The sequence below is a fragment of the Lissotriton vulgaris genome, chromosome 4_1 (assembly GCF_964263255.1).
Source record: "Lissotriton vulgaris chromosome 4_1, aLisVul1.2, whole genome shotgun sequence".
Taxonomy (NCBI): domain Eukaryota; kingdom Metazoa; phylum Chordata; class Amphibia; order Caudata; family Salamandridae; genus Lissotriton; species Lissotriton vulgaris.
The window spans coordinates 1303014873-1303086961 of NC_141691.1; the positions used below are offsets into that span (position 1 = coordinate 1303014873).

The window sequence follows — 72089 nt, forward strand, 5'->3', positions numbered from 1 at the left end:
GCTAACAGGCCATTTTGCACAATTTTCTGGAAGTCCAGCATATGAAGAAGTGCTAATGATAGTTAACCCGGGGGATTTGGAAAGCTTAATTTCGGAGGTTTACCATGAAGTTATAAATATATAATATCAACATGAAGAAACTAATATGACTTTAGAAAAATTACAATACAAAAGAGATTTTCATACTTAGTGTTAGAACTTAGAGCCATTAATGTTTTTTCCATGTGTTTTAGCAATAAATAACAATTCATCACCTATATGCAATTGATTCATCTAATCCTTCTATCAGCTTCCCCTCAAAGGAAATATAGAGATACACATGATACAGAAGAAAATACATCTATTTTCAACATTAAAGGAGCATCAAGTATTGGCTTGGAGGCTGATTGAAAGTATGTCCCTGGCATTTTTTACTTTATGCTCTAAAGACTAAACTAATAGGCTCACTAAATATATAGCATACTATTGAAGAAATAGCAGATGATGAAGTGCTACTGATTGTTAACCCGGGATAGTTGGAAAGCTTATATTCAGCTGTTTACATTCATACTATCTTTATATTTCATCAACAAGACAAAACAAAAATGACCTCAATAAATTGCAATAAATAAGAGATTTAGTTACTTGGCGTTAGAACTTAGAACCAATCATAGATATTGCAGGAGCTTTCATAATAATAATTAATTCTACAACTATATCAAATGTATTCATCCAATCCTTCAAGCAGCGTTTGATCCAAGGTGATAAACAGTCAAAAATGAGACACAAGAAAAATGTATCTTTTTACAAACAATTAAACTTGGCCTGTACAGGGATCGAATCTGTGACCTTGGCGTTATTAGCACCACGCTCTAACCATCTGAGCTAACAGGCCATTTTGCACAAATTACTGGAAGTCCAGCATATGAAGAAGTGCTAATGATAGTTAACCCGGGAGATTTGGAAAGCTTAATTTCGGAGGTTTACCATGAAGTTATAAATATATAATATCAACATGAAGAAACTAATATGACTTTAGAAAAATTACAATGCAAAAGAGATTTTCATACTTAGTGTTAGAACTTAGAGCCATTAATGTTTTTTCCATGTGTTTTAGCAATAAATAACAATTCATCACCTATATGCAATTGATTCATTTAATCATTCTATCAGCTTCCCCTCAAAGGAAATATAGACATACAAATGATACTGAAGAAAATACATCTATTTTCAACATTAAAGGAGCATCAAGTATTGGCTTAGAGACTGATTGAAAGTATGTTCATGGCATTGTTAACTTTATGCTCTAAAGACTAAACTAATAGGCTCAATAAATATATAGCATACTATTGAAGAAATAGCAGATGATGAAGTGCTACCGATTGTTAACCCGGGATAGTTGGAAAGCTTATATTCAGCTGTTTACATTCATACTATCTTTATATTTCATCAACAAGACAAAACAAAAATGACCTCAATAAATTGCAATAAATAGGAGATTTAGTTACTTGGTGTTAGAACTTAGAGCCATTAATAGATATTTCAGGAGCTTTCAGAATAATAATTAATTCTACAACTATATCAAATGTATTCATCCAATCCTTCAAGCAGCGTTTGATCCAAGGTGATAAACAGTCAAAAATGAGACACAAGAAAAATGTATCTTTTTACAAACAATTAAACTTGGCCTGTACAGGGATCGAACCTGTGACCTTGGCGTTATTAGCACCACGCTCTAACCATCTGAGCTAACAGGCCGTTTTGCACAAATTCCTGGAAGTCCAGCATATGAAGAAGTGCTAATGATAGTTAACCCGGGAGATTTGGAAAGCTTAATTTCAGAGGTGTACCATGAAGTTATAAATATAAATTATCAACATGAAGAAACTAATATGACTTTAGAAAAATTACAATACAAAAGAGATTTTCATACTTAGTGTTAGAACTTAGAACCATTAATGTTTTTTCCATGTGTTTTAGCAATAAATAACAATTCATCACCTATATGCAATTGATTCATCTAATCATTCTATCAGCTTCCCCTCAAAGGAAATATAGACATACACATTATACAGAAGAAAATACATCTATTTTCAACATTAAAGGAGCATCAAGTATTGGCTTGGAGACTGATTGAAAGTATGTCCTTGGCATTTTTAACTTTATGCTCTACAGACTAAACTAATAGGCTCAATAAATACATAGCATACTATTGAAGAAATAGCAGATGATGAAGTGCTACCGAGTGTTAACCCGGGATAGTTGGAAAGCTTATATTCAGCTGTTTACATTCATACTATCTTTATATTTCATCAACAAGACAAAACAAAAATGACCTCAATAAATTGCAATAAATAAGAGATTTAGTTACTTGGCGTTAGAACTTAGAGCCATTAATAGATATTTCAGGAGCTTTCAGAATAATAATTAATTCTACAACTATATCAAATGTATTCATCCAATCCTTCAAGCAGCGTTTGATCCAAGGTGATAAACAGTCAAAAATGAGACACAAGAAAAATGTATCTTTTTACAAACAATTAAACTTGGCCTGTACAGGGATCGAATCTGTGACCTTGGCGTTATTAGCACCACGCTCTAACCATCTGAGCTAACAGGCCATTTTGCACAAATTTCTGGAAGTCCAGCATATGAAGAAGTGCTAATGATAGTTAACCCGGGAGATTTGGAAAGCTTAATTTCGGAGGTTTACCATGAAGTTATAAATATATAATATCAACATGAAGAAACTAATATGACTTTAGAAAAATTACAATGCAAAAGAGATTTTCATACTTAGTGTTAGAACTTAGAGCCATTAATGTTTTTTCCATGTGTTTTAGCAATAAATAACAATTCATCACCTATATGCAATTTATTCATTTAATCATTCTATCAGCTTCCCCTCAAAGGAAATATAGACATACAAATGAAACTGAAGAAAATACATCTATTTTCAACATTAAAGGAGCATCAAGTATTGGCGTAGAGACTGATTGAAAGTATGTTCATGGCATTGTTAACTTTATGCTCTAAAGACTAAACTAATAGGCTCAATAAATATATAGCATACTATTGAAGAAATAGCAGATGATGAAGTGCTACCGATTGTTAACCCGGGATAGTTGGAAAGCTTATATTCAGCTGTTTACATTCATACTATCTTTATATTTCATCAACAAGACAAAACAAAAATGACCTCAATAAATTGCAATAAATAGGAGATTTAGTTACTTGGCGTTAGAACTTAGAGCCATTAATAGATATTTCAGGAGCTTTCAGAATAATAATTAATTCTACAACTATATCAAATGTATTCATCCAATCCTTCAAGCAGCGTTTGATCCAAGGTGATAAACAGTCAAAAATGAGACACAAGAAAAACGTATCTTTTTACAAACAATTAAACTTGGCCTGTACAGGGATCGAACCTGTGACCTTGGCGTTATTAGCACCACGCTCTAACCATCTGAGCTAACAGGCCGTTTTGCACAAATTCCTGGAAGTCCAGCATATGAAGAAGTGCTAATGATAGTTAACCCGGGAGATTTGGAAAGCTTAATTTCAGAGGTGTACCATGAAGTTATAAATATAAATTATCAACATGAAGAAACTAATATGACTTTAGAAAAATTACAATACAAAAGAGATTTTCATACTTAGTGTTAGAACTTAGAACCATTAATGTTTTTTCCATGTGTTTTAGCAATAAATAACAATTCATCACCTATATGCAATTGATTCATCTAATCATTCTATCAGCTTCCCCTCAAAGGAAATATAGACATACACATTATACAGAAGAAAATACATCTATTTTCAACATTAAAGGAGCATCAAGTATTGGCTTGGAGACTGATTGAAAGTATGTCCTTGGCATTTTTAACTTTATGCTCTACAGACTAAACTAATAGGCTCAATAAATACATAGCATACTATTGAAGAAATAGCAGATGATGAAGTGCTACCGAGTGTTAACCCGGGATAGTTGGAAAGCTTATATTCAGCTGTTTACATTCATACTATCTTTATATTTCATCAACAAGACAAAACAAAAATGACCTCAATAAATTGCAATAAATAAGAGATTTAGTTACTTGGCGTTAGAACTTAGAGCCATTAATAGATATTTCAGGAGCTTTCAGAATAATAATTAATTCTACAACTATATCAAATGTATTCATCCAATCCTTCAAGCAGCGTTTGATCCAAGGTGATAAACAGTCAAAAATGAGACACAAGAAAAATGTATCTTTTTACAAACAATTAAACTTGGCCTGTACAGGGATCGAATCTGTGACCTTGGCGTTATTAGCACCACGCTCTAACCATCTGAGCTAACAGGCCATTTTGCACAAATGACTGGAAGTCCAGCATATGAAGAAGTGCTAATGATAGTTAACCCGGGAGATTTGGAAAGCTTAATTTCAGAGGTTTACCATGAAGTTATAAATATATAATATCAACATGAAGAAACTTATATGACTTTAAAAAAAATTACAATACAAAAGAGATTTTCATACTTAGTGTTAGAACTTAGAACCATTAATGTTTTTTCCATGTGTTTTAGCAATAAATAACAATTCATCACCTATATGCAATTGATTCATTTAATCATTCTATCAGCTTCTCTCAAAGGAAATATAGAGATACACATGATACAGAAGAAAATACATCTATTTTCAACATTAAAAAAGCATCAAGTATTGGCTTGGAGACGGATTGAAAGTATGTCCTTGGCATTTTTAACTTTATGCTCTGAAGACTAAACTAATAGGCTCACTAAATATATAGCATACTATTGAAGAAATAGCAGATGATGAAGTGCTACTGATTGTTAACCCGGGATAGTTGGAAAGCTTATATTCAGCTGTTTACATTCATACTATTTTTATATTTCATCAACAAGACAAAACAAAAATGACCTCAATAAATTGCAATAAATAAGAGATTTAGTTACTTGGTGTTAGAACTTAGAACCATTAATAGATATTCCAGGAGCTTTCAGAATAATAATTAATTCTACAACTATATCAAATGTATTCATCCAATCCTTCAAGCATCGTTTTATCCAAGGTGATAAACAGTCAAAAATGAGACACAAGAAAAATTAATCTTTTTTCAAACAATTAAACTTGGCCTGTACAGGGATCGAACCTGTGACCTTGGCGTTATTAGCACCACGCTCTAACCATCTGAGCTAACAGGCCGGTCTGCACAACTTCCTGGAAGTCCAGCATATGAAGAAGTGCTAATGATAGTTAACCCGGGAGATTTTGAAAGCTTAATTTCGGAGGTTTACCATGAAGTTATAAATATATAATATCAACATGAAGAAACTAATATGACTTTAGAAAAATTACAATACAAAAGAGATTTTCATACTTAGTGTTAGAACTTAGAGCCATTAATGTTTTTTCCATGTGTTTTAGCAATAAATAACAATTCATCACCTATATGCAATTGATTCATCTAATCATTGTGTCAGCTTCCCCTCGAAGGAAATATAGACATACAAATGATACTGAAGAAAAAACATATATTTTCAACATTAAAGGAGCATCAAGTATTGGCTTAGAGACTGATTGAAAGTATGTTCTTGGAATTGTTAACTTTATGCTCTAAAGACTAAACTAATAGGCTCAATAAATATATAGCATACTATTGAAGAAATAGCAGATGATGAAGTGCTACCGATTGTTAACCCGGGATAGTTGGAAAGCTTATATTCAGCTGTTTACATTCATACTATCTTTATATTTCATCAACAAGACAAAACAAAAATGACCTCAATAAATTGCAATAAATAAGAGATTTAGTTACTTGGCGTTAGAACTTAGAACCATCAATAGATATTCCAGGAGCTTTCATAATAATAAATATTTCTACAACTATATCAAATGCATTCATCCAATCCTTCAAGCAGCGTTTGATCCAAGGTGAAAAACAGTCAAAAATGAGACACAAGAAAAATTTATCTTTTTTCAAACAATTAAACTTGGCCTTTACAGGGATCGAACCTGTGACCTTGGCGTTATTAGCACCACGCTCTAACCATCTGAGCTAACAGGCCATTTTGCACAATTTTCTGGAAGTCCAGCATATGAAGAAGTGCTAATGATAGTTAACCCGGGGGATTTGGAAAGCTTAATTTCGGAGGTTTACCATGAAGTTATAAATATATAATATCAACATGAAGAAACTAATATGACTTTAGAAAAATTACAATACAAAAGAGATTTTCATACTTAGTGTTAGAACTTAGAGCCATTAATGTTTTTTCCATGTGTTTTAGCAATAAATAACAATTCATCACCTATATGCAATTGATTCATCTAATCCTTCTATCAGCTTCCCCTCAAAGGAAATATAGAGATACACATGATACAGAAGAAAATACATCTATTTTCAACATTAAAGGAGCATCAAGTATTGGCTTGGAGGCTGATTGAAAGTATGTCCCTGGCATTTTTTACTTTATGCTCTAAAGACTAAACTAATAGGCTCACTAAATATATAGCATACTATTGAAGAAATAGCAGATGATGAAGTGCTACTGATTGTTAACCCGGGATAGTTGGAAAGCTTATATTCAGCTGTTTACATTCATACTATCTTTATATTTCATCAACAAGACAAAACAAAAATGACCTCAATAAATTGCAATAAATAAGAGATTTAGTTACTTGGCGTTAGAACTTAGAGCCATTAATAGATATTTCAGGAGCTTTCAGAATAATAATTAATTCTACAACTATATCAAATGTATTCATCCAATCCTTCAAGCAGCGTTTGATCCAAGGTGATAAACAGTCAAAAATGAGACACAAGAAAAATGTATCTTTTTACAAACAATTAAACTTGGCCTGTACAGGGATCGAATCTGTGACCTTGGCGTTATTAGCACCACGCTCTAACCATCTGAGCTAACAGGCCATTTTGCACAAATGACTGGAAGTCCAGCATATGAAGAAGTGCTAATGATAGTTAACCCGGGAGATTTGGAAAGCTTAATTTCAGAGGTTCACCATGAAGTTATAAATATATAATATCAACATGAAGAAACTTATATGACTTTAAAAAAAATTACAATACAAAAGAGATTTTCATACTTAGTGTTAGAACTTAGAACCATTAATGTTTTTTCCATGTGTTTTAGCAATAAATAACAATTCATCACCTATATGCAATTGATTCATTTAATCATTCTATCAGCTTCTCTCAAAGGAAATATAGAGATACACATGATACAGAAGAAAATACATCTATTTTCAACATTAAAAAAGCATCAAGTATTGGCTTGGAGACGGATTGAAAGTATGTCCTTGGCATTTTTAACTTTATGCTCTGAAGACTAAACTAATAGGCTCACTAAATATATAGCATACTATTGAAGAAATAGCAGATGATGAAGTGCTACTGATTGTTAACCCGGGATAGTTGGAAAGCTTATATTCAGCTGTTTACATTCATACTATTTTTATATTTCATCAACAAGACAAAACAAAAATGACCTCAATAAATTGCAATAAATAAGAGATTTAGTTACTTGGTGTTAGAACTTAGAACCATTAATAGATATTCCAGGAGCTTTCAGAATAATAATTAATTCTACAACTATATCAAATGTATTCATCCAATCCTTCAAGCATCGTTTTATCCAAGGTGATAAACAGTCAAAAATGAGACACAAGAAAAATTAATCTTTTTTCAAACAATTAAACTTGGCCTGTACAGGGATCGAACCTGTGACCTTGGCGTTATTAGCACCACGCTCTAACCATCTGAGCTAACAGGCCGGTCTGCACAACTTCCTGGAAGTCCAGCATATGAAGAAGTGCTAATGATAGTTAACCCGGGAGATTTTGAAAGCTTAATTTCGGAGGTTTACCATGAAGTTATAAATATATAATATCAACATGAAGAAACTAATATGACTTTAGAAAAATTACAATACAAAAGAGATTTTCATACTTAGTGTTAGAACTTAGAGCCATTAATGTTTTTTCCATGTGTTTTAGCAATAAATAACAATTCATCACCTATATGCAATTGATTCATCTAATCATTGTGTCAGCTTCCCCTCGAAGGAAATATAGACATACAAATGATACTGAAGAAAAAACATATATTTTCAACATTAAAGGAGCATCAAGTATTGGCTTAGAGACTGATTGAAAGTATGTTCTTGGAATTGTTAACTTTATGCTCTAAAGACTAAACTAATAGGCTCAATAAATATATAGCATACTATTGAAGAAATAGCAGATGATGAAGTGCTACCGATTGTTAACCCGGGATAGTTGGAAAGCTTATATTCAGCTGTTTACATTCATACTATCTTTATATTTCATCAACAAGACAAAACAAAAATGACCTCAATAAATTGCAATAAATAAGAGATTTAGTTACTTGGCGTTAGAACTTAGAACCATTAATAGATATTCCAGGAGCTTTCATAATAATAAATATTTCTACAACTATATCAAATGCATTCATCCAATCCTTCAAGCAGCGTTTGATCCAAGGTGAAAAACAGTCAAAAATGAGACACAAGAAAAATTTATCTTTTTTCAAACAATTAAACTTGGCCTTTACAGGGATCGAACCTGTGACCTTGGCGTTATTAGCACCACGCTCTAACCATCTGAGCTAACAGGCCATTTTGCACAATTTTCTGGAAGTCCAGCATATGAAGAAGTGCTAATGATAGTTAACCCGGGGGATTTGGAAAGCTTAATTTCGGAGGTTTACCATGAAGTTATAAATATATAATATCAACATGAAGAAACTAATATGACTTTAGAAAAATTACAATACAAAAGAGATTTTCATACTTAGTGTTAGAACTTAGAGCCATTAATGTTTTTTCCATGTGTTTTAGCAATAAATAACAATTCATCACCTATATGCAATTGATTCATCTAATCCTTCTATCAGCTTCCCCTCAAAGGAAATATAGAGATACACATGATACAGAAGAAAATACATCTATTTTCAACATTAAAGGAACATCAAGTATTGGCTTGGAGGCTGATTGAAAGTATGTCCCTGGCATTTTTTACTTTATGCTCTAAAGACTAAACTAATAGGCTCACTAAATATATAGCATACTATTGAAGAAATAGCAGATGATGAAGTGCTACTGATTGTTAACCCGGGATAGTTGGAAAGCTTATATTCAGCTGTTTACATTCATACTATCTTTATATTTCATCAACAAGACAAAACAAAAATGACCTCAATAAATTGCAATAAATAAGAGATTTAGTTACTTGGCGTTAGAACTTAGAACCAATCATAGATATTGCAGGAGCTTTCATAATAATAATTAATTCTACAACTATATCAAATGTATTCATCCAATCCTTCAAGCAGCGTTTGATCCAAGGTGATAAACAGTCAAAAATGAGACACAAGAAAAATGTATCTTTTTACAAACAATTAAACTTGGCCTGTACAGGGATCGAATCTGTGACCTTGGCGTTATTAGCACCACGCTCTAACCATCTGAGCTAACAGGCCATTTTGCACAAATTACTGGAAGTCCAGCATATGAAGAAGTGCTAATGATAGTTAACCCGGGAGATTTGGAAAGCTTAATTTCGGAGGTTTACCATGAAGTTATAAATATATAATATCAACATGAAGAAACTAATATGACTTTAGAAAAATTACAATGCAAAAGAGATTTTCATACTTAGTGTTAGAACTTAGAGCCATTAATGTTTTTTCCATGTGTTTTAGCAATAAATAACAATTCATCACCTATATGCAATTGATTCATTTAATCATTCTATCAGCTTCCCCTCAAAGGAAATATAGACATACAAATGATACTGAAGAAAATACATCTATTTTCAACATTAAAGGAGCATCAAGTATTGGCTTGGAGACTGATTGAAAGTATGTCCTTGGCATTTTTAACTTTATGCTCTACAGACTAAACTAATAGGCTCAATAAATACATAGCATACTATTGAAGAAATAGCAGATGATGAAGTGCTACCGAGTGTTAACCCGGGATAGTTGGAAAGCTTATATTCAGCTGTTTACATTCATACTATCTTTATATTTCATCAACAAGACAAAACAAAAATGACCTCAATAAATTGCAATAAATAAGAGATTTAGTTACTTGGCGTTAGAACTTAGAGCCATTATTAGATATTTCAGGAGCTTTCAGAATAATAATTAATTCTACAACTATATCAAATGTATTCATCCAATCCTTCAAGCAGCGTTTGATCCAAGGTGATAAACAGTCAAAAATGAGACACAAGAAAAATGTATCTTTTTACAAACAATTAAACTTGGCCTGTACAGGGATCGAATCTGTGACCTTGGCGTTATTAGCACCACGCTCTAACCATCTGAGCTAACAGGCCATTTTGCACAAATGACTGGAAGTCCAGCATATGAAGAAGTGCTAATGATAGTTAACCCGGGAGATTTGGAAAGCTTAATTTCAGAGGTTTACCATGAAGTTATAAATATATAATATCAACATGAAGAAACTTATATGACTTTAAAAAAAATTACAATACAAAAGAGATTTTCATACTTAGTGTTAGAACTTAGAACCATTAATGTTTTTTCCATGTGTTTTAGCAATAAATAACAATTCATCACCTATATGCAATTGATTCATTTAATCATTCTATCAGCTTCCCCTCAAAGGAAATATAGAGATACACATGATACAGAAGAAAATACATCTATTTTCAACATTAAAAAAGCATCAAGTATTGGCTTGGAGACGGATTGAAAGTATGTCCTTGGCATTTTTAACTTTATGCTCTGAAGACTAAACTAATAGGCTCACTAAATATATAGCATACTATTGAAGAAATAGCAGATGATGAAGTGCTACTGATTGTTAACCCGGGATAGTTGGTAAGCTTATATTCAGCTGTTTAAATTCATACTATTTTTATATTTCATCAACAAGACAAAACAAAAATGACCTCAATAAATTGCAATAAATAAGAGATTTAGTTACTTGGCGTTAGAACTTAGAGCCATTAATAGATATTTCAGGAGCTTTCAGAATAATAATTAATTCTACAACTATATCAAATGTATTCATCCAATCCTTCAAGCAGCGTTTGATCCAAGGTGATAAACAGTCAAAAATGAGACACAAGAAAAACGTATCTTTTTACAAACAATTAAACTTGGCCTGTACAGGGATCGAACCTGTGACCTTGGCGTTATTAGCACCACGCTCTAACCATCTGAGCTAACAGGCCGTTTTGCACAAATTCCTGGAAGTCCAGCATATGAAGAAGTGCTAATGATAGTTAACCCGGGAGATTTGGAAAGCTTAATTTCAGAGGTGTACCATGAAGTTATAAATATAAATTATCAACATGAAGAAACTAATATGACTTTAGAAAAATTACAATACAAAAGAGATTTTCATACTTAGTGTTAGAACTTAGAACCATTAATGTTTTTTCCATGTGTTTTAGCAATAAATAACAATTCATCACCTATATGCAATTTATTCATCTAATCATTCTATCAGCTTCCCCTCAAAGGAAATATAGACATACACATTATACAGAAGAAAATACATCTATTTTCAACATTAAAGGAGCATCAAGTATTGGCTTGGAGACTGATTGAAAGTATGTCCTTGGCATTTTTAACTTTATGCTCTACAGACTAAACTAATAGGCTCAATAAATACATAGCATACTATTGAAGAAATAGCAGATGATGAAGTGCTACCGAGTGTTAACCCGGGATAGTTGTAAAGCTTATATTCAGCTGTTTACATTCATACTATCTTTATATTTCATCAACAAGACAAAACAAAAATGACCTCAATAAATTGCAATAAATAAGAGATTTAGTTACTTGGCGTTAGAACTTAGAGCCATTAATAGATATTTCAGGAGCTTTCAGAATAATAATTAATTCTACAACTATATCAAATGTATTCATCCAATCCTTCAAGCAGCGTTTGATCCAAGGTGATAAACAGTCAAAAATGAGACACAAGAAAAATGTATCTTTTTACAAACAATTAAACTTGGCCTGTACAGGGATCGAATCTGTGACCTTGGCGTTATTAGCACCACGCTCTAACCATCTGAGCTAACAGGCCATTTTGCACAAATGACTGGAAGTCCAGCATATGAAGAAGTGCTAATGATAGTTAACCCGGGAGATTTGGAAAGCTTAATTTCAGAGGTTTACCATGAAGTTATAAATATATAATATCAACATGAAGAAACTTATATGACTTTAAAAAAAATTACAATACAAAAGAGATTTTCATACTTAGTGTTAGAACTTAGAACCATTAATGTTTTTTCCATGTGTTTTAGCAATAAATAACAATTCATCACCTATATGCAATTGATTCATTTAATCATTCTATCAGCTTCTCTCAAAGGAAATATAGAGATACACATGATACAGAAGAAAATACATCTATTTTCAACATTAAAAAAGCATCAAGTATTGGCTTGGAGACGGATTGAAAGTATGTCCTTGGCATTTTTAACTTTATGCTCTGAAGACTAAACTAATAGGCTCACTAAATATATAGCATACTATTGAAGAAATAGCAGATGATGAAGTGCTACTGATTGTTAACCCGGGATAGTTGGAAAGCTTATATTCAGCTGTTTACATTCATACTATTTTTATATTTCATCAACAAGACAAAACAAAAATGACCTCAATAAATTGCAATAAATAAGAGATTTAGTTACTTGGTGTTAGAACTTAGAACCATTAATAGATATTCCAGGAGCTTTCAGAATAATAATTAATTCTACAACTATATCAAATGTATTCATCCAATCCTTCAAGCATCGTTTTATCCAAGGTGATAAACAGTCAAAAATGAGACACAAGAAAAATTAATCTTTTTTCAAACAATTAAACTTGGCCTGTACAGGGATCGAACCTGTGACCTTGGCATTATTAGCACCACGCTCTAACCATCTGAGCTAACAGGCCGGTCTGCACAACTTCCTGGAAGTCCAGCATATGAAGAAGTGCTAATGATAGTTAACCCGGGAGATTTTGAAAGCTTAATTTCGGAGGTTTACCATGAAGTTATAAATATATAATATCAACATGAAGAAACTAATATGACTTTAGAAAAATTACAATACAAAAGAGATTTTCATACTTAGTGTTAGAACTTAGAGCCATTAATGTTTTTTCCATGTGTTTTAGCAATAAATAACAATTCATCACCTATATGCAATTGATTCATCTAATCATTGTGTCAGCTTCCCCTCGAAGGAAATATAGACATACAAATGATACTGAAGAAAAAACATATATTTTCAACATTAAAGGAGCATCAAGTATTGGCTTAGAGACTGATTGAAAGTATGTTCTTGGAATTGTTAACTTTATGCTCTAAAGACTAAACTAATAGGCTCAATAAATATATAGCATACTATTGAAGAAATAGCAGATGATGAAGTGCTACCGATTGTTAACCCGGGATAGTTGGAAAGCTTATATTCAGCTGTTTACATTCATACTATCTTTATATTTCATCAACAAGACAAAACAAAAATGACCTCAATAAATTGCAATAAATAAGAGATTTAGTTACTTGGCGTTAGAACTTAGAACCATTAATAGATATTCCAGGAGCTTTCATAATAATAAATAATTCTACAACTATATCAAATGCATTCATCCAATCCTTCAAGCAGCGTTTGATCCAAGGTGAAAAACAGTCAAAAATGAGACACAAGAAAAATTTATCTTTTTTCAAACAATTAAACTTGGCCTTTACAGGGATCGAACCTGTGACCTTGGCGTTATTAGCACCACGCTCTAACCATCTGAGCTAACAGGCCATTTTGCACAATTTTCTGGAAGTCCAGCATATGAAGAAGTGCTAATGATAGTTAACCCGGGGGATTTGGAAAGCTTAATTTCGGAGGTTTACCATGAAGTTATAAATATATAATATCAACATGAAGAAACTAATATGACTTTAGAAAAATTACAATACAAAAGAGATTTTCATACTTAGTGTTAGAACTTAGAGCCATTAATGTTTTTTCCATGTGTTTTAGCAATAAATAACAATTCATCACCTATATGCAATTGATTCATCTAATCCTTCTATCAGCTTCCCCTCAAAGGAAATATAGAGATACACATGATACAGAAGAAAATACATCTATTTTCAACATTAAAGGAGCATCAAGTATTGGCTTGGAGGCTGATTGAAAGTATGTCCCTGGCATTTTTTACTTTATGCTCTAAAGACTAAACTAATAGGCTCACTAAATATATAGCATACTATTGAAGAAATAGCAGATGATGAAGTGCTACTGATTGTTAACCCGGGATAGTTGGAAAGCTTATATTCAGCTGTTTACATTCATACTATCTTTATATTTCATCAACAAGACAAAACAAAAATGACCTCAATAAATTGCAATAAATAAGAGATTTAGTTACTTGGCGTTAGAACTTAGAGCCATTAATAGATATTTCAGGAGCTTTCAGAATAATAATTAATTCTACAACTATATCAAATGTATTCATCCAATCCTTCAAGCAGCGTTTGATCCAAGGTGATAAACAGTCAAAAATGAGACACAAGAAAAATGTATCTTTTTACAAACAATTAAACTTGGCCTGTACAGGGATCGAATCTGTGACCTTGGCGTTATTAGCACCACGCTCTAACCATCTGAGCTAACAGGCCATTTTGCACAAATGACTGGAAGTCCAGCATATGAAGAAGTGCTAATGATAGTTAACCCGGGAGATTTGGAAAGCTTAATTTCAGAGGTTTACCATGAAGTTATAAATATATAATATCAACATGAAGAAACTTATATGACTTTAAAAAAAATTACAATACAAAAGAGATTTTCATACTTAGTGTTAGAACTTAGAACCATTAATGTTTTTTCCATGTGTTTTAGCAATAAATAACAATTCATCACCTATATGCAATTGATTCATTTAATCATTCTATCAGCTTCTCTCAAAGGAAATATAGAGATACACATGATACAGAAGAAAATACATCTATTTTCAACATTAAAAAAGCATCAAGTATTGGCTTGGAGACGGATTGAAAGTATGTCCTTGGCATTTTTAACTTTATGCTCTGAAGACTAAACTAATAGGCTCACTAAATATATAGCATACTATTGAAGAAATAGCAGATGATGAAGTGCTACTGATTGTTAACCCGGGATAGTTGGAAAGCTTATATTCAGCTGTTTACATTCATACTATCTTTATATTTCATCAACAAGACAAAACAAAAATGACCTCAATAAATTGCAATAAATAAGAGATTTAGTTACTTGGCGTTAGAACTTAGAACCAATTATAGATATTCCAGGAGCTTTCAGAATAATAATTAATTCTACAACTATATCAAATGTATTCATCCAATCCTTCAAGTAGCTTTTGATCCATGGTGATAAACAGTCAAAAATGAGACACAAGAAAAATGTATCTTTTTACAAACAATTAAACTTGGCCTGTACAGGGATCGAATCTGTGACCTTGGCGTTATTAGCACCACGCTCTAACCATCTGAGCTAACAGGCCATTTTGCACAAATGACTGGAAGTCCAGCATATGAAGAAGTGCTAATGATAGTTAACCCGGGAGATTTGGAAAGCTTAATTTCAGAGGTTTACCATGAAGTTATAAATATATAATATCAACATGAAGAAACTTATATGACTTTAAAAAAAATTACAATACAAAAGAGATTTTCATACTTAGTGTTAGAACTTAGAACCATTAATGTTTTTTCCATGTGTTTTAGCAATAAATAACAATTCATCACCTATATGCAATTGATTCATTTAATCATTCTATCAGCTTCTCTCAAAGGAAATATAGAGATACACATGATACAGAAGAAAATACATCTATTTTCAACATTAAAAAAGCATCAAGTATTGGCTTGGAGACGGATTGAAAGTATGTCCTTGGCATTTTTAACTTTATGCTCTGAAGACTAAACTAATAGGCTCACTAAATATATAGCATACTATTGAAGAAATAGCAGATGATGAAGTGCTACTGATTGTTAACCCGGGATAGTTGGAAAGCTTATATTCAGCTGTTTACATTCATACTATTTTTATATTTCATCAACAAGACAAAACAAAAATGACCTCAATAAATTGCAATAAATAAGAGATTTAGTTACTTGGTGTTAGAACTTAGAACCATTAATAGATATTCCAGGAGCTTTCAGAATAATAATTAATTCTACAACTATATCAAATGTATTCATCCAATCCTTCAAGCATCGTTTTATCCAAGGTGATAAACAGTCAAAAATGAGACACAAGAAAAATTAATCTTTTTTCAAACAATTAAACTTGGCCTGTACAGGGATCGAACCTGTGACCTTGGCATTATTAGCACCACGCTCTAACCATCTGAGCTAACAGGCCGGTCTGCACAACTTCCTGGAAGTCCAGCATATGAAGAAGTGCTAATGATAGTTAACCCGGGAGATTTTGAAAGCTTAATTTCGGAGGTTTACCATGAAGTTATAAATATATAATATCAACATGAAGAAACTAATATGACTTTAGAAAAATTACAATACAAAAGAGATTTTCATACTTAGTGTTAGAACTTAGAGCCATTAATGTTTTTTCCATGTGTTTTAGCAATAAATAACAATTCATCACCTATATGCAATTGATTCATCTAATCATTGTGTCAGCTTCCCCTCGAAGGAAATATAGACATACAAATGATACTGAAGAAAAAACATATATTTTCAACATTAAAGGAGCATCAAGTATTGGCTTAGAGACTGATTGAAAGTATGTTCTTGGAATTGTTAACTTTATGCTCTAAAGACTAAACTAATAGGCTCAATAAATATATAGCATACTATTGAAGAAATAGCAGATGATGAAGTGCTACCGATTGTTAACCCGGGATAGTTGGAAAGCTTATATTCAGCTGTTTACATTCATACTATCTTTATATTTCATCAACAAGACAAAACAAAAATGACCTCAATAAATTGCAATAAATAAGAGATTTAGTTACTTGGCGTTAGAACTTAGAACCATTAATAGATATTCCAGGAGCTTTCATAATAATAAATAATTCTACAACTATATCAAATGCATTCATCCAATCCTTCAAGCAGCGTTTGATCCAAGGTGAAAAACAGTCAAAAATGAGACACAAGAAAAATTTATCTTTTTTCAAACAATTAAACTTGGCCTTTACAGGGATCGAACCTGTGACCTTGGCGTTATTAGCACCACGCTCTAACCATCTGAGCTAACAGGCCATTTTGCACAATTTTCTGGAAGTCCAGCATATGAAGAAGTGCTAATGATAGTTAACCCGGGGGATTTGGAAAGCTTAATTTCGGAGGTTTACCATGAAGTTATAAATATATAATATCAACATGAAGAAACTAATATGACTTTAGAAAAATTACAATACAAAAGAGATTTTCATACTTAGTGTTAGAACTTAGAGCCATTAATGTTTTTTCCATGTGTTTTAGCAATAAATAACAATTCATCACCTATATGCAATTGATTCATCTAATCCTTCTATCAGCTTCCCCTCAAAGGAAATATAGAGATACACATGATACAGAAGAAAATACATCTATTTTCAACATTAAAGGAGCATCAAGTATTGGCTTGGAGGCTGATTGAAAGTATGTCCCTGGCATTTTTTACTTTATGCTCTAAAGACTAAACTAATAGGCTCACTAAATATATAGCATACTATTGAAGAAATAGCAGATGATGAAGTGCTACTGATTGTTAACCCGGGATAGTTGGAAAGCTTATATTCAGCTGTTTACATTCATACTATCTTTATATTTCATCAACAAGACAAAACAAAAATGACCTCAATAAATTGCAATAAATAAGAGATTTAGTTACTTGGCGTTAGAACTTAGAGCCATTAATAGATATTTCAGGAGCTTTCAGAATAATAATTAATTCTACAACTATATCAAATGTATTCATCCAATCCTTCAAGCAGCGTTTGATCCAAGGTGATAAACAGTCAAAAATGAGACACAAGAAAAATGTATCTTTTTACAAACAATTAAACTTGGCCTGTACAGGGATCGAATCTGTGACCTTGGCGTTATTAGCACCACGCTCTAACCATCTGAGCTAACAGGCCATTTTGCACAAATGACTGGAAGTCCAGCATATGAAGAAGTGCTAATGATAGTTAACCCGGGAGATTTGGAAAGCTTAATTTCAGAGGTTTACCATGAAGTTATAAATATATAATATCAACATGAAGAAACTTATATGACTTTAAAAAAAATTACAATACAAAAGAGATTTTCATACTTAGTGTTAGAACTTAGAACCATTAATGTTTTTTCCATGTGTTTTAGCAATAAATAACAATTCATCACCTATATGCAATTGATTCATTTAATCATTCTATCAGCTTCTCTCAAAGGAAATATAGAGATACACATGATACAGAAGAAAATACATCTATTTTCAACATTAAAAAAGCATCAAGTATTGGCTTGGAGACGGATTGAAAGTATGTCCTTGGCATTTTTAACTTTATGCTCTGAAGACTAAACTAATAGGCTCACTAAATATATAGCATACTATTGAAGAAATAGCAGATGATGAAGTGCTACTGATTGTTAACCCGGGATAGTTGGAAAGCTTATATTCAGCTGTTTACATTCATACTATCTTTATATTTCATCAACAAGACAAAACAAAAATGACCTCAATAAATTGCAATAAATAAGAGATTTAGTTACTTGGCGTTAGAACTTAGAACCAATTATAGATATTCCAGGAGCTTTCAGAATAATAATTAATTCTACAACTATATCAAATGTATTCATCCAATCCTTCAAGTAGCTTTTGATCCATGGTGATAAACAGTCAAAAATGAGACACAAGAAAAATTAATCTTTTTACAAACAATTAAACTTGGCCTGTACAGGGATCGAACCTGTGACCTTGGCGTTATTAGCACCACGCTCTAACCATCTGAGCTAACAGGCCGTTTTGCACAAATTCCTGGAAGTCCAGCATATGAAGAAGTGCTAATGATAGTTAACCCGGGAGATTTTGAAAGCTTAATTTCGGAGGTTTACCATGAAGTTATAAATATATAATATCAACATGAAGAAACTAATATGACTTTAGAAAAATTACAATACAAAAGAGATTTTCATACTTAGTGTTAGAACTTAGAGCCATTAATGTTTTTTCCATGTGTTTTAGCAATAAATAACAATTCATCACCTATATGCAATTGATTCATCTAATCATTGTGTCAGCTTCCCCTCGAAGGAAATATAGACATACAAATGATACTGAAGAAAAAACATATATTTTCAACATTAAAGGAGCATCAAGTATTGGCTTAGAGACTGATTGAAAGTATGTTCTTGGAATTGTTAACTTTATGCTCTAAAGACTAAACTAATAGGCTCAATAAATATATAGCATACTATTGAAGAAATAGCAGATGATGAAGTGCTACCGATTGTTAACCCGGGATAGTTGGAAAGCTTATATTCAGCTGTTTACATTCATACTATCTTTATATTTCATCAACAAGACAAAACAAAAATGACCTCAATAAATTGCAATAAATAAGAGATTTAGTTACTTGGCGTTAGAACTTAGAACCATTAATAGATATTCCAGGAGCTTTCATAATAATAAATATTTCTACAACTATATCAAATGCATTCATCCAATCCTTCAAGCAGCGTTTGATCCAAGGTGAAAAACAGTCAAAAATGAGACACAAGAAAAATTTATCTTTTTTCAAACAATTAAACTTGGCCTTTACAGGGATCGAACCTGTGACCTTGGCGTTATTAGCACCACGCTCTAACCATCTGAGCTAACAGGCCATTTTGCACAATTTTCTGGAAGTCCAGCATATGAAGAAGTGCTAATGATAGTTAACCCGGGGGATTTGGAAAGCTTAATTTCGGAGGTTTACCATGAAGTTATAAATATATAATATCAACATGAAGAAACTAATATGACTTTAGAAAAATTACAATACAAAAGAGATTTTCATACTTAGTGTTAGAACTTAGAGCCATTAATGTTTTTTCCATGTGTTTTAGCAATAAATAACAATTCATCACCTATATGCAATTGATTCATCTAATCCTTCTATCAGCTTCCCCTCAAAGGAAATATAGAGATACACATGATACAGAAGAAAATACATCTATTTTCAACATTAAAGGAGCATCAAGTATTGGCTTGGAGGCTGATTGAAAGTATGTCCCTGGCATTTTTTACTTTATGCTCTAAAGACTAAACTAATAGGCTCACTAAATATATAGCATACTATTGAAGAAATAGCAGATGATGAAGTGCTACTGATTGTTAACCCGGGATAGTTGGAAAGCTTATATTCAGCTGTTTACATTCATACTATCTTTATATTTCATCAACAAGACAAAACAAAAATGACCTCAATAAATTGCAATAAATAAGAGATTTAGTTACTTGGCGTTAGAACTTAGAACCAATCATAGATATTGCAGGAGCTTTCATAATAATAATTAATTCTACAACTATATCAAATGTATTCATCCAATCCTTCAAGCAGCGTTTGATCCAAGGTGATAAACAGTCAAAAATGAGACACAAGAAAAATGTATCTTTTTACAAACAATTAAACTTGGCCTGTACAGGGATCGAATCTGTGACCTTGGCGTTATTAGCACCACGCTCTAACCATCTGAGCTAACAGGCCATTTTGCACAAATTACTGGAAGTCCAGCATATGAAGAAGTGCTAATGATAGTTAACCCGGGAGATTTGGAAAGCTTAATTTCGGAGGTTTACCATGAAGTTATAAATATATAATATCAACATGAAGAAACTAATATGACTTTAGAAAAATTACAATGCAAAAGAGATTTTCATACTTAGTGTTAGAACTTAGAGCCATTAATGTTTTTTCCATGTGTTTTAGCAATAAATAACAATTCATCACCTATATGCAATTGATTCATTTAATCATTCTATCAGCTTCCCCTCAAAGGAAATATAGACATACAAATGATACTGAAGAAAATACATCTATTTTCAACATTAAAGGAGCATCAAGTATTGGCTTGGAGACTGATTGAAAGTATGTCCTTGGCATTTTTAACTTTATGCTCTACAGACTAAACTAATAGGCTCAATAAATACATAGCATACTATTGAAGAAATAGCAGATGATGAAGTGCTACCGAGTGTTAACCCGGGATAGTTGGAAAGCTTATATTCAGCTGTTTACATTCATACTATCTTTATATTTCATCAACAAGACAAAACAAAAATGACCTCAATAAATTGCAATAAATAAGAGATTTAGTTACTTGGCGTTAGAACTTAGAGCCATTATTAGATATTTCAGGAGCTTTCAGAATAATAATTAATTCTACAACTATATCAAATGTATTCATCCAATCCTTCAAGCAGCGTTTGATCCAAGGTGATAAACAGTCAAAAATGAGACACAAGAAAAATGTATCTTTTTACAAACAATTAAACTTGGCATGTACAGGGATCGAATCTGTGACCTTGGCGTTATTAGCACCACGCTCTAACCATCTGAGCTAACAGGCCATTTTGCACAAATGACTGGAAGTCCAGCATATGAAGAAGTGCTAATGATAGTTAACCCGGGAGATTTGGAAAGCTTAATTTCAGAGGTTTACCATGAAGTTATAAATATATAATATCAACATGAAGAAACTTATATGACTTTAAAAAAAATTACAATACAAAAGAGATTTTCATACTTAGTGTTAGAACTTAGAACCATTAATGTTTTTTCCATGTGTTTTAGCAATAAATAACAATTCATCACCTATATGCAATTGATTCATTTAATCATTCTATCAGCTTCCCCTCAAAGGAAATATAGAGATACACATGATACAGAAGAAAATACATCTATTTTCAACATTAAAAAAGCATCAAGTATTGGCTTGGAGACGGATTGAAAGTATGTCCTTGGCATTTTTAACTTTATGCTCTGAAGACTAAACTAATAGGCTCACTAAATATATAGCATACTATTGAAGAAATAGCAGATGATGAAGTGCTACTGATTGTTAACCCGGGATAGTTGGTAAGCTTATATTCAGCTGTTTAAATTCATACTATTTTTATATTTCATCAACAAGACAAAACAAAAATGACCTCAATAAATTGCAATAAATAAGAGATTTAGTTACTTGGCGTTAGAACTTAGAGCCATTAATAGATATTTCAGGAGCTTTCAGAATAATAATTAATTCTACAACTATATCAAATGTATTCATCCAATCCTTCAAGCAGCGTTTGATCCAAGGTGATAAACAGTCAAAAATGAGACACAAGAAAAACGTATCTTTTTACAAACAATTAAACTTGGCCTGTACAGGGATCGAACCTGTGACCTTGGCGTTATTAGCACCACGCTCTAACCATCTGAGCTAACAGGCCGTTTTGCACAAATTCCTGGAAGTCCAGCATATGAAGAAGTGCTAATGATAGTTAACCCGGGAGATTTGGAAAGCTTAATTTCAGAGGTGTACCATGAAGTTATAAATATAAATTATCAACATGAAGAAACTAATATGACTTTAGAAAAATTACAATACAAAAGAGATTTTCATACTTAGTGTTAGAACTTAGAACCATTAATGTTTTTTCCATGTGTTTTAGCAATAAATAACAATTCATGACCTATATGCAATTTATTCATCTAATCATTCTATCAGCTTCCCCTCAAAGGAAATATAGACATACACATTATACAGAAGAAAATATATCTATTTTCAACATTAAAGGAGCATCAAGTATTGGCTTGGAGACTGATTGAAAGTATGTCCTTGGCATTTTTAACTTTATGCTCTACAGACTAAACTAATAGGCTCAATAAATACATAGCATACTATTGAAGAAATAGCAGATGATGAAGTGCTACCGAGTGTTAACCCGGGATAGTTGGAAAGCTTATATTCAGCTGTTTACATTCATACTATCTTTATATTTCATCAACAAGACAAAACAAAAATGACCTCAATAAATTGCAATAAATAAGAGATTTAGTTACTTGGCGTTAGAACTTAGAGCCATTAATAGATATTTCAGGAGCTTTCAGAATAATAATTAATTCTACAACTATATCAAATGTATTCATCCAATCCTTCAAGCAGCGTTTGATCCAAGGTGATAAACAGTCAAAAATGAGACACAAGAAAAATGTATCTTTTTACAAACAATTAAACTTGGCCTGTACAGGGATCGAATCTGTGACCTTGGCGTTATTAGCAACACGCTCTAACCATCTGAGCTAACAGGCCATTTTGCACAAATGACTGGAAGTCCAGCATATGAAGAAGTGCTAATGATAGTTAACCCGGGAGATTTGGAAAGCTTAATTTCAGAGGTTTACCATGAAGTTATAAATATATAATATCAACATGAAGAAACTTATATGACTTTAAAAAAAATTACAATACAAAAGAGATTTTCATACTTAGTGTTAGAACTTAGAACCATTAATGTTTTTTCCATGTGTTTTAGCAATAAATAACAATTCATCACCTATATGCAATTGATTCATTTAATCATTCTATCAGCTTCTCTCAAAGGAAATATAGAGATACACATGATACAGAAGAAAATACATCTATTTTCAACATTAAAAAAGCATCAAGTATTGGCTTGGAGACGGATTGAAAGTATGTCCTTGGCATTTTTAACTTTATGCTCTGAAGACTAAACTAATAGGCTCACTAAATATATAGCATACTATTGAAGAAATAGCAGATGATGAAGTGCTACTGATTGTTAACCCGGGATAGTTGGAAAGCTTATATTCAGCTGTTTACATTCATACTATTTTTATATTTCATCAACAAGACAAAACAAAAATGACCTCAATAAATTGCAATAAATAAGAGATTTAGTTACTTGGTGTTAGAACTTAGAACCATTAATAGATATTCCAGGAGCTTTCAGAATAATAATTAATTCTACAACTATATCAAATGTATTCATCCAATCCTTCAAGCATCGTTTTATCCAAGGTGATAAACAGTCAAAAATGAGACACAAGAAAAATTAATCTTTTTTCAAACAATTAAACTTGGCCTGTACAGGGATCGAACCTGTGACCTTGGCGTTATTAGCACCACGCTCTAACCATCTGAGCTAACAGGCCGGTCTGCACAACTTCCTGGAAGTCCAGCATATGAAGAAGTGCTAATGATAGTTAACCCGGGAGATTTTGAAAGCTTAATTTCGGAGGTTTACCATGAAGTTATAAATATATAATATCAACATGAAGAAACTAATATGACTTTAGAAAAATTACAATACAAAAGAGATTTTCATACTTAGTGTTAGAACTTAGAGCCATTAATGTTTTTTCCATGTGTTTTAGCAATAAATAACAATTCATCACCTATATGCAATTGATTCATCTAATCATTGTGTCAGCTTCCCCTCGAAGGAAATATAGACATACAAATGATACTGAAGAAAAAACATATATTTTCAACATTAAAGGAGCATCAAGTATTGGCTTAGAGACTGATTGAAAGTATGTTCTTGGAATTGTTAACTTTATGCTCTAAAGACTAAACTAATAGGCTCAATAAATATATAGCATACTATTGAAGAAATAGCAGATGATGAAGTGCTACCGATTGTTAACCCGGGATAGTTGGAAAGCTTATATTCAGCTGTTTACATTCATACTATCTTTATATTTCATCAACAAGACAAAACAAAAATGACCTCAATAAATTGCAATAAATAAGAGATTTAGTTACTTGGCGTTAGAACTTAGAACCATTAATAGATATTCCAGGAGCTTTCATAATAATAAATAATTCTACAACTATATCAAATGCATTCATCCAATCCTTCAAGCAGCGTTTGATCCAAGGTGAAAAACAGTCAAAAATGAGACACAAGAAAAATTTATCTTTTTTCAAACAATTAAACTTGGCCTTTACAGGGATCAAACCTGTGACCTTGGCGTTATTAGCACCACGCTCTAACCATCTGAGCTAACAGGCCATTTTGCACAATTTTCTGGAAGTCCAGCATATGAAGAAGTGCTAATGATAGTTAACCCGGGGGATTTGGAAAGCTTAATTTCGGAGGTTTACCATGAAGTTATAAATATATAATATCAACATGAAGAAACTAATATGACTTTAGAAAAATTACAATACAAAAGAGATTTTCATACTTAGTGTTAGAACTTAGAGCCATTAATGTTTTTTCCATGTGTTTTAGCAATAAATAACAATTCATCACCTATATGCAATTGATTCATCTAATCCTTCTATCAGCTTCCCCTCAAAGGAAATATAGAGATACACATGATACAGAAGAAAATACATCTATTTTCAACATTAAAGGAGCATCAAGTATTGGCTTGGAGGCTGATTGAAAGTATGTCCCTGGCATTTTTTACTTTATGCTCTAAAGACTAAACTAATAGGCTCACTAAATATATAGCATACTATTGAAGAAATAGCAGATGATGAAGTGCTACTGATTGTTAACCCGGGATAGTTGGAAAGCTTATATTCAGCTGTTTACATTCATACTATCTTTATATTTCATCAACAAGACAAAACAAAAATGACCTCAATAAATTGCAATAAATAAGAGATTTAGTTACTTGGCGTTAGAACTTAGAACCAATCATAGATATTGCAGGAGCTTTCAGAATAATAATTAATTCTACAACTATATCAAATGTATTCATCCAATCCTTCAAGCAGCGTTTGATCCAAGGTGATAAACAGTCAAAAATGAGACACAAGAAAAATGTATCTTTTTACAAACAATTAAACTTGGCCTGTACAGGGATCGAATCTGTGACCTTGGCGTTATTAGCACCACGCTCTAACCATCTGAGCTAACAGGCCATTTTGCACAAATTACTGGAAGTCCAGCATATGAAGAAGTGCTAATGATAGTTATCCCGGGAGATTTGGAAAGCTTAATTTCGGAGGTTTACCATGAAGTTATAAATATATAATATCAACATGAAGAAACTAATATGACTTTAGAAAAATTACAATGCAAAAGAGATTTACATACTTAGTGTTAGAACTTAGAGCCATTAATGTTTTTTCCATGTGTTTTAGCAATAAATAACAATTCATCACCTATATGCAATTGATTCATTTAATCATTCTATCAGCTTCCCCTCAAAGGAAATATAGACATACAAATGATACTGAAGAAAATACATCTATTTTCAACATTAAAGGAGCATCAAGTATTGGCTTAGAGACTGAATGAAAGTATGTTCATGGCATTGTTAACTTTATGCTCTAAAGACTAAACTAATAGGCTCAATAAATATATAGCATACTATTGAAGAAATAGCAGATGATGAAGTGCTACCGATTGTTAACCCGGGATAGTTGGAAAGCTTATATTCAGCTGTTTACATTCATACTATCTTTATATTTCATCAACAAGACAAAACAAAAATGACCTCAATAAATTGCAATAAATAGGAGATTTAGTTACTTGGCGTTAGAACTTAGAGCCATTAATAGATATTTCAGGAGCTTTCAGAATAATAATTAATTCTACAACTATATCAAATGTATTCATCCAATCCTTCAAGCAGCGTTTGATCCAAGGTGATAAACAGTCAAAAATGAGACACAAGAAAAATGTATCTTTTTACAAACAATTAAACTTGGCCTGTACAGGGATCGAACCTGTGACCTTGGCGTTATTAGCACCACGCTCTAACCATCTGAGCTAACAGGCCGTTTTGCACAAATTCCTGGAAGTCCAGCATATGAAGAAGTGCTAATGATAGTTAACCCGGGAGATTTGGAAAGCTTAATTTCAGAGGTGTACCATGAAGTTATAAATATAAATTATCAACATGAAGAAACTAATATGACTTTAGAAAAATTACAATACAAAAGAGATTTTCATACTTAGTGTTAGAACTTAGAACCATTAATGTTTTTTCCATGTGTTTTAGCAATAAATAACAATTCATCACCTATATGCAATTGATTCATCTAATCATTCTATCAGCTTCCCCTCAAAGGAAATATAGACATACACATTATACAGAAGAAAATACATCTATTTTCAACATTAAAGGAGCATCAAGTATTGGCTTGGAGACTGATTGAAAGTATGTCCTTGGCATTTTTAACTTTATGCTCTACAGACTAAACTAATAGGCTCAATAAATACATAGCATACTATTGAAGAAATAGCAGATGATGAAGTGCTACCGAGTGTTAACCCGGGATAGTTGGAAAGCTTATATTCAGCTGTTTACATTCATACTATCTTTATATTTCATCAACAAGACAAAACAAAAATGACCTCAATAAATTGCAATAAATAAGAGATTTAGTTACTTGGCGTTAGAACTTAGAGCCATTAATAGATATTTCAGGAGCTTTCAGAATAATAATTAATTCTACAACTATATCAAATGTATTCATCCAATCCTTCAAGCAGCGTTTGATCCAAGGTGATAAACAGTCAAAAATGAGACACAAGAAAAATGTATCTTTTTACAAACAATTAAACTTGGCCTGTACAGGGATCGAATCTGTGACCTTGGCGTTATTAGCACCACGCTCTAACCATCTGAGCTAACAGGCCATTTTGCACAAATTACTGGAAGTCCAGCATATGAAGAAGTGCTAATGATAGTTAACCCGGGAGATTTGGAAAGCTTAATTTCAGAGGTTTACCATGAAGTTATAAATATATAATATCAACATGAAGAAACTTATATGACTTTAAAAAAAATTACAATACAAAAGAGATTTTCATACTTAGTGTTAGAACTTAGAACCATTAATGTTTTTTCCATGTGTTTTAGCAATAAATAACAATTCATCACCTATATGCAATTGATTCATTTAATCATTCTATCAGCTTCCCCTCAAAGGAAATATAGAGATACACATGATACAGAAGAAAATACATCTATTTTCAACATTAAAAAAGCATCAAGTATTGGCTTGGAGACGGATTGAAAGTATGTCCTTGGCATTTTTAACTTTATGCTCTGAAGACTAAACTAATAGGCTCACTAAATATATAGCATACTATTGAAGAAATAGCAGATGATGAAGTGCTACTGATTGTTAACCCGGGATAGTTGGTAAGCTTATATTCAGCTGTTTAAATTCATACTATTTTTATATTTCATCAACAAGACAAAACAAAAATGACCTCAATAAATTGCAATAAATAAGAGATTTAGTTACTTGGTGTTAGAACTTAGAACCATTAATAGATATTCCAGGAGCTTTCAGAATAATAATTAATTCTACAACTATATCAAATGTATTCATCCAATCCTTCAAGCATCGTTTTATCCAAGGTGATAAACAGTCAAAAATGAGACACAAGAAAAATTAATCTTTTTTCAAACAATTAAACTTGGCCTGTACAGGGATCGAACCTGTGACCTTGGCGTTATTAGCACCACGCTCTAACCATCTGAGCTAACAGGCCGGTCTGCACAACTTCCTGGAAGTCCAGCATATGAAGAAGTGCTAATGATAGTTAACCCGGGAGATTTTGAAAGCTTAATTTCGGAGGTTTACCATGAAGTTATAAATATATAATATCAACATGAAGAAACTAATATGACTTTAGAAAAATTACAATACAAAAGAGATTTTCATACTTAGTGTTAGAACTTAGAGCCATTAATGTTTTTTCCATGTGTTTTAGCAATAAATAACAATTCATCACCTATATGCAATTGATTCATCTAATCATTGTGTCAGCTTCCCCTCGAAGGAAATATAGACATACAAATGATACTGAAGAAAAAACATATATTTTCAACATTAAAGGAGCATCAAGTATTGGCTTAGAGACTGATTGAAAGTATGTTCTTGGAATTGTTAACTTTATGCTCTAAAGACTAAACTAATAGGCTCAATAAATATATAGCATACTATTGAAGAAATAGCAGATGATGAAGTGCTACCGATTGTTAACCCGGGATAGTTCGAAAGCTTATATTCAGCTGTTTACATTCATACTATCTTTATATTTCATCAACAAGACAAAACAAAAATGACCTCAATAAATTGCAATAAATAAGAGATTTAGTTACTTGGCCTTAGAACTTAGAACCATTAATAGATATTCCAGGAGCTTTCATAATAATAAATAATTCTACAACTATATCAAATGCATTCATCCAATCCTTCAAGCAGCGTTTGATCCAAGGTGAAAAACAGTCAAAAATGAGACACAAGAAAAATTTATCTTTTTTCAAACAATTAAACTTGGCCTTTACAGGGATCGAACCTGTGACCTTGGCGTTATTAGCACCACGCTCTAACCATCTGAGCTAACAGGCCATTATGCACAATTTTCTGGAAGTCCAGCATATGAAGAAGTGCTAATGATAGTTAACCCGGGGGATTTGGAAAGCTTAATTTCGGAGGTTTACCATGAAGTTATAAATATATAATATCAACATGAAGAAACTAATATGACTTTAGAAAAATTACAATACAAAAGAGATTTTCATACTTAGTGTTAGAACTTAGAGCCATTAATGTTTTTTCCATGTGTTTTAGCAATAAATAACAATTCATCACCTATATGCAATTGATTCATCTAATCATTCTATCAGCTTCCCCTCAAAGGAAATATAGACATACACATGATACAGAAGAAAATACATCTATTTTCAACATTAAAGGAGCATCAAGTATTGGCTTGGAGGCTGATTGAAAGTATGTCCCTGGCATTTTTTACTTTATGCTCTAAAGACTAAACTAATAGGCTCACTAAATATATAGCATACTATTGAAGAAATAGCAGATGATGAAGTGCTACTGATTGTTAACCCGGGATAGTTGGAAAGTTTATATTCAGCTGTTTACATTCATACTATCTTTATATTTCATCAACAAGACAAAACAAAAATGACCTCAATAAATTGCAATAAATAAGAGATTTAGTTACTTGGCGTTAGAACTTAGAACCAATCATAGATATTGCAGGAGCTTTCAGAATAATAATTAATTCTACAACTATATCAAATGTATTCATCCAATCCTTCAAGTAGCTTTTGATCCAAGGTGATAAACAGTCAAAAATGAGACAGGAGAAAAATTAATCTTTTTACAAACAATTAAACTTAGCCTGTACAGGGATCGAACCTGTGACCTTGGCGTTATTAGCACCACGCTCTAACCATCTGAGCTAACAGGCTGTTTTGCACAAATTCCTGGAAGTCCAGCATATGAAGAAGTGCTAATGATAGTTAACCCGGGAGATTTGGAAAGCTTAATTTCAGAGGTTTACCATGAAGTTATACTTATATAATATCAACATGAAGAAACTAATATGACTTTAAAAAATTACAATACAAAAGAGATTTTCATACTTAGTGTTAGAACTTAGAACCATTAAAGTTTCTTCCATGTGTTTTAGCAATAAATAACAATTCATCACCTATATGCAATTGATTCATCTAATCATTGTGTCAGCTTCCCCTCGAAGGAAATATAGACATACAAATGATACTGAAGAAAATGCATCTATTTTCAACATTAAAGGAGCATCAAGTATTGGCTTAGAGACTGATTGAAAGTATGTCCTTGGCATTCTTAACTTTATGCTCTAAAGACTAAACTAATGGGCTCAATAAATATATAGCATACTATTGAAGAAATAGCAGATGATGAAGTTCTACCAATTGTTAACCCGGGATAGTTGGAAAGCTTATATTCAGCTGTTTACATTCATACTATCTTTATATTTCATCAACAAGACAAAACAAAAATGACCTCAATAAATTGCAATAAATAAGAGATTTAGTTACTTGGCGTTAGAACTTAGAACCATTAATAGATATTCCAGGAGCTTTCAGAATAATAATTAATTCTACAACTATATCAAATGCATTCATCCAATCCTTCAAGCAGCGTTTGATCCAAGGTGATAAACAGCCAAAAATGAGACACAAGAAAAATTAATCTTTTTTCAAACAATTAAACTTGGCCTGTACAGGGATCGAACCTGTGACCTTGGCGTTATTAGCACCACGCTCTAACCATCTGAGCTAACAGGCCATTTTGCACAAATTCCTGGAAGTCCAGCATATGAAGAAGTGCTAATGATAGTTAATCCGGGAGATTTGGAAAGCTTAATTTCAGTGGTTTACCATGAAGTTATAAATATATAATATCAACATGAAGAAACTAATATGACTTTAGAAAAATTACAATACAAAAGAGATTTTCATACTTAGTGTTAGAACTTAGAACCATTAATGTTTTTTCCATGTTTTTTAGCAATAAATAACAATTCATCACCTATATGCAATTGATTGACCTAATCATTCTATTAGCTTCCCCTCAAAGGAAATATAGACATACACATTATACAGAAGAAAATACATCTATTTTCAACATTAAAGGAGCATCAAGTATTGGCTTGGAGACTGATTGAAAGAATGTCCTTGGCATTTTTAACTTTATGCTCTACAGACTAAACTAATAGGCTCAATAAATACATAGCATACTATTGAAGAAATAGCAGATGATGAAGTGCTACCGATTGTTAACCCGGGATATTTGGAAAGCTTATATTCAGCTGTTTACATTCATACTATCTTTATATTTCATCAACAAGACAAAACAAAAATGACCTCAATAAATTGCAATAAATAAGAGATTTAGTTACTTGGCGTTAGAACTTAGAACCATTAATAGATATTTCAGAAGCTTTCAGAATAATAATTAATTCTACAACTATATCAAATGTATTCATCCAATCCTTCAAGCAGCGTTTGATCCAAGGTGATAAACAGTCAAAAATGAGACACAAGAAAAATTAATCTTTTTACAAACAATTAAACTTGGCCTGTACAGGGATCGAACCTGACACCTTGGTGTTATTAGCACCACGCTCTAACCATCTGAGCTAACAGGCCATTTTGCACAAATTACTGGAAGTCCAGCATATGAAGAAGTGCTAATGATAGTTAACCCGGGAGATTTGGAAAGCTTAATTTCAGAGGTTTACCATGAAGTTATAAATATATAATATCAACATGAAGAAACTAATATGACTTTAGAAAAACTACAATACAAAAGAGATTTTCATACTTAGTGTTAAAACTTAGAGCCATTAATGTTTTTTCCATGTGTTTTAGCAATAAATAACAATTCATCACCTATATGCAATTGATTCATCTAATCATTCTATCAGCTTCCCCTCAAAGGAAATATAGACATACACATTATACAGAAGAAAATACATCTATTTTCAACATTAAAGGAGCATCAAGTATTGGCTTGGAGACTGATTGAAAGTATGTCCTTGGCATTTTTAACTTTATGCTCTAAAGACTAAACTAATAGGCTCACTAAATATATAGCATACTATTGAAGAAATAGCAGATGATGAAGTGCTACTGATTGTTAACCAGGGATAGTTGGAAAGCTTATATTCAGCTGTTTACATTCATACTATCTTTATATTTCATCAACAAGACAAAATAAAAATGACCTCAATGAATTGCAATAAATAAGAGTTTTAGTTACTTGGCGTTAGAACTTAGAACCATTAATAGATATTCCAGGAGCTTTCAGAATAATAATTAATTCTACAACTATATCAAATGTATTCATCCAATCCTTCAAGCATCGTTTGATCCAAGGTGATAAACAGTCAAAAATGAGACACAAGAAAAATTAATCTTTTTACAAACAATTAAACTTGGCCTGTACAGGGATCGAACCTGTGACCTTGGCGTTATTAGCACCACGCTCTAACCATCTGAGCTAACAGCCCGTTTTGCACAAATTCCTGGAAGTCCAGCATATGAAGAAGTGCTAATGATAGTTTACCCTGGAGATTTGGAAAGCTTAATTTCGGAGGTTTACCATGAAGTTATAAATATATAATATCAACATGAAGAAACTAATATGACTTTAAAAAAATTACAATACAAAAGAGATTTTCATACTTAGTGTTAGATCTTAGAGCCATTAATGTTTTTTCCATGTGTTTTAGCAATAAATAACAATTCATCACCTATATGCAACTGATTCATCTAATCATTCTATCAGCTTCCCCTCAAAGGAAATATAGAGATACACATGATACAGAAGAAAATACATCTATTTTCAACATTAAAGGAGCATCAAGTATTGGCTTGGAGACGGATTGAAAGTATGTCCTTGGCATTTTTAACTTTATGCTCTGAAGACTAAACTAATAGGCTCACTAAATATATAGCATACTATTGAAGAAATAGCAGATGATGAAGTGCTACTGATTGTTAACCCGGGATAGTTGGTAAGCTTATATTCAGCTGTTTAAATTCATACTATTTTTATATTTCATCAACAAGACAAAACAAAAATGACCTCAATAAATTGCAATAAATAAGAGATTTAGTTACTTGGTGTTAGAACTTAGAACCATTAATAGATATTCCAGGAGCTTTCAGAATAATAATTAATTCTACAACTATATCAAATGTATTCATCCAATCCTTCAAGCATCGTTTTATCCAAGGTGATAAACAGTCAAAAATGAGACACAAGAAAAATTAATCTTTTTTCAAACAATTAAACTTGGCCTGTACAGGGATCGAACCTGTGACCTTGGCGTTATTAGCACCACGCTCTAACCATCTGAGCTAACAGGCCGGTCTGCACAACTTCCTGGAAGTCCAGCATATGAAGAAGTGCTAATGATAGTTAACCCGGGAGATTTTGAAAGCTTAATTTCGGAGGTTTACCATGAAGTTATAAATATATAATATCAACATGAAGAAACTAATATGACTTTAGAAAAATTACAATACAAAAGAGATTTTCATACTTAGTGTTAGAACTTAGAGCCATTAATGTTTTTTCCATGTGTTTTAGCAATAAATAACAATTCATCACCTATATGCAATTGATTCATCTAATCATTGTGTCAGCTTCCCCTCGAAGGAAATATAGACATACAAATGATACTGAAGAAAAAACATATATTTTCAACATTAAAGGAGCATCAAGTATTGGCTTAGAGACTGATTGAAAGTATGTTCTTGGAATTGTTAACTTTATGCTCTAAAGACTAAACTAATAGGCTCAATAAATATATAGCATACTATTGAAGAAATAGCAGATGATGAAGTGCTACCGATTGTTAACCCGGGATAGTTCGAAAGCTTATATTCAGCTGTTTACATTCATACTATCTTTATATTTCATCAACAAGACAAAACAAAAATGACCTCAATAAATTGCAATAAATAAGAGATTTAGTTACTTGGCGTTAGAACTTAGAACCATTAATAGATATTCCAGGAGCTTTCATAATAATAAATAATTCTACAACTATATCAAATGCATTCATCCAATCCTTCAAGCAGCGTTTGATCCAAGGTGAAAAACAGTCAAAAATGAGACACAAGAAAAATTTATCTTTTTTCAAACAATTAAACTTGGCCTTTACAGGGATCGAACCTGTGACCTTGGCGTTATTAGCACCACGCTCTAACCATCTGAGCTAACAGGCCATTATGCACAATTTTCTGGAAGTCCAGCATATGAAGAAGTGCTAATGATAGTTAACCCGGGGGATTTGGAAAGCTTAATTTCGGAGGTTTACCATGAAGTTATAAATATATAATATCAACATGAAGAAACTAATATGACTTTAGAAAAATTACAATACAAAAGAGATTTTCATACTTAGTGTTAGAACTTAGAGCCATTAATGTTTTTTCCATGTGTTTTAGCAATAAATAACAATTCATCACCTATATGCAATTGATTCATCTAATCATTCTATCAGCTTCCCCTCAAAGGAAATATAGACATACACATGATACAGAAGAAAATACATCTATTTTCAACATTAAAGGAGCATCAAGTATTGGCTTGGAGGCTGATTGAAAGTATGTCCCTGGCATTTTTTACTTTATGCTCTAAAGACTAAACTAATAGGCTCACTAAATATATAGCATACTATTGAAGAAATAGCAGATGATGAAGTGCTACTGATTGTTAACCCGGGATAGTTGGAAAGCTTATATTCAGCTGTTTACATTCATACTATCTTTATATTTCATCAACAAGACAAAACAAAAATGACCTCAATAAATTGCAATAAATAAGAGATTTAGTTACTTGGCGTTAGAACTTAGAACCAATCATAGATATTGCAGGAGCTTTCAGAATAATAATTAATTCTACAACTATATCAAATGTATTCATCCAATCCTTCAAGTAGCTTTTGATCCAAGGTGATAAACAGTCAAAAATGAGACAGGAGAAAAATTAATCTTTTTACAAACAATTAAACTTAGCCTGTACAGGGATCGAACCTGTGACCTTGGCGTTATTAGCACCACGCTCTAACCATCTGAGCTAACAGGCTGTTTTGCACAAATTCCTGGAAGTCCAGCATATGAAGAAGTGCTAATGATAGTTAACCCGGGAGATTTGGAAAGCTTAATTTCAGAGGTTTACCATGAAGTTATACTTATATAATATCAACATGAAGAAACTAATATGACTTTAAAAAATTACAATACAAAAGAGATTTTCATACTTAGTGTTAGAACTTAGAACCATTAAAGTTTCTTCCATGTGTTTTAGCAATAAATAACAATTCATCACCTATATGCAATTGATTCATCTAATCATTGTGTCAGCTTCCCCTCGAAGGAAATATAGACATACAAATGATACTGAAGAAAATGCATCTATTTTCAACATTAAAGGAGCATCAAGTATTGGCTTAGAGACTGATTGAAAGTATGTCCTTGGCATTCTTAACTTTATGCTCTAAAGACTAAACTAATGGGCTCAATAAATATATAGCATACTATTGAAGAAATAGCAGATGATGAAGTGCTACTGATTGTTAACCCGGGATAGTTGGAAAGCTTATATTCAGCTGTTTACATTCATACTATCTTTATATTTCATCAACAAGACAAAACAAAAATGACCTCAATAAATTGCAATAAATAAGAGATTTAGTTACTTGGCGTTAGAACTTAGAACCAATTATAGATATTCCAGGAGCTTTCAGAATGATAATTAATTCTACAACTATATCAAATGTATTCATCCAATCCTTCAAGTAGCTTTTGATCCAAGGTGATAAACAGTCAAAAATGAGACACAAGAAAAATGTATCTTTTTACAAACAATTAAACTTGGCCTGTACAGGGATCGAACCTGTGACCTTGGCGTTAGTAGCACCTCGCTCTAACCATCTGAGCTAACAGGCCGTTTTGCACATAATCCTGGAAGTCCAGCATATGAAGAAGTGCTAATGATAGTTAACCCGGGAGATTTGGAAAGCTTAATTTCAGAGGTTTACCATGAAGTTATAAATATACAATATCAACATGAAGAAACTAATATGACTTTAAAAAAATTACAATACAAAAGACATTTTCATACTTAGTGTTAGAACTTAGAACCATTAATGTTTTTCCATGTGTTTTAGCAATAAATAACAATTCATCACCTATATGCAATTGAATCATCTAATCATTCTATCAGCTTCCCCTCAAAGGAAATATAGACATACACATTATACAGAAGAAAATACATCTATTTTCAACATTAAAGGAGCATCAAGTATTGGCTTGGAGACTGATTGAAAGAATGTCCTTGGCATTTTTAACTTTATGCTCTACAGACTAAACTAATAGGCTCAATAAATACATAGCATACTATTGAAGAAATAGCAGATGATGAAGTGCTACCGATTGTTAACCCGGGATATTTGGAAAGCTTATATTCAGCTGTTTACATTCATACTATCTTTATATTTCATCAACAAGACAAAACAAAAATGACCTCAATAAATTGCAATAAATAAGAGATTTAGTTACTTGGCGTTAGAACTTAGAACCATTAATAGATATTTCAGAAGCTTTCAGAATAATAATTAATTCTACAACTATATCAAATGTATTCATCCAATCCTTCAAGCAGCGTTTGATCCAAGGTGATAAACAGTCAAAAATGAGACACAAGAAAAATTTATCTTTTTACAAACAATTAAACTTGGCCTGTACAGGGATCGAACCTGACACCTTGGCGTTATTAGCACCACGCTCTAACCATCTGAGCTAACAGGCCATTTTGCACAAATTACTGGAAGTCCAGCATATGAAGAAGTGCTAATGATAGTTAACCCGGGAGATTTGGAAAGCTTAATTTCAGAGGTTTACCATGAAGTTATAAATATATAATATCAACATGAAGAAACTTATATGACTTTAAAAAAATTACAATACAAAAGAGATTTTCATACTTAGTGTTAGAACTTAGAACCATTAATGTTTTTTCCATGTGTTTTAGCAATAAATAACAATTCATCACCTATATGCAATTGATTCATTTAATCATTCTATCAGCTTCCCCTCAAAGGAAATATAGAGATACACATGATACAGAAGAAAATACATCTATTTTCAACATTAAAGGAGCATCAAGTATTGGCTTGGAGACGGATTGAAAGTATGTCCTTGGCATTTTTAACTTTATGCTCTAAAGACTAAACTAATAGGCTCACTAAATATATAGCATACTATTGAAGAAATAGCAGATGATGAAGTGCTACTGATTGTTAACCCGGGATAGTTGGAAAGCTTATATTCAGCTGTTTACATTCATACTATTTTTATATTTCATCAACAAGACAAAACAAAAATGACCTCAATAAATTGCAATAATTAAGAGATTTAGTTACTTGGTGTTAGAACTTAGAACCATTAATAGATATTCCAGGAGCTTTCAGAATAATAATTAATTCTACAACTATATCAAATGTATTCATCCAATCCTTCAAGCATCGTTTGATCCAAGGTGATAAACAGTCAAAAATAAGACACAAGAAAAATTAATCTTTTTTCAAACAATTAAACTTGGCCTGTACAGGGATCGAACCTGTGACTTTGGCGTCATTAGCACCACGCTCTAACCATCTGAGCTAACAGGCCGTTTTGCACAAATTCCTGGAAGTCCAGCATATGAAGAAGTGCTAATGATAATTAACCCGGGAGTTTTGGAAAGCTTAATTTCGGAGGTTTACCATGAAGTTATAAATATATAATATCAACATGAAGAAACTAATATGACTTTAGAAAAATTACAATACAAAAGAGATTTTCATACTTAGTGTTAGAACTTAGAGCCATTAATGTTTTATCCATGTGTTTTAGCAATAAATAACAATTCATCACCTATATGCAATTGATTCATTTAATCATTCTATCAGCTTCCCCTCAAAGGAAATATAGAGATACGCATGATACAGAAGAAAATACATCTATTTTCAACATTAAAGGAGCATCAAGTATTGGCTTGGAGACTGATTGAAAGTATGTCCCTGGCTTTTTTAACTTTATGCTCTAAAGACTAAACTAATAGGCTCACTAAATATATAGCATACTATTGAAGAAATAGCAGATGATGAAGTGCTACTGATTGTTAACCCGGGATAGTTGGAAAGCTTATATTCAGCAGTTTACATTCATACTATCTTTATATTTCATCAACAAGACAAAACAAAAATGACCTCAATAAATTGCAATAAATAAGAGATTTAGTTACTTGGCGTTAGAACTTAGAACCAATTATAGATATTCCAGGAGCTTTCAGAATAATAATTAATTCTACAACTATATCAAAGTATTCATCCTATCCTTCAAGCAGGGTTTGATCCAAGGTGATAAACAGTCAAAAATGAGACACAAGAAAAATTAATCTTTTTACAAACAATTAAACTTGGCCTGAACAGGTATCGAACCTGTGACCTTGGCGTAATTAGCACCACGCTCTAACTATCTGAGCTAACAGGCCGTTTTGCACAAATTTCTGGAAGTCCAGCATATGAAGAAGTGCTAATGATAGTCAACCCGGGAGATTTGGAAAGCTTAATTTCAGAGGTGTACCATGAAGTTATAAATATAAATTATCAACATGAAGAAACTAATATGACTTTAGAAAAACTACAATACAAAAGAGATTTTCATACTTAGTGTTAAAACTTAGAGCCATTAATGTTTTTTCCATGTGTTTTAGCAATAAATAACAATTCATCACCTATATGCAATTGATTCATCTAATCATTCTATCAGCTTCCCCTCAAAGGAAATATAGACATACACATTATACAGAAGAAAATACATCTATTTTCAACATTAAAGGAGCATCAAGTATTGGCTTGGAGACTGATTGAAAGTATGTCCTTGGCATTTTTAACTTTATGCTCTAAAGACTAAACTAATAGGCTCACTAAATATATAGCATACTATTGAAGAAATAGCAGATGATGAAGTGCTACTGATTGTTAACCAGGGATAGTTGGAAAGCTTATATTCAGCTGTTTACATTCATACTATCTTTATATTTCATCAACAAGACAAAATAAAAATGACCTCAATGAATTGCAATAAATAAGAGTTTTAGTTACTTGGCGTTAAAACTTAGAACCATTAATAGATATTCCAGGAGCTTTCAGAATAATAATTAATTCTACAACTATATCAAATGTATTCATCCAATCCTTCAAGCATCGTTTGATCCAAGGTGATAAACAGTCAAAAATGAGACACAAGAAAAATTAATCTTTTTACAAACAATTAAACTTGGCCTGTACAGGGATCGAACCTGTGACCTTGGCGTTATTAGCACCACGCTCTAACCATCTGAGCTAACAGCCCGTTTTGCACAAATTCCTGGAAGTCCAGCATATGAAGAAGTGCTAATGATAGTTTACCCTGGAGATTTGGAAAGCTTAATTTCGGAGGTTTACCATGAAGTTATAAATATATAATATCAACATGAAGAAACTAATATGACTTTAAAAAAATTACAATACAAAAGAGATTTTCATACTTAGTGTTAGATCTTAGAGCCATTAATGTTTTTTCCATGTGTTTTAGCAATAAATAACAATTCATCACCTATATGCAACTGATTCATCTAATCATTCTATCAGCTTCCCCTCAAAGGAAATATAGAGATACACATGATACAGAAGAAAATACATCTATTTTCAACATTAAAGGAGCATCAAGTATTGGCTTGGAGGCTGTTTGAAAGTATGTCCCTGGCATTTTTTACTTTATGCTCTAAAGACTAAACTAATAGGCTCACTAAATATATAGCATACTATTGAAGAAATAGCAGATGATGAAGTGCTACTGATTGTTAACCCGGGATAGTTGGAAAGCTTATATTCAGCTGTTTACATTCATACTATCTTTATATTTCATCAACAAGACAAAACAAAAATGACCTCAATAAATTGCAATAAATAAGAGATTTAGTTACTTGGCGTTAGAACTTAGAACCAATCATAGATATTGCAGGAGCTTTCAGAATAATAATTAATTCTACAACTATATCAAATGTATTCATCCAATCCTTCAAGTAGCTTTTGATCCAAGGTGATAAACAGTCAAAAATGAGACAGGAGAAAAATTAATCTTTTTACAAACAATTAAACTTAGCCTGTACAGGGATCGAACCTGTGACCTTGGCGTTATTAGCACCACGCTCTAACCATCTGAGCTAACAGGCTGTTTTGCACAAATTCCTGGAAGTCCAGCATATGAAGAAGTGCTAATGATAGTTAACCCGGGAGATTTGGAAAGCTTAATTTCAGAGGTTTACCATGAAGTTATACTTATATATTATCAACATGAAGAAACTAATATGACTTTAAAAAATTACAATACAAAAGAGATTTTCATACTTAGTGTTAGAACTTAGAACCATTAATGTTTCTTCCATGTGTTTTAGCAATAAATAACAATTCATCACCTATATGCAATTGATTCATCTAATCATTGTGTCAGCTTCCCCTCGAAGGAAATATAGACATACAAATGATACTGAAGAAAATGCATCTATTTTCAACATTAAAGGAGCATCAAGTATTGGCTTAGAGACTGATTGAAAGTATGTCCTTGGCATTGTTAACTTTATGCTCTAAAGACTAAACTAATAGGCTCAATAAATATATAGCATACTATTGAAGAAATAGCAGATGATGAAGTGCTACCAATTGTTAACCCGGGATAGTTGGAAAGCTTATATTCAGCTGTTTACATTCATACTATCTTTATATTTCATCAACAAGACAAAACAAAAATGACCTCAATAAATTGCAATAAATAAGAGATTTAGTTACTTGGCGTTAGAACTTAGAACCATTAATAGATATTCCAGGAGCTTTCAGAATAATAATTAATTCTACAACTATATCAAATGCATTCATCCAATCCTTCAAGCAGCGTTTGATCCAAGGTGATAAACAGCCAAAAATGAGACACAAGAAAAATTAATCTTTTTTCAAACAATTAAACTTGGCCTGTACAGGGATCGAACCTGTGACCTTGGCGTTATTAGCACCACGCTCTAACCATCTGAGCTAACAGGCCATTTTGCACAAATTCCTGGAAGTCCAGCATATGAAGAAGTGCTAATGATAGTTAATCCGGGAGATTTGGAAAGCTTAATTTCAGTTGTTTACCATGAAGTTATAAATATATAATATCAACATGAAGAAACTAATATGACTTTAAAAAAATTACAATACAAAAGAGATTTTCATACTTAGTGTTAGAACTTAGAACCATTAATGTTTTTCCATGTGTTTTAGCAATAAATAACAATTCATCACCTATATGCAATTGATTCATTCAATCATTCTATCAGCTTCCCCTCAAAGGAAATATAGAGATACACATGATACAGAAGAAAATACATCTATTTTCAACATTAAAGGAGCATCAAGTATTGGCTTGGAGACTGATTGAAAGTATGTCCCCGGCATTTTTAACTTTATGCTCTAAAGACTAAACTAATAGGCTCACTAAATATATAGCATACTATTGAAGAAATAGCAGATGATGAAGTGCTACTGATTGTTAACCCGGGATAGTTGGAAAGCTTATATTCAGCTGTTTACATTCATACTATCTTTATATTTCATCAACAAGACAAAACAAAAATGACCTCAATAAATTGCAATAAATAAGAGATTTAGTTACTTGGCGTTAGAACTTAGAACCAATTATAGATATTCCAGGAGCTTTCAGAATGATAATTAATTCTACAACTATATCAAATGTATTCATCTAATCCTTCAAGTAGCTTTTGATCCAAGGTGATAAACAGTCAAAAATGAGACACAAGAAAAATGTATCTTTTTACAAACAATTAAACTTGGCCTGTACAGGGATCGAACCTGTGACCTTGGCGTTAATAGCACCTCGCTCTAACCATCTGAGCTAACAGGCCGGTCTGCACAACTTCCTGGAAGTCCAGCATATGAAGAAGTGCTAATGATAGTTAACCCGGGAGATTTTGAAAGCTTAATTTCGGAGGTTTACCATGAAGTTATAAATATATAATATCAACATGAAGAAACTTATATGACTTTAAAAAAAATTACAATACAAAAGAGATTTTCATACTTAGTGTTAGAACTTAGAACCATTAATGTTTTTTCCATGTGTTTTAGCAATAAATAACAATTCATCACCTATATGCAATTGATTCATTTAATCATTCTATCAGCTTCCCCTCAAAGGAAATATAGAGATACACATGATACAGAAGAAAATACATCTATTTTCAACATTAAAAAAGCATCAAGTATTGGCTTGGAGACGGATTGAAAGTATGTCCTTGGCATTTTTAACTTTATGCTCTGAAGACTAAACTAATAGGCTCACTAAATATATAGCATACTATTGAAGAAATAGCAGATGATGAAGTGCTACTGATTGTTAACCCGGGATAGTTGGTAAGCTTATATTCAGCTGTTTAAATTCATACTATTTTTATATTTCATCAACAAGACAAAACAAAAATGACCTCAATAAATTGCAATAAATAAGAGATTTAGTTACTTGGTGTTAGAACTTAGAACCATTAATAGATATTCCAGGAGCTTTCAGAATAATAATTAATTCTACAACTATATCAAATGTATTCATCCAATCCTTCAAGCATCGTTTTATCCAAGGTGATAAACAGTCAAAAATGAGACACAAGAAAAATTAATCTTTTTTCAAACAATTAAACTTGGCCTGTACAGGGATCGAACCTGTGACCTTGGCGTTATTAGCACCACGCTCTAACCATCTGAGCTAACAGGCCGGTCTGCACAACTTCCTGGAAGTCCAGCATATGAAGAAGTGCTAATGATAGTTAACCCGGGAGATTTTGAAAGCTTAATTTCGGAGGTTTACCATGAAGTTATAAATATATAATATCAACATGAAGAAACTAATATGACTTTAGAAAAATTACAATACAAAAGAGATTTTCATACTTAGTGTTAGAACTTAGAGCCATTAATGTTTTTTCCATGTGTTTTAGCAATAAATAACAATTCATCACCTATATGCAATTGATTCATCTAATCATTGTGTCAGCTTCCCCTCGAAGGAAATATAGACATACAAATGATACTGAAGAAAAAACATATATTTTCAACATTAAAGGAGCATCAAGTATTGGCTTAGAGACTGATTGAAAGTATGTTCTTGGAATTGTTAACTTTATGCTCTAAAGACTAAACTAATAGGCTCAATAAATATATAGCATACTATTGAAGAAATAGCAGATGATGAAGTGCTACCGATTGTTAACCCGGGATAGTTCGAAAGCTTATATTCAGCTGTTTACATTCATACTATCTTTATATTTCATCAACAAGACAAAACAAAAATGACCTCAATAAATTGCAATAAATAAGAGATTTAGTTACTTGGCCTTAGAACTTAGAACCATTAATAGATATTCCAGGAGCTTTCATAATAATAAATAATTCTACAACTATATCAAATGCATTCATCCAATCCTTCAAGCAGCGTTTGATCCAAGGTGAAAAACAGTCAAAAATGAGACACAAGAAAAATTTATCTTTTTTCAAACAATTAAACTTGGCCTTTACAGGGATCGAACCTGTGACCTTGGCGTTATTAGCACCACGCTCTAACCATCTGAGCTAACAGGCCATTATGCACAATTTTCTGGAAGTCCAGCATATGAAGAAGTGCTAATGATAGTTAACCCGGGGGATTTGGAAAGCTTAATTTCGGAGGTTTACCATGAAGTTATAAATATATAATATCAACATGAAGAAACTAATATGACTTTAGAAAAATTACAATACAAAAGAGATTTTCATACTTAGTGTTAGAACTTAGAGCCATTAATGTTTTTTCCATGTGTTTTAGCAATAAATAACAATTCATCACCTATATGCAATTGATTCATCTAATCATTCTATCAGCTTCCCCTCAAAGGAAATATAGACATACACATGATACAGAAGAAAATACATCTATTTTCAACATTAAAGGAGCATCAAGTATTGGCTTGGAGGCTGATTGAAAGTATGTCCCTGGCATTTTTTACTTTATGCTCTAAAGACTAAACTAATAGGCTCACTAAATATATAGCATACTATTGAAGAAATAGCAGATGATGAAGTGCTACTGATTGTTAACCCGGGATAGTTGGAAAGTTTATATTCAGCTGTTTACATTCATACTATCTTTATATTTCATCAACAAGACAAAACAAAAATGACCTCAATAAATTGCAATAAATAAGAGATTTAGTTACTTGGCGTTAGAACTTAGAACCAATCATAGATATTGCAGGAGCTTTCAGAATAATAATTAATTCTACAACTATATCAAATGTATTCATCCAATCCTTCAAGTAGCTTTTGATCCAAGGTGATAAACAGTCAAAAATGAGACAGGAGAAAAATTAATCTTTTTACAAACAATTAAACTTAGCCTGTACAGGGATCGAACCTGTGACCTTGGCGTTATTAGCACCACGCTCTAACCATCTGAGCTAACAGGCTGTTTTGCACAAATTCCTGGAAGTCCAGCATATGAAGAAGTGCTAATGATAGTTAACCCGGGAGATTTGGAAAGCTTAATTTCAGAGGTTTACCATGAAGTTATACTTATATAATATCAACATGAAGAAACTAATATGACTTTAAAAAATTACAATACAAAAGAGATTTTCATACTTAGTGTTAGAACTTAGAACCATTAAAGTTTCTTCCATGTGTTTTAGCAATAAATAACAATTCATCACCTATATGCAATTGATTCATCTAATCATTGTGTCAGCTTCCCCTCGAAGGAAATATAGACATACAAATGATACTGAAGAAAATGCATCTATTTTCAACATTAAAGGAGCATCAAGTATTGGCTTAGAGACTGATTGAAAGTATGTCCTTGGCATTCTTAACTTTATGCTCTAAAGACTAAACTAATGGGCTCAATAAATATATAGCATACTATTGAAGAAATAGCAGATGATGAAGTTCTACCAATTGTTAACCCGGGATAGTTGGAAAGCTTATATTCAGCTGTTTACATTCATACTATCTTTATATTTCATCAACAAGACAAAACAAAAATGACCTCAATAAATTGCAATAAATAAGAGATTTAGTTACTTGGCGTTAGAACTTAGAACCATTAATAGATATTCCAGGAGCTTTCAGAATAATAATTAATTCTACAACTATATCAAATGCATTCATCCAATCCTTCAAGCAGCGTTTGATCCAAGGTGATAAACAGCCAAAAATGAGACACAAGAAAAATTAATCTTTTTTCAAACAATTAAACTTGGCCTGTACAGGGATCGAACCTGTGACCTTGGCGTTATTAGCACCACGCTCTAACCATCTGAGCTAACAGGCCATTTTGCACAAATTCCTGGAAGTCCAGCATATGAAGAAGTGCTAATGATAGTTAATCCGGGAGATTTGGAAAGCTTAATTTCAGTGGTTTACCATGAAGTTATAAATATATAATATCAACATGAAGAAACTAATATGACTTTAGAAAAATTACAATACAAAAGAGATTTTCATACTTAGTGTTAGAACTTAGAACCATTAATGTTTTTTCCATGTTTTTTAGCAATAAATAACAATTCATCACCTATATGCAATTGATTGACCTAATCATTCTATTAGCTTCCCCTCAAAGGAAATATAGACATACACATTATACAGAAGAAAATACATCTATTTTCAACATTAAAGGAGCATCAAGTATTGGCTTGGAGACTGATTGAAAGAATGTCCTTGGCATTTTTAACTTTATGCTCTACAGACTAAACTAATAGGCTCAATAAATACATAGCATACTATTGAAGAAATAGCAGATGATGAAGTGCTACCGATTGTTAACCCGGGATATTTGGAAAGCTTATATTCAGCTGTTTACATTCATACTATCTTTATATTTCATCAACAAGACAAAACAAAAATGACCTCAATAAATTGCAATAAATAAGAGATTTAGTTACTTGGCGTTAGAACTTAGAACCATTAATAGATATTTCAGAAGCTTTCAGAATAATAATTAATTCTACAACTATATCAAATGTATTCATCCAATCCTTCAAGCAGCGTTTGATCCAAGGTGATAAACAGTCAAAAATGAGACACAAGAAAAATTAATCTTTTTACAAACAATTAAACTTGGCCTGTACAGGGATCGAACCTGACACCTTGGCGTTATTAGCACCACGCTCTAACCATCTGAGCTAACAGGCCATTTTGCACAAATTACTGGAAGTCCAGCATATGAAGAAGTGCTAATGATAGTTAACCCGGGAGATTTGGAAAGCTTAATTTCAGAGGTTTACCATGAAGTTATAAATATATAATATCAACATGAAGAAACTAATATGACTTTAGAAAAACTACAATACAAAAGAGATTTTCATACTTAGTGTTAAAACTTAGAGCCATTAATGTTTTTTCCATGTGTTTTAGCAATAAATAACAATTCATCACCTATATGCAATTGATTCATCTAATCATTCTATCAGCTTCCCCTCAAAGGAAATATAGACATACACATTATACAGAAGAAAATACATCTATTTTCAACATTAAAGGAGCATCAAGTATTGGCTTGGAGACTGATTGAAAGTATGTCCTTGGCATTTTTAACTTTATGCTCTAAAGACTAAACTAATAGGCTCACTAAATATATAGCATACTATTGAAGAAATAGCAGATGATGAAGTGCTACTGATTGTTAACCAGGGATAGTTGGAAAGCTTATATTCAGCTGTTTACATTCATACTATCTTTATATTTCATCAACAAGACAAAATAAAAATGACCTCAATGAATTGCAATAAATAAGAGTTTTAGTTACTTGGCGTTAGAACTTAGAACCATTAATAGATATTCCAGGAGCTTTCAGAATAATAATTAATTCTACAACTATATCAAATGTATTCATCCAATCCTTCAAGCATCGTTTGATCCAAGGTGATAAACAGTCAAAAATGAGACACAAGAAAAATTAATCTTTTTACAAACAATTAAACTTGGCCTGTACAGGGATCGAACCTGTGACCTTGGCGTTATTAGCACCACGCTCTAACCATCTGAGCTAACAGCCCGTTTTGCACAAATTCCTGGAAGTCCAGCATATGAAGAAGTGCTAATGATAGTTTACCCTGGAGATTTGGAAAGCTTAATTTCGGAGGTTTACCATGAAGTTATAAATATATAATATCAACATGAAGAAACTAATATGACTTTAAAAAAATTACAATACAAAAGAGATTTTCATACTTAGTGTTAGATCTTAGAGCCATTAATGTTTTTTCCATGTGTTTTAGCAATAAATAACAATTCATCACCTATATGCAACTGATTCATCTAATCATTCTATCAGCTTCCCCTCAAAGGAAATATAGAGATACACATGATACAGAAGAAAATACATCTATTTTCAACATTAAAGGAGCATCAAGTATTGGCTTGGAGACGGATTGAAAGTATGTCCTTGGCATTTTTAACTTTATGCTCTGAAGACTAAACTAATAGGCTCACTAAATATATAGCATACTATTGAAGAAATAGCAGATGATGAAGTGCTACTGATTGTTAACCCGGGATAGTTGGTAAGCTTATATTCAGCTGTTTAAATTCATACTATTTTTATATTTCATCAACAAGACAAAACAAAAATGACCTCAATAAATTGCAATAAATAAGAGATTTAGTTACTTGGTGTTAGAACTTAGAACCATTAATAGATATTCCAGGAGCTTTCAGAATAATAATTAATTCTACAACTATATCAAATGTATTCATCCAATCCTTCAAGCATCGTTTTATCCAAGGTGATAAACAGTCAAAAATGAGACACAAGAAAAATTAATCTTTTTTCAAACAATTAAACTTGGCCTGTACAGGGATCGAACCTGTGACCTTGGCGTTATTAGCACCACGCTCTAACCATCTGAGCTAACAGGCCGGTCTGCACAACTTCCTGGAAGTCCAGCATATGAAGAAGTGCTAATGATAGTTAACCCGGGAGATTTTGAAAGCTTAATTTCGGAGGTTTACCATGAAGTTATAAATATATAATATCAACATGAAGAAACTAATATGACTTTAGAAAAATTACAATACAAAAGAGATTTTCATACTTAGTGTTAGAACTTAGAGCCATTAATGTTTTTTCCATGTGTTTTAGCAATAAATAACAATTCATCACCTATATGCAATTGATTCATCTAATCATTGTGTCAGCTTCCCCTCGAAGGAAATATAGACATACAAATGATACTGAAGAAAAAACATATATTTTCAACATTAAAGGAGCATCAAGTATTGGCTTAGAGACTGATTGAAAGTATGTTCTTGGAATTGTTAACTTTATGCTCTAAAGACTAAACTAATAGGCTCAATAAATATATAGCATACTATTGAAGAAATAGCAGATGATGAAGTGCTACCGATTGTTAACCCGGGATAGTTCGAAAGCTTATATTCAGCTGTTTACATTCATACTATCTTTATATTTCATCAACAAGACAAAACAAAAATGACCTCAATAAATTGCAATAAATAAGAGATTTAGTTACTTGGCGTTAGAACTTAGAACCATTAATAGATATTCCAGGAGCTTTCATAATAATAAATAATTCTACAACTATATCAAATGCATTCATCCAATCCTTCAAGCAGCGTTTGATCCAAGGTGAAAAACAGTCAAAAATGAGACACAAGAAAAATTTATCTTTTTTCAAACAATTAAACTTGGCCTTTACAGGGATCGAACCTGTGACCTTGGCGTTATTAGCACCACGCTCTAACCATCTGAGCTAACAGGCCATTATGCACAATTTTCTGGAAGTCCAGCATATGAAGAAGTGCTAATGATAGTTAACCCGGGGGATTTGGAAAGCTTAATTTCGGAGGTTTACCATGAAGTTATAAATATATAATATCAACATGAAGAAACTAATATGACTTTAGAAAAATTACAATACAAAAGAGATTTTCATACTTAGTGTTAGAACTTAGAGCCATTAATGTTTTTTCCATGTGTTTTAGCAATAAATAACAATTCATCACCTATATGCAATTGATTCATCTAATCATTCTATCAGCTTCCCCTCAAAGGAAATATAGACATACACATGATACAGAAGAAAATACATCTATTTTCAACATTAAAGGAGCATCAAGTATTGGCTTGGAGGCTGATTGAAAGTATGTCCCTGGCATTTTTTACTTTATGCTCTAAAGACTAAACTAATAGGCTCACTAAATATATAGCATACTATTGAAGAAATAGCAGATGATGAAGTGCTACTGATTGTTAACCCGGGATAGTTGGAAAGCTTATATTCAGCTGTTTACATTCATACTATCTTTATATTTCATCAACAAGACAAAACAAAAATGACCTCAATAAATTGCAATAAATAAGAGATTTAGTTACTTGGCGTTAGAACTTAGAACCAATCATAGATATTGCAGGAGCTTTCAGAATAATAATTAATTCTACAACTATATCAAATGTATTCATCCAATCCTTCAAGTAGCTTTTGATCCAAGGTGATAAACAGTCAAAAATGAGACAGGAGAAAAATTAATCTTTTTACAAACAATTAAACTTAGCCTGTACAGGGATCGAACCTGTGACCTTGGCGTTATTAGCACCACGCTCTAACCATCTGAGCTAACAGGCTGTTTTGCACAAATTCCTGGAAGTCCAGCATATGAAGAAGTGCTAATGATAGTTAACCCGGGAGATTTGGAAAGCTTAATTTCAGAGGTTTACCATGAAGTTATACTTATATAATATCAACATGAAGAAACTAATATGACTTTAAAAAATTACAATACAAAAGAGATTTTCATACTTAGTGTTAGAACTTAGAACCATTAAAGTTTCTTCCATGTGTTTTAGCAATAAATAACAATTCATCACCTATATGCAATTGATTCATCTAATCATTGTGTCAGCTTCCCCTCGAAGGAAATATAGACATACAAATGATACTGAAGAAAATGCATCTATTTTCAACATTAAAGGAGCATCAAGTATTGGCTTAGAGACTGATTGAAAGTATGTCCTTGGCATTCTTAACTTTATGCTCTAAAGACTAAACTAATGGGCTCAATAAATATATAGCATACTATTGAAGAAATAGCAGATGATGAAGTGCTACTGATTGTTAACCCGGGATAGTTGGAAAGCTTATATTCAGCTGTTTACATTCATACTATCTTTATATTTCATCAACAAGACAAAACAAAAATGACCTCAATAAATTGCAATAAATAAGAGATTTAGTTACTTGGCGTTAGAACTTAGAACCAATTATAGATATTCCAGGAGCTTTCAGAATGATAATTAATTCTACAACTATATCAAATGTATTCATCCAATCCTTCAAGTAGCTTTTGATCCAAGGTGATAAACAGTCAAAAATGAGACACAAGAAAAATGTATCTTTTTACAAACAATTAAACTTGGCCTGTACAGGGATCGAACCTGTGACCTTGGCGTTAGTAGCACCTCGCTCTAACCATCTGAGCTAACAGGCCGTTTTGCACATAATCCTGGAAGTCCAGCATATGAAGAAGTGCTAATGATAGTTAACCCGGGAGATTTGGAAAGCTTAATTTCAGAGGTTTACCATGAAGTTATAAATATACAATATCAACATGAAGAAACTAATATGACTTTAAAAAAATTACAATACAAAAGACATTTTCATACTTAGTGTTAGAACTTAGAACCATTAATGTTTTTCCATGTGTTTTAGCAATAAATAACAATTCATCACCTATATGCAATTGAATCATCTAATCATTCTATCAGCTTCCCCTCAAAGGAAATATAGACATACACATTATACAGAAGAAAATACATCTATTTTCAACATTAAAGGAGCATCAAGTATTGGCTTGGAGACTGATTGAAAGAATGTCCTTGGCATTTTTAACTTTATGCTCTACAGACTAAACTAATAGGCTCAATAAATACATAGCATACTATTGAAGAAATAGCAGATGATGAAGTGCTACCGATTGTTAACCCGGGATATTTGGAAAGCTTATATTCAGCTGTTTACATTCATACTATCTTTATATTTCATCAACAAGACAAAACAAAAATGACCTCAATAAATTGCAATAAATAAGAGATTTAGTTACTTGGCGTTAGAACTTAGAACCATTAATAGATATTTCAGAAGCTTTCAGAATAATAATTAATTCTACAACTATATCAAATGTATTCATCCAATCCTTCAAGCAGCGTTTGATCCAAGGTGATAAACAGTCAAAAATGAGACACAAGAAAAATTTATCTTTTTACAAACAATTAAACTTGGCCTGTACAGGGATCGAACCTGACACCTTGGCGTTATTAGCACCACGCTCTAACCATCTGAGCTAACAGGCCATTTTGCACAAATTACTGGAAGTCCAGCATATGAAGAAGTGCTAATGATAGTTAACCCGGGAGATTTGGAAAGCTTAATTTCAGAGGTTTACCATGAAGTTATAAATATATAATATCAACATGAAGAAACTTATATGACTTTAAAAAAATTACAATACAAAAGAGATTTTCATACTTAGTGTTAGAACTTAGAACCATTAATGTTTTTTCCATGTGTTTTAGCAATAAATAACAATTCATCACCTATATGCAATTGATTCATTTAATCATTCTATCAGCTTCCCCTCAAAGGAAATATAGAGATACACATGATACAGAAGAAAATACATCTATTTTCAACATTAAAGGAGCATCAAGTATTGGCTTGGAGACGGATTGAAAGTATGTCCTTGGCATTTTTAACTTTATGCTCTAAAGACTAAACTAATAGGCTCACTAAATATATAGCATACTATTGAAGAAATAGCAGATGATGAAGTGCTACTGATTGTTAACCCGGGATAGTTGGAAAGCTTATATTCAGCTGTTTACATTCATACTATTTTTATATTTCATCAACAAGACAAAACAAAAATGACCTCAATAAATTGCAATAATTAAGAGATTTAGTTACTTGGTGTTAGAACTTAGAACCATTAATAGATATTCCAGGAGCTTTCAGAATAATAATTAATTCTACAACTATATCAAATGTATTCATCCAATCCTTCAAGCATCGTTTGATCCAAGGTGATAAACAGTCAAAAATAAGACACAAGAAAAATTAATCTTTTTTCAAACAATTAAACTTGGCCTGTACAGGGATCGAACCTGTGACTTTGGCGTCATTAGCACCACGCTCTAACCATCTGAGCTAACAGGCCGTTTTGCACAAATTCCTGGAAGTCCAGCATATGAAGAAGTGCTAATGATAATTAACCCGGGAGTTTTGGAAAGCTTAATTTCGGAGGTTTACCATGAAGTTATAAATATATAATATCAACATGAAGAAACTAATATGACTTTAGAAAAATTACAATACAAAAGAGATTTTCATACTTAGTGTTAGAACTTAGAGCCATTAATGTTTTATCCATGTGTTTTAGCAATAAATAACAATTCATCACCTATATGCAATTGATTCATTTAATCATTCTATCAGCTTCCCCTCAAAGGAAATATAGAGATACGCATGATACAGAAGAAAATACATCTATTTTCAACATTAAAGGAGCATCAAGTATTGGCTTGGAGACTGATTGAAAGTATGTCCCTGGCTTTTTTAACTTTATGCTCTAAAGACTAAACTAATAGGCTCACTAAATATATAGCATACTATTGAAGAAATAGCAGATGATGAAGTGCTACTGATTGTTAACCCGGGATAGTTGGAAAGCTTATATTCAGCAGTTTACATTCATACTATCTTTATATTTCATCAACAAGACAAAACAAAAATGACCTCAATAAATTGCAATAAATAAGAGATTTAGTTACTTGGCGTTAGAACTTAGAACCAATTATAGATATTCCAGGAGCTTTCAGAATAATAATTAATTCTACAACTATATCAAAGTATTCATCCTATCCTTCAAGCAGGGTTTGATCCAAGGTGATAAACAGTCAAAAATGAGACACAAGAAAAATTAATCTTTTTACAAACAATTAAACTTGGCCTGAACAGGTATCGAACCTGTGACCTTGGCGTAATTAGCACCACGCTCTAACTATCTGAGCTAACAGGCCGTTTTGCACAAATTTCTGGAAGTCCAGCATATGAAGAAGTGCTAATGATAGTCAACCCGGGAGATTTGGAAAGCTTAATTTCAGAGGTGTACCATGAAGTTATAAATATAAATTATCAACATGAAGAAACTAATATGACTTTAGAAAAACTACAATACAAAAGAGATTTTCATACTTAGTGTTAAAACTTAGAGCCATTAATGTTTTTTCCATGTGTTTTAGCAATAAATAACAATTCATCACCTATATGCAATTGATTCATCTAATCATTCTATCAGCTTCCCCTCAAAGGAAATATAGACATACACATTATACAGAAGAAAATACATCTATTTTCAACATTAAAGGAGCATCAAGTATTGGCTTGGAGACTGATTGAAAGTATGTCCTTGGCATTTTTAACTTTATGCTCTAAAGACTAAACTAATAGGCTCACTAAATATATAGCATACTATTGAAGAAATAGCAGATGATGAAGTGCTACTGATTGTTAACCAGGGATAGTTGGAAAGCTTATATTCAGCTGTTTACATTCATACTATCTTTATATTTCATCAACAAGACAAAATAAAAATGACCTCAATGAATTGCAATAAATAAGAGTTTTAGTTACTTGGCGTTAAAACTTAGAACCATTAATAGATATTCCAGGAGCTTTCAGAATAATAATTAATTCTACAACTATATCAAATGTATTCATCCAATCCTTCAAGCATCGTTTGATCCAAGGTGATAAACAGTCAAAAATGAGACACAAGAAAAATTAATCTTTTTACAAACAATTAAACTTGGCCTGTACAGGGATCGAACCTGTGACCTTGGCGTTATTAGCACCACGCTCTAACCATCTGAGCTAACAGCCCGTTTTGCACAAATTCCTGGAAGTCCAGCATATGAAGAAGTGCTAATGATAGTTTACCCTGGAGATTTGGAAAGCTTAATTTCGGAGGTTTACCATGAAGTTATAAATATATAATATCAACATGAAGAAACTAATATGACTTTAAAAAAATTACAATACAAAAGAGATTTTCATACTTAGTGTTAGATCTTAGAGCCATTAATGTTTTTTCCATGTGTTTTAGCAATAAATAACAATTCATCACCTATATGCAACTGATTCATCTAATCATTCTATCAGCTTCCCCTCAAAGGAAATATAGAGATACACATGATACAGAAGAAAATACATCTATTTTCAACATTAAAGGAGCATCAAGTATTGGCTTGGAGGCTGTTTGAAAGTATGTCCCTGGCATTTTTTACTTTATGCTCTAAAGACTAAACTAATAGGCTCACTAAATATATAGCATACTATTGAAGAAATAGCAGATGATGAAGTGCTACTGATTGTTAACCCGGGATAGTTGGAAAGCTTATATTCAGCTGTTTACATTCATACTATCTTTATATTTCATCAACAAGACAAAACAAAAATGACCTCAATAAATTGCAATAAATAAGAGATTTAGTTACTTGGCGTTAGAACTTAGAACCAATCATAGATATTGCAGGAGCTTTCAGAATAATAATTAATTCTACAACTATATCAAATGTATTCATCCAATCCTTCAAGTAGCTTTTGATCCAAGGTGATAAACAGTCAAAAATGAGACAGGAGAAAAATTAATCTTTTTACAAACAATTAAACTTAGCCTGTACAGGGATCGAACCTGTGACCTTGGCGTTATTAGCACCACGCTCTAACCATCTGAGCTAACAGGCTGTTTTGCACAAATTCCTGGAAGTCCAGCATATGAAGAAGTGCTAATGATAGTTAACCCGGGAGATTTGGAAAGCTTAATTTCAGAGGTTTACCATGAAGTTATACTTATATATTATCAACATGAAGAAACTAATATGACTTTAAAAAATTACAATACAAAAGAGATTTTCATACTTAGTGTTAGAACTTAGAACCATTAATGTTTCTTCCATGTGTTTTAGCAATAAATAACAATTCATCACCTATATGCAATTGATTCATCTAATCATTGTGTCAGCTTCCCCTCGAAGGAAATATAGACATACAAATGATACTGAAGAAAATGCATCTATTTTCAACATTAAAGGAGCATCAAGTATTGGCTTAGAGACTGATTGAAAGTATGTCCTTGGCATTGTTAACTTTATGCTCTAAAGACTAAACTAATAGGCTCAATAAATATATAGCATACTATTGAAGAAATAGCAGATGATGAAGTGCTACCAATTGTTAACCCGGGATAGTTGGAAAGCTTATATTCAGCTGTTTACATTCATACTATCTTTATATTTCATCAACAAGACAAAACAAAAATGACCTCAATAAATTGCAATAAATAAGAGATTTAGTTACTTGGCGTTAGAACTTAGAACCATTAATAGATATTCCAGGAGCTTTCAGAATAATAATTAATTCTACAACTATATCAAATGCATTCATCCAATCCTTCAAGCAGCGTTTGATCCAAGGTGATAAACAGCCAAAAATGAGACACAAGAAAAATTAATCTTTTTTCAAACAATTAAACTTGGCCTGTACAGGGATCGAACCTGTGACCTTGGCGTTATTAGCACCACGCTCTAACCATCTGAGCTAACAGGCCATTTTGCACAAATTCCTGGAAGTCCAGCATATGAAGAAGTGCTAATGATAGTTAATCCGGGAGATTTGGAAAGCTTAATTTCAGTTGTTTACCATGAAGTTATAAATATATAATATCAACATGAAGAAACTAATATGACTTTAAAAAAATTACAATACAAAAGAGATTTTCATACTTAGTGTTAGAACTTAGAACCATTAATGTTTTTCCATGTGTTTTAGCAATAAATAACAATTCATCACCTATATGCAATTGATTCATTCAATCATTCTATCAGCTTCCCCTCAAAGGAAATATAGAGATACACATGATACAGAAGAAAATACATCTATTTTCAACATTAAAGGAGCATCAAGTATTGGCTTGGAGACTGATTGAAAGTATGTCCCCGGCATTTTTAACTTTATGCTCTAAAGACTAAACTAATAGGCTCACTAAATATATAGCATACTATTGAAGAAATAGCAGATGATGAAGTGCTACTGATTGTTAACCCGGGATAGTTGGAAAGCTTATATTCAGCTGTTTACATTCATACTATCTTTATATTTCATCAACAAGACAAAACAAAAATGACCTCAATAAATTGCAATAAATAAGAGATTTAGTTACTTGGCGTTAGAACTTAGAACCAATTATAGATATTCCAGGAGCTTTCAGAATGATAATTAATTCTACAACTATATCAAATGTATTCATCTAATCCTTCAAGTAGCTTTTGATCCAAGGTGATAAACAGTCAAAAATGAGACACAAGAAAAATGTATCTTTTTACAAACAATTAAACTTGGCCTGTACAGGGATCGAACCTGTGACCTTGGCGTTAATAGCACCTCGCTCTAACCATCTGAGCTAACAGGCCGTTTTGCACATAATCCTGGAAGTCCAGCATATGAAGAAGTGCTAATGATAGTTAACCCGGGAGATTTGGAAAGCTTAATTTCAGAGGTTTACCATGAAGTTATAAATATACAATATCAACATGAAGAAACTAATATGACTTTAAAAAAATACAATACAAAAGACATTTTCATACTTAGTGTTAGAACTTAGAACCATTAATGTTTTTCCATGTGTTTTAGTAATAAATAACAATTCATCACCTATATGCAATTGAATCATCTAATCATTCTATCAGCTTCCCCTCAAAGGAAATATAGACATACACATGATACAGAAGAAAATACATCTATTTTCAACATTAAAGGAGCATCAAGTATTGGCTTGGAGACTGATTGAAAGTATGTCCTCGGTATTTTTAACATTATGCTCTAAAGACTAAACTAATAGGCTCAATAAATATATAGCATACTATTGAAGAAATAGCAGATGATGAAGTTCTACCGATTGTTAACCCGGGATAGTTGGAAAGCTTATATTCAGCTGTTTACATTCATACTATCTTTATATTTCATCAACAAGACAAAACAAAAATGACCTCAATGAATTGCAATAAATAAGAGATTTAGTTACTTGGCGGTAGAACTTAGAACCATTAATAGATATTCCAGGAGCTTTCAGAATAATAATTAATTCTACAACTATATCAAATGTATTCATCCAATCCTTCAAGCAGCATTTGATCCAAGGTGATAAACAGTCAAAAATGAGATACAAGAAAAATTAATCTTTTTACAAACAATTAAACTTGGCCTGTACAGGGATCGAACCTGTGACCTTGGCGTTATTAGCACCACGCTCTAACCATCTGAGCTAACAGGCCGTTTTGCACAAACTCCTGGAAGTCCAGCATATGAAGAAGTGCTAATGATAGTTAACCCGGGAGATTTGGAAAGCTTAATTTCAGAGGTGTACCATGAAGTTATAAATATAAATTATCAACATGAAGAAACTAATATGACTTTAGAAAAATTACAATACAAAAGAGATTTTCATACTTAGTGTTAGAACTTAGAACCATTAATGTTTTTTCCATGTTTTGTAGCAATAAATAACAATTCATCACCTATATGCAATTGATTGATCTTATCATTCTATTAGCTTCCCCTCAAAGGAAATATAGACATACACATTATACAGAAGAAAACACATCTATTTTCAACATTAAAGGAGCATCAAGTATTGGCTTGGAGACTGATTGAAAGAATGTCCTTGGCATTTTTAACTTTATGCTCTACAGACTAAACTAATAGGCTCAATAAATACATAGCATACTATTGAAGAAATAGCAGATGATGAAGTGCTACCGATTGTTAACCCGGGATATTTGGAAAGCTTATATTCAGCTGTTTACATTCATACTATCTTTATATTTCATCAACAAGACAAAACAAAAATGACCTCAATAAATTGCAATAAATAAGAGATTTAGTTACTTGGCGTTAGAACTTAGAACCATTAATAGATATTTCAGAAGCTTTCAGAATAATAATTAATTCTACAACTATATCAAATGTATTCATCCAATCCTTCAAGCAGCGTTTGATCCAAGGTGATAAACAGTCAAAAATGAGACACAAGAAAAATTAATCTTTTTACACACAATTAAACTTGGCCTGTACAGGGATCGAACCTGTGACCTTGGCGTTATTAGCACCACGCTCTAACCATCTGAGCTAACAGGCCATTTTGCACAAATTACTGGAAGTCCAGCATATGAAGAAGTGCTAATGATAGTTAACCCGGGAGATTTGGAAAGCTTAATTTCAGAGGTTTACCATGAAGTTATAAATATATAATATCAACATGAAGAAACTTATATGACTTTAAAAAAATTACAATACAAAAGAGATTTTCATACTTAGTGTTAGAACTTAGAACCATTAATGTTTTTTCCATGTGTTTTAGCAATAAATAACAATTCATCACCTATATGCAATTGATTCATTTAATCATTCTATCAGCTTCCCCTCAAAGGAAATATAGAGATACACATGATACAGAAGAAAATACATCTATTTTCAACATTAAAGGAGCATCAAGTATTGGCTTGGAGACGGATTGAAAGTATGTCCTTGGCATTTTTAACTTTATGCTCTAAAGACTAAACTAATAGGCTCACTAAATATATAGCATACTATTGAAGAAATAGCAGATGATGAAGTGCTACTGATTGTTAACCCGGGATAGTTGGAAAGCTTATATTCAGCTGTTTACATTCATACTATTTTTATATTTCATCAACAAGACAAAACAAAAATGACCTCAATAAATTGCAATAATTAAGAGATTTAGTTACTTGGTGTTAGAACTTAGAACCATTAATAGATATTCCAGGAGCTTTCAGAATAATAATTAATTCTACAACTATATCAAATGTATTCATCCAATCCTTCAAGTAGCGTTTGATCCAAGGTGATAAACAGTCAAAAATGAGACACAAGAAAAATTAATCTTTTTTCAAACAATTAAACTTGGCCTGTACAGGGATCGAACCTGTGACCTTGGCGTTATTAGCACCAAGCTCTAACCATCTGTGCTAACAGGCCACTTTGCACAAATTCCTGGAAGTCCAGCATATGAAGAAGTGCTAATGATAGTTAAACAGGGAGATTTGGAAAGCTTAATTTCAGAGGTGTACCATGAAGTTATAAATATAAATTATCAACATGAAGAAACTAATATGACTTTAGAAAAATTACAATACAAAAGAGATTTTCATACTTAGTGTTAGAACTTAGAACCATTAATGTTTTTTCATGTGTTTTTAGCAATAAATAACAATTCATCACCTATATGCAATTGATTCATATAATCATTCTATCAGCTTTCCCTCAAAGGAAATATAGACATACAAATTATACAGAAGAACATACATCTATTTTCAACATTAAAGGAGCATCAAGTATTGGCTTGGAGACTGATTGAAAGTATGTCCTTGGCATTTTTAACTTTATGCTTTACAGACTAAACTAATAGGCTCAATAAATACATAGCATACTATTGAAGATATAGCAGATGATGAAGTGCTACCGATTGTTAACCCGGGATAGTTGGAAAGCTTATATTCAGCTGTTTACATTCATACTATCTTTATATTTCATCAACAAGACAAAACAAAAATGACCTCAATAAATTGCAATAAATAAGAGATTTAGTTACTTGGCGTTAGAACTTAGAACCATTAATAGATATTTCAGGAGCTTTCAGAATAATAATTAATTCTACAACTATATCAAATGTATTCATCCAATCCTTCAAGCAGCGTTTGATCCAAGGTGATAAACAGTCAAAAATGAGACACAAGAAAAATTTATCTTTTTACAAACAATTAAACTTGGCCTGTACAGTGATCGAACCTGTGACCTTGGCATTATTAGCACCACGCTCTAACCATCTGAGCTAACACGCCATTTTGCACAAAGTCCTGGAAGTCCAGCATATGAAGAAGTGCTAATGATAGTTAACACTGGAGATTTGGAAAGCTTAATTTCAGAGGTTTACCATGAAGTTATAAATATATAATATCAACAAGAAGAAACTAATATGACTTTAAATAAAATTACAATACAAAAGAAATTTTCATACTTAGTGTTAGAACTTAGAACCATTAATGTTTTTTCCATGTGTTTTAGCAATAAATAACAATTCATCACCTATATGCAATTGAATCATCTAATCATTCTATCAGCTTCCCCTCAAAGGAAATATAGACATACACATGATACAGAAGAAAATACATCTATTTTCAACATTAAAGGAGCATCAAGTATTAGCTTGGAGACTGATTGAAATTATGTCCTTGGCATTTTTAGCTTCATGCTCTAAAGACTAAACTAGTAGGCTCAATAAATATATAGCATACTATTGAAAAAATAGCAGATGATGAAGTGCTACCGATTGTTATCCCGGGATAGTTGGAAAGCTTATATTCAGCTGTTTATATTCATACTATCTTTATATTTCATCAACAAGACAAAACAAAAATGACCTCAATAAATTGCAATAAATAAGAGATTTAGTTACTTGGCGTTAGAACTTAGAAACATTAATAGATATTCCAGGAGCTTTCAGAATAATAATTAATTCTACAACTATATCAAATGTATTCATCCAATCCTTCAAGCAGCGTTTGATCCAAGGTGATAAACAGTCAAAAATGAGACACAAGAAAAATTTATCTTTTTTCAAACAATTAAACTTGGCCTGTATAGGGATCGAACCTGTGACCTTGGCGTTATTAGCACCACGCTCTAACCATCTGAGCTAATAGGCCATTTTGCACAAATTCCTAGAAGTCCAGCATATGAAGAAGTGCTAATGATAGTTAACCTGGGAGATTTGGAAAGCTTAATTTCAGAGGTTTACCATGAAGTTATACTTATATAATATCAACATGAAGAAACTAATATGACTTTAGAAGAATTACAATACAAAAGAGATTTTCATACTTAGTGTTAGAACTTAGAACCATTAATATTTTTTCCATGTGTTTTAGCAATAAATAACAATTCATCACCTATATGCAATTGATTCATCTAATCATTCTGTCAGCTTCCCCTCGAAGGAAATATAGACATACAAATGATACTGAAGAAAATACATATATTTTCAACATTAAAGGAGCATCAAGTATTGGCTTGGAGACTGATTGAAAGTATGTCCTTGGCATTGTTAACTTTATGCTCTAAAGACTAAACTAATAGGCTCAATAAATATATAGCATACTATTGAAGAAATAGCAGATGATGAAGTGCTACCGATTGTTAACCCGGGATAGTTGGAAAGCTTATATTCAGCTGTGTACATTCATACTATCTTTATATTTCATCAACAAGACAAAACAAAAATGACCTCAATAAATTGCAATAAATAAGAGATTTAGTTACTTGGCGTTAGAACTTAAAACCATTAATAGATATTTCAGGAGCTTTCAGAATAATAATTAATTCTACAACTATATCAAATGCATTCATCCAATCCTTCAAGCAGCGTTTGATCCAAGGTGATAAACAGTCAAAAACGAGACACAAGAACAATTAATCTTTTTTCAAACAATTAAACTTGGCCTGTATAGGGATCGAACCTGTGACCTTGGCGTAATTAGCACCACGCTCTAACCATCTGAGCTAAAAGGCCATTTTGCACAAATTCCTGGAAGTCCAGCATATGAAGAAGTGCTAATGATAGTTAACCCGGGAGATTTGGAAAGCTTAATTTCAGAGGTTTACCATGAAGTTATACTTATATAATATCAACATGAAGAAACTAATATGACTTAAAAAAAATTACAATACAAAAGAGATTTTCATACTTAGTGTTAGAACTTAGAACCATTGATGTTTTTTCCATCTGTTTTAGCAATAAATAACAATTCATCACCTATATGCAATTGATTCATCTAATCATTCTGGCAGCTTCCCCTCGAAGGAAATATAGACATACAAATGATACTGAAGAAAATACATCTATTTTCAACATTAAAGGAGCATCAAGTATTGGCTTGGAGACTGATTGAAAGTATGTCCTTGGCATTTTTAACTTTATGCTCTAAAGACTAAACTAATAGGCTCACTAAATATATAGCATACTATTGAAGAAATAGCAGATGATGAAGTGCTACTGATTGTTAACCGGGGATAGTTGGAAAGCTTATATTCAGCTGTTTACATTCATACTATCTTTATATTTCATCAACAAGACAAAATAAAAATGACCTCAATGAATTGCAATAAATAAGAGATTTAGTTACTTGGCGTTAGAACTTAGAACCATTAATAGATATTCCAGGAGCTTTCAGAATAATAATTAATTCTACAACTATATCAAATGTATTCATCCAATCCTTCAAGCAGCGTTTGATCCAAGGTGATAAACAGTCAAAAATGAGACACAAGAAAAATTAATCTTTTTACAAACAATTAAACTTGGCCTGTACAGGGATCGAACCTGTGACCTTGGCGTTATTAGCACCACGCTCTAACCATCTGAGCTAACAGGCCGTTTTGCAAAAATTGCTGGAAGTCCGGCATATGAAGAAGTGCTAATGATAGTTAACCCGGGAGATTTGGAAAGCTTAATTTCGGAGGTTTACCATGAAGTTATAAATATATAATATCAACATGAAGAAACTAATATGACTTTAGAAAAATTACAATACAAAAGAGATTTTCATACTTAGGGGCCGATTAGGATGGCGGACGGAAACGTGCTCCGTCCGCCGTGGAAGGTGGCAAGATACTCCGGACCTGGCCGCGGAAAAACCGCATTAGCGATTAGGATCAAATGTGACCGAAACGCCGACCGCGGCGGACGGAGCACAACAATCCCCGTCCGCGGCGGTCGAAGTACACCTGATTCCGCGGCATGCGGACGGAACCTACAAAACACCGACCGCCGCGTACGCACATGACCAGGAGAACAACAACCTCCCCCGCGATACCTGCGAACTTTCCGGGTCCGCAATTAGGATAACTCCGTAAGTACCCCGGTAGCCACCGCGATCCACGTCCGCGGCGGTAGCAATGCAATGAGAAACGGGGCACCACAGCGGAAGTCCAACATCCCTACAGTCAATCCAATGGCATACATACCGACAGAATCCATCACCAAACACAGCAAAATGGACGACCACCCACGTGACACATCTAAACCAAACACAAGACACAATTACCCACCCCCAAGAACTGCATAGACCACACCTGACAACACACCCACCTATCACCTGACTGCCAATCAACATTCACACAGGGCCAACACACAGACTATAAATTGACTCCCACCCACTCCCGAAATCCTCTGCATCACAGCATAGCTGCCAGCAGGAGACAATACTTTACTTGACTTGACCAACAGCAAACTATTTGATTCAGACACCTAACCCACACCCAAACACACTGTAACGGGGTGTACAAAAGGGTCTCGGAGGGCATGCAGGACTCAGAGCCGCCCGGTGCTGGTCTCCCTTGCACAAAGAGGACGACCGAGGGGAGGCCCGACCTAACTCTTGTTCCCTCCCCTCCCCTCTCCCTGTCTCAATCACAGGACCCGGGTGCAAGCTGGACGGAATCGAACGCCATGGAATGGCCCTTTAACTCTGGAGAAAACGCCGAGTGGGAGGAGCCGACCTATCCGCCCTGCCCCTCAAAAGGAGAACCAGACGAGTCTCAGGTGTGCTTGTTCACCTGGAGGACGGAAGGAGAGAGCGTGCGGAGGACGGAGATTCGAGACGAGGAAGTTGCAGACCGGAGGATTGGACCCCAGGAGGAGAGAGCGGGAGACACCAGTGGAAACGTCGAGAGCCGATCAGCGAGAGCGAAAGAAGGGAGCCGGACGACAGGAGTGGAAACGCGAGCAGAGTCGGCGCCTGCCACGGACGGAGGAAAGCCAGGAGGCCACCGTTCCCACGAGCCGCCCAGCCACTCACCCAGGGGAGGTGCGTGGCTTCTCCAGGTACGTGACCGATTAAGGGGCTGGGTAGGAGGTCAGCGTACACTAGGTACAACACCACGGGACGTTTAACTACCACGGTAACCTTCCGGCACACTTAAACCCACCGATCACACGTTAACTGGAGCACCGGTGGTCCCCTCACTTCCCCTCCCCTGCACCGATCGTTGTTTGGAACCTACCCCTGACACTTTTCTTTTCCTTTTCTCTCTGGGTGATTGCTGGAGAGCTACTCCGATAGTCGGGACGGACTCCGAGGAAGAAGAGACCCCACCCCGAAGACCGGACGTGACCCGGAAGAAGGAAAAGGTCGTCCACCGCCGACGGAGCAGAAGCCGGTCCCCTCGGAAACACCCTAATCGTAAAAGCTGTACAGATCAACTGTTCACTGCAATAAAACCTCAGTTGCCACGAGCACGCCTTTTGCCCATATCTTCTGCGCCGCAACCCGCTCCAATTGTAACAGTGGTGGAGAATGCGGGCAACCTGAATCTCGATACAGAGATGGAGACCATTTTGCAAGAGCTCGTTAAAGGACAGGAGAAGCTTGGCTGGGTGGCGGAACAGCAGTTGACCTCGGCCCAGGCTGACCGTGAGATCCTAAAGAAAGCCCTCGCAACCAGAGAGGAAACACAACAACCCTGGGTGGATCCAGTCGCCACAGGGGGATCTAGAGGAGAAGGAACTATCCCCCACGGCTCCTCTGCAGTGGCCCTGCAGAAATACCATGCAGGAGACGACCCTGATGCATTCTTGCTGAATTTTGAAAGGGCCGCAAAGGCCTGTGGGTGGCCCATCAGCAAGTGGCCCTTCTTCTTGGCGCCCCTCTTATCTGGTGAGGCGCAAGCCGCTTACCAGGTCGCTAACCCCAACGGGGATACTTCCTACCAAGATGTAAAGAAAATCATTCTTGATCACCTAGGGCTGGACACCGAGGCCTACTGAATAAGGTTTCGGAAAGAACGGGGCACCCCCGGAGAGACCCCTAAAACCCTATTCGTGAGACTGAAGATGGCCGCCGATAAGTGGCTGACCCCTACCACCAGCACTAAGACTGAGATTATGGACCGTATATATCTCGAACAATTCCTGGAAGCCCTTCCCTATGCTACGCAACGTTGGCTCCGCCAACATCACAACCTGACCACTGTTGAAGCCGTGGAGATGGCCACCACGTTCTCTAGAGCACAACCCCGCTCCTCGGGGTGGGAACACGAACGCCCCCAGAAGCCACCAATGAAACAAGAGAGACGCCCCGTCCCGCGGCCCCTCGAACCTCCGAAACCCCGTAGCTGGAAGCCTGAGATTCCATCCAGCTCTGGACCACAATGTTTTGATTGTGGGAACTGGGGCCACATCGCCAGGTTTTGCCCCACCAAGAAATCACAAGAAGAACCGATGGAGGTGGGATACCTGCCACGGACAGTACTATACTCAGCCGAGATGGGGAGCACATATCGGGTGAGTGTACAGGTGAACGGAGCGGCCATTCAGGCTCTGTTAGACTCAGGGTGCCGGCAGTCTGTTATTCAGGCCCATCATGTTCTCAGGTCACAATACCTCGGTCCCCAAACCGTGGCCATACGATGTGTACACGGGGATGTTCGGACCTACCCGCTTGCTCAAATACCCATAGCCCCCAAAGGAGGCCCCCAGCAGCTAGTCAGGGTAGGTGTCCTCAATACCCTCCCGGAGCCTTTGATAATAGGCACTGACAATCCACGATTCCTTCACTGGTTCAGGCAGAGTCTAGGAACAGGAGAAAACAACGCTCAAACCCCGAAATCGGCCCTTCTAACTCCTGAACCCTGGGTCATGGACCGGAGCTTCAAATTTGCCCAGATAAACGACACTACCCTCTTGAACGCCTGGGAGCAGGCCCACAGGGAGATGGATGATCCTCATCCCAGATACCCCCGATTCCTCATTTCCAAGGAGCTACTGTACCGACAGGCCAAGGAAGGCGAACCAGAACATCTACTGGTGCCTGTCTCATACCGAGAACAAATTCTATTCTTCGCCCACACCCATCTAGTGGCTGGGCACACCGGGAGCGAAAAGACCACCCAACTCATATTACGTTTTTTTTACTGGCCCGGTATATATAAGGACGCCCAGCGTTATTGCCAGGAATGCAGTATATGCCAGACAATGAACATGACAAGACCTCCGGCGGTGCCTCTCCAGCCGCTCCCCATTATCGGAAAACCGTTTGAAAGAGTCGGTATGGACATCATCGGCCCGTTACCAAAAACCCGAAAAGGACACCAGTATGTGCTGGTGTTTGTGGATTACGCCACCAGGTTCCCGGAGGCCTTCCCCCTCACGGCTACCACCACGAAGCAAGTCGCGGACAGAATGATCGAGCTGTTTAGCCGTGTGGGGTTCCCAAAGGAGCTACTGACAGATCAGGGGCCCCCATTCGTCTCCCGTCTGATGAAGGAAGTATGCAAGTGTCTAGACGTGCACCAGATCAGGACTTCTGTGTACCATCCGCAGACGGATGGCCTAGTGGAGCGCTATAACCGAACCCTAAAGACAACATTGAGGAAAATGATGGAGGCCAATGGGACTGAATGGGACCAAATCCTTCCCTTGGCACTATATGTCATAAGAGGGCAACGCCAAAGCAGTCTCGGCGTTTCATCGTTTGAGCTCTTATACGGTCGACAACCCCGCTCTCTGATGGAGATGACAAAAGAAGCCTGGGAGAACGAGGTTCCCGAAGAAACCTCAGCCACTCTGGATTATGCCCAGAACCTCAAATCCAAACTGGGAAAGCTCAGAGACCTGGCCTATGCCAACCTGGGGACCAGTCAGCAAAAACAGAAACAAATCTACGACAAAGGCAAGAAGTGGAGACAGTTGAGGGTAGGTGAATGGGCCCTCGTATTGTTACCCTCCTCCACTCAGAAGTTTCGTGCCAGTTGGACTGGACCCTTCCGAGTGGTCAAAACCATTGGTAAAACCACATATAGCCTACAGATCGGATCCCGAAAAACGCAAACCTATCATATAAACTCTCTAAAGAAATGGTTAGGAGCCCCTCCCGCCGATGTGCAAATCCTGACTAGTATTGATCCGTTTACTTCCACGCAAGACCAGCTGAATATCAATGATGAGCTGACTCAAGATCAAAAAAAGGATATACAGACAATACTCCAACAACATGAGGGATTGTTCTCCGACCAGCCCGGATTAACCAACCTGGCCGAACATCGAATAAATACCCCGCCTGAAAAGGTCATTAATATCAAACCCTACCGAGTTCCTGAATCCAGGCGAACCGCCATAAAGAAAGAAGTACAAGACATGTTGGAGCTAGGGGTAATAAGGCCGTCAACCAGCCAATGGTCCAGTCCTATCGTCATGATTCCCAAGCCAGACGGTAGTCGGCGCTTTTGTATGGACTTCCGAGCCCTCAATGAGATTTCGGAATTCGATGCGTACCCGATCCCTCGCGTGGATGAACTCATAGAACGCCTTGGGGAAGCCCGGTACATCACGACACTCGACCTTACTAAAGGATATTGGCAGGTGCCCTTACGGGAGGAGGGCAAGAAGAAGACCGCCTTCAGCACACACGAAGGGCATTATGAGTTCACCGTCCTCCCGTTCGGGCTCCACGGGGCACCTGCCACCTTCCAAAGGCTCATGAACACCGTTCTTGCCCCCGTATCTTCCATGGCATCGGCCTATTTAGACGACATCGTCATACACAGCAAAACCTGGGAAGAACATTTACAGCATATCCATCAGGTGTTTCAGGAACTGGAGAAAGCGGGACTACGAGTAAACGCCAAGAAATCCCGTCTAGCCTACCAGAAGGTGAAGTACCTCGGTTATGTCTTGGGACATGGCATGATAGAACCGCAGATAGAGAAAGTCAGGGCTATAGTGGACACCCCTTTCCCCTCCACCCGAAAAGAAATGAGGGCCTTCCTAGGGTTGGTGGGGTATTATAGGAGGTTCATCCCACTCTTTGCGGACATTGCAGTCCCCCTTACGGATGCTCTACGCCAGCCAGGGAGATCCAACGCCCCCATCAAGCCCACAGAATGCATGGCCGATGCCTTCAACCAGCTAAAGCGCATCATAACCACTACCCCTGTGCTCACCTCACCAGATTTCTCAGTCCCGTTTCTGCTTCATACAGATGCCTCAGAGTACGGCATAGGCGCCGTATTGTCCCAGACAGGCAAAGACAGGCTGGAACACCCGGTTGTATACGTCAGCCGCAAACTCTTTCCTAGGGAGTTAAAGTATGCCACCATCGAAAAGGAGTGTTTGGCAGTACGGTGGGCTATTGAAAAACTAGCCTACTATCTCGAGGGTCGACCGTTCCACCTGTACACTGACCACGCTCCCCTCTTGTGGATGTCAAGGAATAAGTCCAACAACGCCAGGGTCATGCGCTGGTTCCTGGCGCTCCAGCCTTATTCATTTACTGTGCACCATAAGAAGGGAACTGAGAACGTCAATGCGGACTACCTGTCTCGCCATCCCCTCCCCGATCGGGAGCGTCCTAGGGGGGAGGTGTGTAACGGGGTGTACAAAAGGGTTTCGGAGGGCATGCAGGACTCAGAGCCTCCCGGTGCTGGTCTCCCTCGCGCAAAGAGGACGACCGAGGGGAGGACCGACCTAACTCTTGTTCCCGCCCCTCCCCTCTCTCTGTCTCAATCACAGGACCCGGGTGCAAGCTGGACGGAATCGAACGCCATGGAATGGCCCTTTAACTCTGGAGAAAACGCCGAGTGGGAGGAGCCGACCTATCCGCCCTGCCCCTCAAAAGGAGAACCAGACGAGTCTCAGGTGTGCTTGTTCACCTGGAGGACGGAAGGAGAGAGCGTGCGGAGGACGGAGATTCGAGAGGAGGAAGTTGCAGACCGGAGGATTGGACCCCAGGAGGAGAGAGCGGGAGACACCAGTGGAAACGTCGAGAGCCGGACGACAGGAGTGGAAACGCGAGCAGAGTCGGCGCCTGCCACGGACGGAGGAAAGCCAGGAGGCCACCGTTCCCACGAGCCGCCCAGCCACTCACCCAGGGGAGGTGCGTGGCTTCTCCAGGTACGTGACCGATTAAGGGGCTGGGTAGGAGGTCAGCGTACACTAGGTACAACACCACGGGACGTTTAACTACCACGGTAACCTTCCAGCACACTTAAACCCGCCGATCACATGTTAACTGGAGCACCGGTGGTCCCCTCACTTCCCCTCCCCTGCACCGATTGTTGTTTGGAACCTACCCCTGACACTTTTCTTTTCCTTTTCTCTCTGGGTGATTGCTGGAGAGCTACTCCGATAGTCGGGACGGACTCCGAGGAAGAAGAGACCCCACCCCGAAGACCGGACGTGACCCGGAAGAAGGAAAAGGTCGTCCACCGCCGACGGAGCAGAAGCCGGTCCCCTCGGAAACACCCTAATCGTAAAAGCTGTACAGATCAACTGTTCGCTGCAATAAAACCTCAGTTGCCACGAGCACGCCTTTTGCCCATATCTTCTGCGCCGCAACCCGCTCCAATTGTAACACACACCCTGCACACAAACACCCACCACACCATACCCAAACAGCACACACCAGCACCTCCGAACTCCACACAAACACACCCCCGAGCACCATGGCACCCAAAAAGAATCCTAAATTCTCTGACACCGAGCTCAGGGTAATGGTGGAAGAGATCATTCGTGTGGAACCCCACATCTTCGGATCCCTCGTGCAGCAGACGAGCATAGCTCGGAAGAACAGCCTGTGGGACCGTATCGTGACCAGGGTCAATGCCTCCGGGAGCGTCCCGAGAACCAAGGCTGACATCCAGAGGCGGTGGCATGACCTGAAGACCCGGGTGAAGTCCATTAGAGCCAGGAACTTCCTCCGGGCCAACCACACAGGCGGTGGAACCCCCCCGGAGCCCCTACCATACACCGAGTGGGAGGAGAAGGTGCTGACCATCCTGCACCCTGACACCCTCAATGGACTTCCTGATGGAGAAGAGGCTGGTAAGTACCAACCAACCACCACAAACACAACAACACGGTGTGGCCCACACAACTCTGAAGACACATCCCACATACCCCAGCCTTGCATGCAGTCCACATACTCACCAACCTCTAAACCACACCTACAGGCCCCCATGTCCATAGAGAGGGTGGTGGTGTGGGGTGGGGTGTGTGAGGGGTCGGAACTACTACTTCCAACAGGCCCCCATGTCCATAGAGAGGGTGGTGGTGGGGGGTGGGGTGTGTGAGGGGTCACTAGTCCTACTTCCAACAGGCCCCCATGTCCATAGAGAGGGTGGTGGTGGGGGGTGGGGTGTGTGAGGGGCCGGAACTACTACTTCCAACAGGCCCCCATGTCCATAGAGAGGGTGGTGGTGGTGGGTGGGGTGTGTGAGGGGTCGGAACTACTACTTCCAACAGGCCCCCATGTCCATAGAGAGGGTGGTGGTGGGGGGGTGGGGTGTGTGAGGGGTCGGAACTGCTACTTCCAACAGGCCCCCATGTCCATAGAGAGGGTGGTGGTGGTGGGTGGGGTGTGTGAGGGGTCACTAGTCCTACTTCCAACAGGCCCCCATGTCCATAGAGAGGGTGGTGGTGGTGGGTGGGGTGTGTGAGGGGTCGGAACTACTATTTCCAACAGGCCCCCATGTCCATAGAGAGAGTGGTGGTGGTGGGTGGGGTGTGTGAGGGGTCACTAGTCCTACTTCCAACAGGCCCCCATGTCCATAGAGAGGGTGGTGGTGGGGGGTGGGGTGTGTGAGGGGTCGGAACTACTACTTCCAACAGGCCCCCATGTCCATAGAGAGGGTGGTGGTGGTGGGTGGGGTGTGTGAGGGGTCACTAGTCCTACTTCCAACAGGCCCCCATGTCCATAGAGAGGGTGGTGGTGGTGGGTGGGGTGTGTGAGGGGTCGGAACTACTACTTCCAACAGGCCCCCATGTCCATAGAGAGGGTGGTGGTGGGGGGGTGGGGTGTGTGAGGGGTCGGAACTGCTACTTTCAACAGGCCCCCATGTCCATAGAGAGGGTGGTGGTGGTGGGTGGGGTGTGTGAGGGGTCACTAGTCCTACTTCCAACAGGCACCCATGTCCATAGAGAGGGTGGTGGTGGTGGGTGGGGTGTGTGAGGGGTCGGAACTACTACTTCCAACAGGCCCCCATGTCCATAGAGAGGGTGGTGGTGGTGGGTGGGGTGTGTGAGGGGTCACTAGTCCTACTTCCAACAGGCCCCCATGTCCATAGAGAGGGTGGTGGTGGGGGGTGGGGTGTGTGAGGGGTCACTAGTCCTACTTCTAACAGGCCCCCATGTCCATAGAGAGGGTGGTGGTGGGGGGTGGGGTGTGTGAGGGGTCGGAACTACTACTTCCAACAGGCCCCCATGTCCATAGAGAGGGTGGTGGTGGGGGGGTGGGGTGTGTGAGGGGTCGGAACTGCTACTTCCAACAGGCCCCCATGTCCATAGAGAGGGTGGTGGTGGGGGGGTGGGGTGTGTGAGGGGTCGGAACTGCTACTTCCAACAGGCCCCCATGTCCATAGAGAGGGTGGTGGTGGGGGGTGGGGTGTGTGAGGGGTTGGAACTACTACTTCCAACAGGCCCCCATGTCCATAGAGAGGGTGGTGGTGGTGGGTGGGGTGTGTGAGGAGT

The 72089-nt window shown here is 35.1% G+C and overlaps 24 non-coding genes across 24 annotated transcripts; all 24 read right to left on the minus strand.

Moving 5' to 3' along the window:
• Positions 1 to 1663: 1663 nt before the first annotated feature.
• On the minus strand, positions 1664 to 1737 carry TRNAI-AAU (transfer RNA isoleucine (anticodon AAU)). The gene has a single exon. It is a non-coding gene; the product is annotated as a tRNA-Ile (tRNA).
• Positions 1738 to 3389: 1652 nt separating this feature from the next.
• On the minus strand, positions 3390 to 3463 carry TRNAI-AAU (transfer RNA isoleucine (anticodon AAU)). The gene has a single exon. It is a non-coding gene; the product is annotated as a tRNA-Ile (tRNA).
• Positions 3464 to 5115: 1652 nt separating this feature from the next.
• Positions 5116 to 5189, minus strand: TRNAI-AAU (transfer RNA isoleucine (anticodon AAU)). The gene has a single exon. It is a non-coding gene; the product is annotated as a tRNA-Ile (tRNA).
• Positions 5190 to 7704: 2515 nt separating this feature from the next.
• TRNAI-AAU (transfer RNA isoleucine (anticodon AAU)) lies at positions 7705 to 7778 on the minus strand. The gene has a single exon. It is a non-coding gene; the product is annotated as a tRNA-Ile (tRNA).
• Positions 7779 to 11157: 3379 nt separating this feature from the next.
• On the minus strand, positions 11158 to 11231 carry TRNAI-AAU (transfer RNA isoleucine (anticodon AAU)). Its single transcript has one exon. It is a non-coding gene; the product is annotated as a tRNA-Ile (tRNA).
• A 7693-nt stretch (positions 11232 to 18924) lies between these two features.
• On the minus strand, positions 18925 to 18998 carry TRNAI-AAU (transfer RNA isoleucine (anticodon AAU)). Its single transcript has one exon. It is a non-coding gene; the product is annotated as a tRNA-Ile (tRNA).
• Positions 18999 to 22377: 3379 nt separating this feature from the next.
• Positions 22378 to 22451, minus strand: TRNAI-AAU (transfer RNA isoleucine (anticodon AAU)). The gene has a single exon. It is a non-coding gene; the product is annotated as a tRNA-Ile (tRNA).
• Positions 22452 to 24103: 1652 nt separating this feature from the next.
• TRNAI-AAU (transfer RNA isoleucine (anticodon AAU)) lies at positions 24104 to 24177 on the minus strand. The gene has a single exon. It is a non-coding gene; the product is annotated as a tRNA-Ile (tRNA).
• Positions 24178 to 26692: 2515 nt separating this feature from the next.
• On the minus strand, positions 26693 to 26766 carry TRNAI-AAU (transfer RNA isoleucine (anticodon AAU)). Its single transcript has one exon. It is a non-coding gene; the product is annotated as a tRNA-Ile (tRNA).
• A 1653-nt stretch (positions 26767 to 28419) lies between these two features.
• Positions 28420 to 28493, minus strand: TRNAI-AAU (transfer RNA isoleucine (anticodon AAU)). The gene has a single exon. It is a non-coding gene; the product is annotated as a tRNA-Ile (tRNA).
• Positions 28494 to 31007: 2514 nt separating this feature from the next.
• Positions 31008 to 31081, minus strand: TRNAI-AAU (transfer RNA isoleucine (anticodon AAU)). Its single transcript has one exon. It is a non-coding gene; the product is annotated as a tRNA-Ile (tRNA).
• Positions 31082 to 33596: 2515 nt separating this feature from the next.
• TRNAI-AAU (transfer RNA isoleucine (anticodon AAU)) lies at positions 33597 to 33670 on the minus strand. The gene has a single exon. It is a non-coding gene; the product is annotated as a tRNA-Ile (tRNA).
• Positions 33671 to 36184: 2514 nt separating this feature from the next.
• TRNAS-ACU (transfer RNA serine (anticodon ACU)) lies at positions 36185 to 36258 on the minus strand. Its single transcript has one exon. It is a non-coding gene; the product is annotated as a tRNA-Ser (tRNA).
• Positions 36259 to 41359: 5101 nt separating this feature from the next.
• On the minus strand, positions 41360 to 41433 carry TRNAI-AAU (transfer RNA isoleucine (anticodon AAU)). The gene has a single exon. It is a non-coding gene; the product is annotated as a tRNA-Ile (tRNA).
• A 788-nt stretch (positions 41434 to 42221) lies between these two features.
• On the minus strand, positions 42222 to 42295 carry TRNAN-AUU (transfer RNA asparagine (anticodon AUU)). Its single transcript has one exon. It is a non-coding gene; the product is annotated as a tRNA-Asn (tRNA).
• A 790-nt stretch (positions 42296 to 43085) lies between these two features.
• On the minus strand, positions 43086 to 43159 carry TRNAI-AAU (transfer RNA isoleucine (anticodon AAU)). Its single transcript has one exon. It is a non-coding gene; the product is annotated as a tRNA-Ile (tRNA).
• Positions 43160 to 45673: 2514 nt separating this feature from the next.
• On the minus strand, positions 45674 to 45747 carry TRNAI-AAU (transfer RNA isoleucine (anticodon AAU)). Its single transcript has one exon. It is a non-coding gene; the product is annotated as a tRNA-Ile (tRNA).
• Positions 45748 to 48262: 2515 nt separating this feature from the next.
• TRNAI-AAU (transfer RNA isoleucine (anticodon AAU)) lies at positions 48263 to 48336 on the minus strand. Its single transcript has one exon. It is a non-coding gene; the product is annotated as a tRNA-Ile (tRNA).
• A 2514-nt stretch (positions 48337 to 50850) lies between these two features.
• TRNAS-ACU (transfer RNA serine (anticodon ACU)) lies at positions 50851 to 50924 on the minus strand. Its single transcript has one exon. It is a non-coding gene; the product is annotated as a tRNA-Ser (tRNA).
• A 5101-nt stretch (positions 50925 to 56025) lies between these two features.
• TRNAI-AAU (transfer RNA isoleucine (anticodon AAU)) lies at positions 56026 to 56099 on the minus strand. Its single transcript has one exon. It is a non-coding gene; the product is annotated as a tRNA-Ile (tRNA).
• Positions 56100 to 56887: 788 nt separating this feature from the next.
• Positions 56888 to 56961, minus strand: TRNAN-AUU (transfer RNA asparagine (anticodon AUU)). Its single transcript has one exon. It is a non-coding gene; the product is annotated as a tRNA-Asn (tRNA).
• Positions 56962 to 57748: 787 nt separating this feature from the next.
• Positions 57749 to 57822, minus strand: TRNAI-AAU (transfer RNA isoleucine (anticodon AAU)). The gene has a single exon. It is a non-coding gene; the product is annotated as a tRNA-Ile (tRNA).
• Positions 57823 to 58611: 789 nt separating this feature from the next.
• Positions 58612 to 58685, minus strand: TRNAI-AAU (transfer RNA isoleucine (anticodon AAU)). Its single transcript has one exon. It is a non-coding gene; the product is annotated as a tRNA-Ile (tRNA).
• Positions 58686 to 62927: 4242 nt separating this feature from the next.
• TRNAI-AAU (transfer RNA isoleucine (anticodon AAU)) lies at positions 62928 to 63001 on the minus strand. Its single transcript has one exon. It is a non-coding gene; the product is annotated as a tRNA-Ile (tRNA).
• Between the last annotated feature and the right edge of the window lie 9088 nt (positions 63002 to 72089).